Genomic DNA, 72089 nt, shown 5'->3' on the forward strand with positions numbered 1-72089 from the left:
CTATATAAAAGGAATTACAATCATTACAGTTGAGTTTATAAACACCTGATTTTTTAGTTTGACTATCAATATCTTTATTATTAAGAATATATTTTTTTAATTTGTTATTCGTATAAAACGCCGGTTGAATAGTGAAGGGAATGTTTTTATTTATAATTTTGGAAGTATCATTATCTACAAATAGAATTCTACGCCATTGTTTGTTTGTATCTTTATAAATAGGATAAATATAAAGTTTAAAGAATTTATGTTTAATTTTTTTATTTAGTATTTTATCTATCAATTTATTAGGATAGCCGTTATTAGATGCTATTTGTTTTATGATATTTAATTCTGAGATATAATTAGGATCCGACAAAGGAATAGAAATTAATCTATTAAGCATAGAATGGAAAGCTGCGACTTTTTGAGAAAAGGGATGATTTGATGAATTATGAATGACAATATCAGTGTACGTATCTTTACGGAAAATATTAAAATCTATTTTATTACCTATTATTGTTAAATTTAAATCTAAGAAATTTAAACTCTTATCTATACCTATTTCTAATGTAAATTGAATATTTTTGTGTATTTTATTTAAAAAGTTTAAAAACATGTTCAATTGTCTTTCTGTTCCTAACCAAATGCAAAAAATGTCGTCCACATATCTCTTCCAACAATATAAATTTTTAAGTAACAAGGCACCGCTATTAAAAATCTTATTTTCTAAATTATTAATAAAAATGTCTGCAATCAAAGGACTCGTACTGTTCCCCATGGCCAAGCCATCCTTTTGTTTAAAAATTGTATTGTTAAATTGAAAATAATTTTGTTTAAAAATAACTTCGAAAAATAAAATGAGGTCATGGATAAGGTCTTTCTGTAAGTTAGATGAATTTAACAAATTATTGATGATGGTTTTACTTTCTTCTATTGGAATACTAGGGAATAAATTTACTACGTCAAAAGAAACCAACATAGCATGATTAGGAATTTCCAAATCCTTTAGATAATTAACTAATTCTAACGAATTTTTAACTGTGTATGTTGGTTGAAATATATTAGCATTATTAATTACAGTATTGATAGCTGACGCTAATTTAAAAGTTGGGGCATTACAATTAGAGACTACTGGCCTAATAGGTTTGTTCAGTTTATGTATTTTTAATAGGCTATAAAGTTTAGGAATTTTTGGGTTAATTAAAATCAAATTTTTGTTATTTTTCATGTTTACAAAGATATCACTTTTACAACGTTTAACCGCTTCTTTCACCATTTCCTGACACTTATTAATAGGGTTATTTAGAATTATTTCAAAATTGTCCCCTTGTAGAAAATCCATTGTCTTGTTAATATAGTCAACTTTATCCATGATGATAACACTGTTACCTTTATCTGCCTTCGTAACAACCAGATTTTTTTCCCTCACCATTTTAGAAATATTCTTAGCAATTTTTATGTCAGTATTAGAAATTATATTCTTTTCCCGATTAGGAACTGTTTTTTTGTTGTTAATGTTTTTTATCCCTTCAGCACATTTATAATGGAACGATTTGGGTTGATTTATTAATGCATTGTCCATATCCACTGCCAACAACTCTAATTCTTCTCTATTTTTAATATTAGAATTATAATGTAAGTTATGATTTAGTCCTTTATTTAATAATTTTAACTCTTCCTCCGCAAACTCATGATTAGACATGTTAATCACTCGATCATGGAATTTAAACTGTTTATTTTCAGTTGGTGACACTACCGCATTAACTTTTTTATTATTATCACACAATTTTTTAATTTTTTTGTCAAGAACAGTTTTCTTTTTGTATGCTTTGATACTAGCTATAGATCTAACTTGATCATCAAACAGGTCCCATTCCAATGGGTGTAAAGCACTAGCCAATTCCATATGTAAGAATTTAAGTGATGTAAAATAAAGTGATGTAAACAATGTTATTTGTGTTTTAATAAAAAATAAATAATGCCATCACAAAGTGAAAAGCAGTTAGAAGAAGTTTTCTTCGAAAAATTATTATTTGCGAGTACGGCAATGAAGGCTAAAGTGTATAAAAAGTTATTGATTAAATATAGACTAATGTGTTTAAATATATATTTTTTGCAAACGTGTTTAAAACGACAAGTGATTCCAAATTACGTTAACTTTAAATTTAAATCATCTTCAAATTCGGCTAAGAAAGCCAAAATATGTTGGTTAAAAGAGGACTTAAAAAGTGGTTATAAAAAACGGAATGTTATTAAACTTCAACTTAAATTCTTACATATGGAATTGGCTAGTGCTTTACACCCATTGGAATGGGACCTGTTTGATGATCAAGTTAGATCTATAGCTAGTATCAAAGCATACAAAAAGAAAACTGTTCTTGACAAAAAAATTAAAAAATTGTGTGATAATAATAAAAAAGTTAATGCGGTAGTGTCACCAACTGAAAATAAACAGTTTAAATTCCATGATCGAGTGATTAACATGTCTAATCATGAGTTTGCGGAGGAAGAGTTAAAATTATTAAATAAAGGACTAAATCATAACTTACATTATAATTCTAATATTAAAAATAGAGAAGAATTAGAGTTGTTGGCAGTGGATATGGACAATGCATTAATAAATCAACCCAAATCGTTCCATTATAAATGTGCTGAAGGGATAAAAAACATTAACAACAAAAAAACAGTTCCTAATCGGGAAAAGAATATAATTTCTAATACTGACATAAAAATTGCTAAGAATATTTCTAAAATGGTGAGGGAAAAAAATCTGGTTGTTACGAAGGCAGATAAAGGTAACAGTGTTATCATCATGGATAAAGTTGACTATATTAACAAGACAATGGATTTTCTACAAGGGGACAATTTTGAAATAATTCTAAATAACCCTATTAATAAGTGTCAGGAAATGGTGAAAGAAGCGGTTAAACGTTGTAAAAGTGATATCTTTGTAAACATGAAAAATAACAAAAATTTGATTTTAATTAACCCAAAAATTCCTAAACTTTATAGCCTATTAAAAATACATAAACTGAACAAACCTATTAGGCCAGTAGTCTCTAATTGTAATGCCCCAACTTTTAAATTAGCGTCAGCTATCAATACTGTAATTAATAATGCTAATATATTTCAACCAACATACACAGTTAAAAATTCGTTAGAATTAGTTAATTATCTAAAGGATTTGGAAATTCCTAATCATGCTATGTTGGTTTCTTTTGACGTAGTAAATTTATTCCCTAGTATTCCAATAGAAGAAAGTAAAACCATCATCAATAATTTGTTAAATTCATCTAACTTACAGAAAGACCTTATCCATGACCTCATTTTATTTTTCGAAGTTATTTTTAAACAAAATTATTTTCAATTTAACAATACAATTTTTAAACAAAAGGATGGCTTGGCCATGGGGAACAGTACGAGTCCTTTGATTGCAGACATTTTTATTAATAATTTAGAAAATAAGATTTTTAATAGCGGTGCCTTGTTACTTAAAAATTTATATTGTTGGAAGAGATATGTGGACGACATTTTTTGCATTTGGTTAGGAACAGAAAGACAATTGAACATGTTTTTAAACTTTTTAAATAAAATACACAAAAATATTCAATTTACATTAGAAATAGGTATAGATAAGAGTTTAAATTTCTTAGATTTAAATTTAACAATAATAGGTAATAAAATAGATTTTAATATTTTCCGTAAAGATACGTACACTGATATTGTCATTCATAATTCATCAAATCATCCCTTTTCTCAAAAAGTCGCAGCTTTCCATTCTATGCTTAATAGATTAATTTCTATTCCTTTGTCGGATCCTAATTATATCTCAGAATTAAATATCATAAAACAAATAGCATCTAATAACGGCTATCCTAATAAATTGATAGATAAAATACTAAATAAAAAAATTAAACATAAATTCTTTAAACTTTATATTTATCCTATTTATAAAGATACAAACAAACAATGGCGTAGAATTCTATTTGTAGATAATGATACTTCCAAAATTATAAATAAAAACATTCCCTTCACTATTCAACCGGCGTTTTATACGAATAACAAATTAAAAAAATATATTCTTAATAATAAAGATATTGATAGTCAAACTAAAAAATCAGGTGTTTATAAACTCAACTGTAATGATTGTAATTCCTTTTATATAGGAAAAACTAATAGAAACTTTGAGATCAGAATTAAAGAACATCTTAGGGCTTTAAAGGGAAACTGTGAATCAGAATTTGCGGATCATTTATTAAATAACGACCATACTTTTGATATTAATTCAGGTTTTAAAATACTACATTCTGGTTACAAGGTATCTCAAATCAATAATTTTGAAATCCTAGAAATAAGAAAACACGTGAATATGAAAGCAGATATTATTAATAAACAAAAAATTTTTATAAACCCCATTTTAAATATTTTCCCAATTACCCGGTCTTTCCCGTCTAATGACATTTTAATTCCTACTTTGAATAACCCTCCCCCACTCTTACCCCTCCCCGCTCCTTCTACCTCTTCTTTCTAGACCTAATTTTAATTATAACTTTAGTATACTTGTGCTCCTGATGAAGTGAACTTGGTTCATGAAACATGTTGAGATTTTGTATCGAAATAAAGTGATGTAAACAATGTTATTTGTGTTTTAATAAAAAAAAAAAAAAAAACCACTCTTAACATTTATATCAAAATATGTCAATGGAAATAAATAATAATTTTATATCAAAATATGTCAATGAAAAAAAAAATATGTCAATGGAAATAAATAATAATATGGCGTAGTTTGTTTGGTCCAATAGAGCCTCGAAAAACTGCTTCCAAAGTTCGAACAATATTCTGAAATTAGCGACCAAAAAAGTCATGATTTTTCTAAAAATTCAATTTCATAGACATTTTTGGACTGAATTCGATTTCGACTAAAATTCTCATCACAATTACAAAGTTTCAGCCCGTTTGGTCCCATAGAGCCTGATAAAAGTGCTTCCAAAGTTCGAACCCAAGTCTGAAATTAGCGTCCATATTTCTTAAAATACAACTTTAAGGAGAACTGAATTCGATTTCGACTACAATTCTCATCACAATACCAAAATTTCAGCTCGTTCGGTCCCATAGAGCCTGATAAAAGTGTTTCCAAAGTTCGAACCCAAGTCTGAAAATAGCGTCCATAAAAATTATGATTTTTCTAAAAATAAAAATTTATGGAGACTTTATGAACGAATTCTATTTGGACTACAATTCTCATCACAATTACAAAATTTCAGCTCGTTTGGTCCCATAGAGCCTGATAAAAGTGCTTCCAAAGTTCGAACAAAAGTCTGAAATAAGCGTCCAAAAAAGTCATGATTTTTCTCAAAATTCAACTTTAAAAAGATTTTCTGACTGCATTCGATTTCGACTACAATTCTTATCACCATTCCAAAATTTTAGCCCGTTCGGTCTCATAGAGCCTGATAAAAGTGTTTCCAAAGTTCGAACCCAAGTCTGAAAATAGCGTCCTTAAAAATTATGATTTTTCTAAAAATAAAAATTTATGGAGACTTTATGAACGAATTCTATTTGGACTACAATTCTCATCACAATTACAAAATTTGAGCCCGTTTGGTCCCATAGAGCCTGATAAAAGTGCTTCCAAAGTTCGAACAATAGTCTGAAATAAGCGTCCAAAAAAGTCGTGGTTTTTCTAAAAATGCAACTGTATAGAGATTTTCTGACTAAATTCAATTTCGACTACAATTCTCTTCACAATTCCAAAATTTCAGCGCTTTTGGTCCCATAGAGCCTAGAAAAACTGCTTCCAAAGTTCGAACAATAGTCTGAAATTAGCGTCCAAAAAAGTCGTGGTTTTTCTAAAAATACAATTTTATAGAGATTTTGTGACTGAAATCTATTTCGACTAAAATTCTCATCAGTTGTCCAACATCTGGTAATCCCCTATGTCGTGAGATCAACTGAAAATTTCTTTCCCACCATAATAAATAAATAATGAAAAAGTTTTACCTTAGAATAAAACTTATATTATGTACTTAGCTTTATTTAATACCTATAAAGTGAGATAAACATTACCATTTTGCAGCCAAATCGACGTTTCTTACCAAGTTCGTGTGTAATTCTTAGTTTAAATCTCCCGCCAATGTCACCTGCTAGTTCCTAATGCATCCTTCAGGCGGCGCCAGTAGTGGGGACGCCATCAATGATGCTATAATTTCATGTTTCATTAGATCTCATCAGGCAGCCCTTGCCTAGGTTTTAAATAAAGCTAAGTACATAATATAAGTTTTATTGTAAGGTAAAACTTTTTCATTATGTAGCATAGGCTTTATTTAAAACCTATAAAGTGAGATATTGTTTGTTATCGCCTGGTGACATTATGCTAATGTGAATCAAATATAATATTTAAATTTATTTGCTAAAAAGAAAATAGGGGCAAGATTTCCAGAAATCAGCTAACCAGTTACAGAGGTTGAAAAAGGTCAGCAACAGATGGGTCGGTGTTGACTCGGCCAGCCGATTCTGCAATTTCCTTTCTATAGAACCTGGCAAAGGTATTGGGACTTCTCCAGTTACCACGTGACAGTATATCGTCCAGCTTATAATTCTGCAGCCAGTTCAGAGATGCCACTGCTGAACGGATGCTGCCAGGTGGATCCTCTACACCAGCATCCCTGAGGACTGTCCTAATCCAACCTGCAATTACTGCCCTGGAGGCCGCTTTCACTGTCCCACAAGTTGTAATAAATAGGCTAGGTAGTATCGCCTGCGCTCTCCGTTCCTTTGACAGTTCTATGACCTTTTCCGTCCAATAGACAGGGTCTATGTTCCTAGACTCCGAGCGAGCCAGTCTCCACCCTGATTGTTGCCAGTCTGCCGAATCTGTCTTGCCACCAAACACTGGCCAAATGGAGATGCCTTCACTGTCCACTGACAATCTTTCAGCTGTGCAATGGAGCAATGTGAGATCGTGGACTCGGCGCCCTGATGCCAAAAGCAGGATGGTGGCTGCTCTCCTTGATGCTTCAAAGAGAGTAATATGTTGAGGCAAATTCTTCTCCAGCCATGATGATACAACCCTCGGGTCCCAAATGGGGGGTTTCGAAGGCCTTAGTCTAGCTAAAGATATCCCTTTTAATATCTTCTTCACTATCGGATTGGAGCTCAGCTCTCTATTGTCTTCGGGAGAGCCTAAGGTACACACCACTGACTTGTGAACTAAAATGGTACTCAGCGATAGCTTTTCTCTGATGTGTAGATCGGCTAGGAACCTGGCTAAGTCTTCAGCTTTGGGACGCGTGGCATCGAGCTGATTCTCTGACGCCCAGCGCTGCCACCTCCGCCATGCCGGAGCATAAGTGCGAAGGGTGGAACATCTCCACCCGGATCTAAGAAGTTCCTTCTGCTGACTTGACCATCTTGTTAGGTTTTTGTCCCACCCCCACAAAGCCAAATCTCCAGAGTGAAGGACTCTACTTGAGGAGGGGGGTTGTTGGTCCTGGTGTCTATCAGTGCTTCTCCTAGATTGTGAATCGTAAGAGGTGGACCCAAGGCCCGACACTTCAGATCCGCTCTCCAAAATGCCCTTTCCCAACGAGGAGCCACTACCAGGTATAATCCCCTTGCCCTGTTCAGGTGGCAAAGAACCCTCGGCATGAGGCACGGGGGAGGGAAGATCCAAGCCAGCTGATAGTCCCAGTCCCTGCTCCAAGCATTGTGGTAGTCTGCCTTGTCGTCCTGAAAATCAAGAGAAACATACCTTTGAACCACATGCGCTGTCCTAGAGCCAAATAGGTTTATCTCGGGTCGTCCCCATTTTCTGAATGCTACCTCTGTGAAAGAGGGTAGCAAGTGCCATTCGGGTACAGCACGATGACGAGATAGACAGTCCGCTACTTCATTGAAACGACCGGGTAAGTATTGTGCTGTCATGGAGACACAGTGTTTATCCAAAACATCTAGCACTAGTCGAGTACAGCTCAGGAGTTGAGTTGACCTGGTACCACCCTCCTTGCGGAGATAAGATACGACAGACCTGTTATCCGACTGGATCAGAAGACCCGAGCCAGATAGCTCAAGCGCGTGAGGAGACAAGGCAGCCAACACGGCGAGCATCTCCTTTACATTGGAGTGAAGATTCAGCTGGTCATCAGCCCACACACCGCTGAGAAGCTTTTCGTCCAGCTGGGCACCCCAACCCTGATCAGAGGCATCGGTTGTCAAGTAATGCTCAAACAGCGGCAGATGTATAGGTGACGTCAGGGTGAGCGATCGAACCCACCATCTCAATTCCCGAGCGGTAGCTGCCGGAATTGGTGATGACTCCCAAGGGTGGTAGTGTCTGAGTCCTAAGCACCCTTTCTGTATGTACCGGCTGTTGAGCCTGCCTCTTGGAACTGCAAAACTAGCAAAGTTTAAAGAGCCCAAGAGGCTGCGCCCCTTTTCTAGTGACCACCTACCCGTCTGAATAAAACCCTTTAACAAATAAGATAGGGCTGAAACCTTGTTCTGAGGGAGAGACTTTTCATTAGTTAGAGTATTCCAGCTGATACCAAGAAATTGAACTTGTTGTGATGGTTCTAATATTGACTTATCAAATTGTATATGCCATCCCAAGCCTTGCAAAAACTCCACCATTTCAATAGACTGCTGTTTTAAAGTAGGCAGGCATTGGTTTACTAATAAAAAATCATCCAGATACACTAGAATTCTCATCCCTCTCTTCCGCAGTTCCTGCGCTACCCAGTTAGTGAAGGTTGCGAATGCCTTAGGTGCGGTGGCCAAGCCAAAGGGGAGGGATGTCATCTGCAAGAGTTCATTCCTATAGATAAGTCTAAGGAAACATCTATGCTGCTCACTCACAGGTACATGAAAGTAAGCATGTGTGAGGTCCACTTTAACCATCCAGTCATTCGGTTGTAGAAAAGTAGGAACTCGATAAACGTTTACCAGACGAAATTTACTGACAGTCAGAAAATTGTTTAAATACTTTAAGTTAAAGACCGGCCTCTTTGAGCCATCTGATTTGGGGACCAGAAACATGTTAGAAATAAATGAGGGAGTGGCAGGTGCCGACTCTAAAACCTTAAGGGCTTTGAGTTTTTCTATTTGTTCTGTCATTGCCACAGAAGTCTTAGTGGCGAAAGGGGAGTTAAATAAATCAATATTATTATTTAGTGGAGGTTTTGATGAAAATGGAATTCGGTAGCCATCTAACATCTTAAGGATGATAGTAGGGGCACCAAGGTTCCTCCACCTACCGGCGAATGAGCGCAACTGACCTCCTTGAAAAGAGGGCCCGCTGTTAAAACCTCTTACGGTCTGGCTTCCCTGCTCTTTCCTTGGGCCGGAACCTACCTCGGGGAGGGAAAGCTTTAGCGGCCCTACGGGCTGGTTCTGGACCTCGACTCTCAGGGTGCTCCCTTCTCGCGATGGTTCTCCCCTGCTGTACTCTAGGACGAAAGGGCTGCGAGTTCTGCACAGTCGCAGGTTTAACGGGAGGAACTGGTCGCGACGTGCTAGGCTGAGGAGCGAGGCACTTCTTCACTCCCCCTAACTTATCCAGCTGGGCCGACAGGAGGTTCGGGTCAAAGAGATATTCCGATGTGGGCGGAATCTTTCGTAAGGCATCTCGGACGTATCCGTCGCTGATGCCTCGCAATGCCCCCTCTCGTCGATACTCAATGTGGCTAGCCCGTTTTCCGCAGACCATCTGCATGATGTCTTTGGACACCTTCTGGGACTCAGACCCCGCGGCGAAGAGAGACTGCACCTTCTCGAAAAGAGTGGAAGTGCTCAGCTTCGTGCCCGGTTCCGCACTCCAGTTGACCAGCTCCTGGAAGGAGGCCTTCAGGAGATCAGCCTGCAGGGAAAGAGCATTGGTCAGGGAGCCGCAGAAGGAGTCCGTTAACGTACTGGCCGATTCCTCCTGAGCTAGGCGCTTCAATTCAGGGTTCAATGCCAACATTGAGAAGAGAGGGGTTGCGGCATACGACTTCTGGATCTCGAGGTAGCGGACATTGTTCCAGTTGGCCGTCCCCAGATGCTGAAGGAGCTCCACTTTTTTCACCCTCCCTGGGTCGGCCGATGGTATCTTCGGCTGCTTTAGGTCAGTTGTCCACTCCCCGAGATCCAAGTCGCGAGACGGCTTATTCGGATGGATGAGTCCCATTCCCAAATCTCCTGCCAATTCCTCCCGAAGCGACGCAGGGGTGTCCAGGGAGATGCTGTCCTCGTCATCGTCATCGTCGTCTAAGGCGCCACGGACGGGAGCCTCCGAACGCTTCTCTAGCAGCAGACGCAACATTTCCTGCATCTGGGACATCTGCTGTGTTAACAGGTCAATTCGAGGGTCGGCGGGAGCTAATTCACCAACCCTCTGCCTCTTGGCTTTGTCTTCCGCGCAGACCCTCGAACGCTTGCCCCGCGTGTCCGTGTGGATCACCTTCATGACTTCCGCCCTCGAAAATTCGGCTTCCCCGCTCTCGGAACGTTCGGAATCCGACATAATCAAGAAAACACAAAGAAACCACAAAAAAACACCAAACAAAAACACACGAAACTCTAATAAATCGCAATTTTACGGAGTTCGAACAGTCACACTGTTAATAACCTCGAAAAAAAAATGTAAATTTTGCGCAAATACTGAAAAACAGGTTATTTTACGGTATTTGATGTTTGTAAACAAACCAAACGTGTTTGACCTTCGCAAAATAAATGCTAATGAAACATGAAATTATAGCATCATTGATGGCGTCCCCACTACTGGCGCCGCCTGAAGGATGCATTAGGAACTAGCAGGTGACATTGGCGGGAGATTTAAACTAAGAATTACACACGAACTTGGTAAGAAACGTCGATTTGGCTGCAAAATGGTAATGTTTATCTCACTTTATAGGTTTTAAATAAAGCCTATGCTACATAATAAAAATTTATCCCAGGGCAAGTACATCACACATTTTAAAATTTTCCTGATCCTAGTTTGAAATTTAATCCTAATATCATTTTTAATATTAGTTTGGTCTAATCTATTTGATTGTGGGTATCCTAAATACTTATAAACCTCATCCCTTTTCATACTAGTAATTTGTAAATTTCTAAATATACTCTCGTCCCCATTTAAAATTTTGCCTTTCTCTATATGGATCGTTCTATATTTATCTAAACCAAAAGTCATTTTGATATCATCTGAAAAGATTTTAACTACCTCGATCATTTTCTCTAAATTTTGTTTAGAATTCGAAAATAATTATATATCATCCATATATAATAAATGCGAAATTGTACTACTCTCCCTTGTATTACCCTTAACTTTTATTCCAAACTTGCTTTTAATTAACATTTTTGATAGGATTCAATGCTAAGCAAAACCAAAGAGGACTCAATGAGACTCCTTGAAAAATCCCTCTTTTAATTGAAATGCCCGGTATTACTATTTTCTGACCTTTTAAATTGATAAGTAATTTTGTATTCCAAAAGGACATATTTTCCAAAAAGCTATTAATAATGGGGTTAATTTTATATACATTTAATACTTTGATCAGCCACGAGTGCGGGACACTATCGAAAGCCTTTTGGTAGTCTATATAGCAAGTATGTAAATTACGTTTTCGAGTTTGAATCTGTTTTAGAATTACAGAATCGATAACTAATTGTTCTTTACATCCCATATGTTTTCTGCGACAACCTTTTTGTTGTTCAGATAAAATATTTTTTTCATCTAAATGAGTATATTTTATATTAAATCTGTTAAACAAGAGGTTAAAATTTTGTATATTGTCGGTAAACATGTAATGGGTCTGTACTGAGAAGGATTATTAATATTTTCGCTTTTGGGTAACATATAAGTAATGCCCTTGTAACATTTAATGCCAATGGGTGGGTGATGAAGAGATTCATTGTATAAATTAATGATGGGTCTATCGATTGTGACATTAATTGGTAAATTACCGAATACAATTATCTAGTCATCTACGCACACGCACTAACTCAATGTAGGTAGGTAGTGATGAGAACTGATAAGGATGATTAAATAATAGAATATTTTAATATATCAACAGACGCTAATTTATTAAAACAATAATTAAAATAATTAATCAAATAAAATAAACATGAGACTCTATCAAACAACTTATCTCAGGGCGTGTCAAGAATGTACGAGAATTTAACGCCATCTTGATAAAATTTTTGACTAACGAACATGTGACATTAATAAATTTAAAACATGTATTAAAATCTTGTAAGGAATATCTGAGCGGGCGCCAGCGAGTTATAAAATAACTACGCAAGAAGTTAAAATGAGTAATCCCTATTTGAATTATAAGTACATTGTTAAAAAGTTATAAGTAAAAAAGACCTTTCGTAGTTTGCACAGTAGACCCTCATTGTTCCAGCGTTGCACAAACACACCGTAAGCTACCGAGTCCAGCAAGCAACTGAGCTCAACGAAGTGCTCTCCGCACTCATAGCTCGAAACAGTAGTGCCAATTGTAGAATGTTGACCAATGTTTCTCTTAATCGGGTAGGAACTGCCCGTCCAGAAGTACGCACTGCTACACCCTTAGTTAGAAAATTTGGAAAATTTTGAGGTTGACTGACAAATTTTGAAAGATTTTTTGCCAAAAAAGGATGTAAAGTAGTCAGACATTTGTACCAAAAATTATGTATCCAATCGCAACCCGTGGCTTTCCAATTATGAGTATTTTTAATAATTTTATTTAACAATTCAACCGATATATTAGAAAAACTCATTTGTTCAATACCTGAAAAATTGAGTTCTTCATTTTCTATCCATGGAGTTGACTCGTTATGTTTTATATCTTTACTCCAAAAATCGCGCATATCTGATTCAGATGGCAACGGAATATTATTATTCGAAATAATATTTTGTTTAAGTTTGGAATAAAATATTTTTTTCAATTTTCTGGAATAATCTATTATTATTTTTTTTATTATACGTATAATTATATCTTTTTAATTTACTAGCTTTTACGCCTAATTTTTGTTTTAATAAATCCAATAAATCATTGATTATATTTTCATTATTATGACTATCAATGTTATAACCAAATTTTCTACCAATTTCATATACATGTCTCAAAATTTTCCTACTTCTATTTCCATTTTTATATTCTATTAATCTAGCTATGTTACTTCTTAAAAATACTACATCATTTCTAATCTGATCTGCCATTCTGGTTTACTATAACTATATGATCTATCGTCAGAGGATGATAATTTAATTCCTAACTTATTACAAACAGTAATCGCACTAGCGTATACTATTGTATGAAGATCTAAAAAACTAATTTCGTCAAATATGATTTTTGGTAAAATTATGTTATTTAACTCAAAAATTAATTTAGATAATTTCTTTGACGTATGCGATTTCGGTAATTTTGGTCTAACTGTTGGCTCTACATCTATATATCTGTTTATATTATTATGAAGTAAGTTAGCTTATTCTACTACATTTTCATCAACAAAGTTTAAATTTGCAATGTTGATTTCCCTAAGATTATAAATAACGGCTAAGTTATTTGAATCTACTGTAATATCATTGGACATTTCGACTAGAATATTATCCAAACTATCTACATTCAATGCATCTGATATGACATTATTACTTGTATTATTACTTGAAAAAAAAGCATTTTTTGAATATAACATCAATAATAATGTACATGACTCAAAAAACTCTGGAAATCTTTAGAAAATTGCCTTCATGTTAAAGACAAAGTCGGAGATATACCAACACATTTAAATGACCCAGAAGCCATAAATAATCATTTTATTAATCACAGTCAAAATCTAGAACATAGTCCAATTTTAGTCAACCATTATAATACACAAAATCACTCTATAGCAAAATCATTTTCACTTGAAATAGTTGATGAAACTACAATATCAAAACACATTCATACTATCAAATCAAACGCTATCGGTTGCGATAAAATAAGTATCTCAATGATTAAACTCATACTTCCGTATGCACTCAGCACTATAACAACCATTATTAACCAATCATTACGGACAGGTATAGTTCCAGCACTGTGGAAAAATGGTTTAGTCACACCAATTCCGAAAAAGAAACCAATTTCAAGTATTAGTGATCTCAGACCGATTAGCATATTACCAGCATTATCCAAGGTACTCGAAAAAGTTGTGTTTGAGCAAACAGTAGTCTACGCTGAAACATGCGGGATTATACCTCGTCATCAATCGGGGTTTCGTAAAGGCCACAGCACTACAACAGCTCTGCAATGTATTACAGATGATATTCTTGCCTCCACTGATGCAGGCAAAGCCTCGATACTAGTTCTGCTGGACTTCTCTAAGGCATTTGACTTACTGAGCATTCCATTACTTATTGCAAAGTTGCGTTACTTTGGTTTTGACGATGAAGCAATAAAATGGTTTCAAAATTACTTCAAAGATAGAACTCAGCGCACAGTTTGCAAGGATAGTAATGGGACTCTAAAATATTCATCTGACATTATAATAACAAGAGGGGTACCCCAGGGATCGATACTAGGGCCATTGCTTTTTGCTATATATACCGCTGACATGATGCAATCTATTGAACACTGTGGTTCGCACATGTATGCTGATGACACACAACTATATTTATCGTTTGACGTAAGTAAAACTCATGTGGCAGTGGATATGGTAAATGGTGACCTACGTAGAGTTTGCAGTTGGGCAAAGGAGCACGCGTTACTTCTCAATCCTCAAAAAACTGTTGCTTTATTAATGGGAACTAAGCAAAAAATATCATGCGTAAAAAATGGAGGACATGTTGTAAAAATACATGAAACCACCGTTCCCTTTGTTGATGCTGCGCGCAACCTTGGAATAATGGTGGACGGTAGATTGAGGTATGATGAACATGTTAAAAACAGGTCACAGTGGTGCTACTCGAGGCTTCGTCTATTGTACAATATAAGAGATAACATATCAGTGAAACTACGCAAGATTATTACTGATAGTCTTGTTCTCTCAATATTGGACTATGGAGACTCAGTTTACGGTCCATCTTTATTGAAAAAAACCCAAAAACAAGTACAACGAGTCCAAAATGCATGTGTCCGATATTGCTATAATGTCCCGAGACGCGAGCATATCTCGCCTTACCTCTATCGGCATCGAATACTGAATATGTCGAACAGAAGGAAGTTACATCAAATGTGTCAACTGTTCAACTTGATGAATTCAAAGGTTCCTTCCTATCTGTTTGACAGACTGCAGTGGTCCCGTGACTCACATGCACATAGTACACGCCAAAGAGACCATTTACTTGTTCTCCCCAAACATAAAACTGCTGTTTTTGAGGGTAGTTTTAGCTACTCATCGTCAAAACTCTGGAATAAAATACCACTGCCTATTCGAACAACAACATCGTTGCAGTGCTTTAAGAAGCTCTGCAGCGAATGGTTGCTGACAGCACAGTCAACCGCACAACATCATAATTGATTGAATTTAAAATGAAAGGGACACCTACTTGTGATTATTATTTTTTTTTACTTTTATCTATGTATTTTATGTAAATTTAATCCTGAATTTATATTTTATTTTATTTTAAAGAAATTTGTATTTATCGATTTATAACACATTATATTAAAGGCACTGCTGAAAACCAGCTACATTCCCGGAGAAATCCGGAATGTACAGCTGAGCAGTTGCCCTTTTGACAATATAATCATCTAAATGTATGTGTACAAACTATATGCAAACATGTAAAAAATTATTGTCAAATAAACGTTTTTATTATTATTATTATTATTATTGTGTTAATTTGTTCTAAATTATTTCCCCTTTGCAATCTATCTGCTACTTCTCTTTTAATCTGTTCTAATGTGACTACAGAAATTAAATTATTTTTGAAAATAGCTCGCTTTTGGTCTCCTAATCTTTGTTCGCTTACTTGGGCAATCGGATAATTTTGTGAGAAAAGTAAATGTAATTTTTTCCTGTATAACAACATATCTGTTTCTACTTTGGTTACATAAAAATATGAACGAACAATGAACATATTGACATTGTTCGTCCATTTCATACGCTGTCTAGGAATACCTGCTTTTATTTTTTGGGGTCTTAGACTATCCATGTTCATCTGTACAGATGACATAATAATCCCCTGTTCATCTACGTTGGTTGCAAATGACATTGTTGTCATTTTGCAAAACAACTTGGAGATGATTATATCTTTACTACTACATTCCAGTAACCAAATCAATAAATAATTTTCAATGTGACCAAATTAAATATTCTAATCAAACTTCCTTTCGACATAAAAAATCTGTAATTTCCAATTCAACTACCTTTCAACATTACGAATCTATGATATATTATTTCCAGAAAAACGTTATCAACATAAAAATATACCATTAAAATATATTTTTATTTTTTTCAAATGAATGTCAAGTATTGTTGTTTACCTTGGTTACTGGGGTCTTCAAATATTTTTTTTTTAAATCCTATTTATTTACCTAAATATCCTACGGCTTACTTGCAGTTTATTTAATGCGTTATCTGATATACTCTTCTTTAAATATTTATATTTTTTGGGATCAAAGCTAATTCTTTTCTATCTGATATTACAAAAAAATAATCAGAGAGCAAATGCAAAGTATATGCCTAAACTAGCGTTGCTAAGCAATTTTATTTTCTTTTATTTTAAATTTATTTCTATTATTTTCATATTATTTTACTGTTTATTTTATTATGTATTAAAATATAGTAATATAAAGGTTACATGTATCCTCGCTTTCACTCTTGTAATCTCTCAAAATAAATTGTATCGGCGATTTCACCATTAAGTATATTCACTGTCAATTTGACTGTCCTAGAACAGAAGACCTTCCTAGTTGGACAGTCAAAATCTATGCTGTAATATTTTTGTAACAAACAAATAAATAAAAAAAATACAATAAAAAAAATAAAAAATACTTCACCAATACAAAAATGTTCAAAATTAAAACAGGTTTTTCGTAAAAACAACCACCGCTATCGATCTTTCGTAAAATTTCCATGTTTCTGTTATTTAAGGTGGTTGAGTGTTGTATCATACTATTTGCAATATTTAACATAATTCATATTAAAATTAATTTTGTTTCATTTCCATCTATGGACTCTTTTACTTTAAATTTCACGTCTGTGTCAAATTTTATCTTCAGTTAAATACGTCAAAATTGCCTTTGTATCATTTTGTTTATTCTTTTACAAATCAAAATCACGGTCAAAGGTCAAATCATTGAACGAGATTGTTATCAATTCCTTGCATTTCTTTTCTAAAGGCTCTAACGCTCTACAGCCAGCATCTAACATCACCTCACCTTTATTGCATGTTCATCTGAACTATTTATACGCAATTTCTAAACATACAAGTAATATAACACAAGTTTATTACACGAGTAACCTACAAACTACTGTGCGAAAAACACCTTGCTTGAAAGACGATAAGAGTTACCAAAAGAGTTCGATTTACGTCCGACTTCCAGAAACCAGCAAGGGGTCATGTTTTTACGCTTGCTAGAAGACTCCTCTTTGTAAGCTTATTCAAACAAAAATCGGGGGAGAACGAAAAGAACAGAATGAAAAAGAACAGTTGCTAGAATACACCGAAATGTCATAAAATAACAATAATGAACCTTGGTGGTAAAATGGTTAGCTCGATGAAGCTAGACGGTGGTATAGTAACTTGAGTGTGTAAATGTAAGATCTAGAATAACAGAGCACCAAGCTTGGCGCTCGAATCTAGGCACGCGGCTGACTACTGAATTTGTCATCCAACACTGAGGAATTATGATTTGAATTTAAATGTACACAGTTTAAATGTGTCCTCAATTCAGATCATCCTGGGGGAGGAGAAAGGCTTAATTGATTAAAGCTACAAGTACAAGTAAGCAATGTACGATGAAAGAAAAACACTAGTATCAATCTGGAAATAAGGGCTGCCGAAAGCGACCATAGAATGCTGGCTGACTCGTTAGAAATATCCGGAGTACCTCTTAAAGCGGATGAATCTATATTTGAAATAGTAAGGTCAATAGCCGAAACAGCGGACATTCAGATCCTTCCGGAAGACATTCTACAGGCCGTCAGACTACATCCAACTACTGCCAAGGCTCAACCAGGGGGACTGTCTGCAGCGTCAACGTCAACAAAACAAAGGGACCATCCGAAAATCAAAATTAGATTCAATAATCCTAAATTACGTGAGCTTTTGCTCTCTAAGAAAAGAGAAGTCAAATACAAAACATCCCCAGGACTAAACTCAAAAATCTACATCAGTGAAATCCTGTCACCATATCTAAAGGAACTACTATGGAAAACAAAACAACAAGCCATCACAAAGGGATATGCATTTGTATGGACCAAAGATGGAAAGGTTATGGCGCGGAAAGCCGAAAAAGATAAAATAATTTATATTAAACACTCCGATGATATAATAAAGATGATCTGAATTTACTATCCCAAAATCGTACACATCCATCCGATAATTTTAATCTTACCATGGCTAAACAATTAAAAATATTACACCAAAACATACGCAGTATCTCAAAAAATTTTGACAATTTCACTGTCGTACTTCAACAATTGGAGACAGAATTTGACGTGATAATTCTCACAGAATGTTGGCTAGATAAAATCTTCACACCAATACAATTACCTAATTATACGGTCACTTACTCCAAAAATATTAAAAATCAAAATGACGGTATTGTAATTTACTGCAAAAAACATCTACATTCAACTTTAACGGAAGTAGATATCACAGACGCAAACGGCTTTGAAATAATCATAAATAATGACATATGTATTTTAGCTATGTATCGATCACCTTCTATAAAAAACATATTTCCCTTTCTGAGGTCCCTAGACAGTCAACTTATCAAAATGAAAAAACAAAAAAATATCTGCTTAATAGGAGATATGAATATAAACATTTTAGAAAATAAAAAACATCCACAAAGTGACGATTACTTAAACCTTTTGTTATTCCATGGACTCTTTAGCACCATAAATGAACCCACAAGAGTCAACTTTAAACAAAATAACCTATTACCCACACAAACTTGTATTGACCACATTATGTTAAAAACAAAAAGATCATACAAATCCTCAATCCATCACTCGACAATTACAGACCACTATACACTTATCCTGAAAATAAACACTACAAACAATTCACAAGAAATACACTCCAAAACCACAAAAACCCACAATACAACTGATATTTTAAAACTAAATGACATACTACTTAATAAAAAATGGGAAGAACTCGTAGAAAATAATAAAATTAATGAAGCATGGTCACTTTTTATAGAATGTATTCAAGACGAATTTAAAAAAAATACCATCACGTCCGAAAAAAGTTCTCCAACTAAACATAAACTTCTAAAACCGTGGATATCAAAAGGACTCATAACAAGTTTCAGTAAAAGAGACAAACTCCACAAACAATGCAAATCTAACCCATATGACATCTATCTCATAAATTTCTATAAACGATATCGAAACTTATGCACACGACTTGCACGTATATCGAAAGAAATATATTATAAAAATAAATTAGATAAATGCAACAAGGACCCCAAAAAATTTGGCAAATCCTAAAAGAAATATCCCACACATCTTCAAAGAAAAGCGATTCCATAACCGAGATTAAAATAGATAACGAGATTATTAAGACATCAGAACAACCACTAAAAGTATGTAATTTTGTGAATAACTATTTCGCTAACGTCGGCAAGGTATTAGCAAACAGAATCACTACAAATGACGATATCCCAGAATTCTCAAACCACTATACACACACTAGTGTTTCTTCCTTTAAAATACCATACATTACCCAAATACAAACACTAAAACTTATAAACGAACTAAAAAACACAAACTCTCAGGGTAGCGACAAAATATCACCGATGACACTAAAAATAATAAAGTCAGCACTTCTTATCCCACTTACTATACTTATAAATCGGTCCATTAAAGAAGGAGTGTTCCCAACTATTTTGAAAACGGGCAAAGTAATTCCAATCCATAAAAAAGGAAACAAGGAAGAAATTAATAATTACAGACCAATCACAATTCTAAACACGCTTTCAAAAATTCTCGAGAAACATATCAAAAACCACCTTTTAATTTTTCTTAACAAAAACAACATACTATCACCAAATCAATTTGGATTCAGGGAAAATATGAGTACCTCACATGCCATAGCCTCAGTAACAGACTTCCTCAAAACAAATATAGATCAGGGTAAAAAATGCCTTGGAATATTCCTAGACCTGGCAAAAGCGTTTGACACAATTCACCACCAAAACCTGCTAAATAAACTTAAATATTTCGGAATCACGGGAACAGAACTCAAATTAATTGAAAGCTACATGGAAAATCGCACCCAATATACTTCAATAGAAAACACATGTAGTGACAAGGAACAAGTATCCTACGGAGTACCACAAGGCAGCATACTTGGCCCAATCCTATTTCTTATTTATATTAACGATCTATGTCACCTCCAAACAGACGGGGAAATTATAAGCTTTGCTGATGACACTGTGTTACTTTTTAAGGCCACTGACTGGAACACACTAATCACAAAAGCTGAAGTTGGCCTAAATATTACAAAAAAATGGCTTGACTCTAACTTATTAACTTTAAATATAGATAAGACTAAATTCATAACCTTTAGCATAAACTCGAGAGGCCAACCCGCCAAAAACATCTACCTTAAAATACATTCCTGTCACTCAGCGAGCACCCCGTGCAATTGTCCTGCAATCACACAAACCGAAAATATCAAATATCTTGGTATATACTTCGACCGATATTTAAAATGGGACAGACATATTGAATCGGTTAAAGGAAAGATAAATAAGTTGATTTACTTTTTCAAAAACGTGAGAAATATACTAAACATATTTGATATTAAGAATATATACCTCGCAATAGCACAATCTATAATGGAATACGGCATTATTGCCTGGGGCTATGCCAGTAAAAAATACATTAACACACTATATAAAGCTCAGAAAACCTTAATAAAAGTAATACTTAAAGTACCAATACTAACACCCACTTCAACCATATTTAAACAATTCCCAGTGTTGAAGATTCAAAAACTATATTCAAAACAAATACTTACTTTCCTTTACAAGAACCTAAACACATTTAAAACTTCACAAACTTCTCGCAATACCAGAACAAGACATGCACACCAACTACTAATACCAAAAACCAACACATCCTTTGGACAAAAACACTACAGATTCCAGGCTATAAAACTATTCAATTCACTTCCAACACAATATAAAACATCTAATCTTACAGAATACAAAAAACACATATGGAACTGGCTACAATCCTGTTAATATTTATTTTTTTATATTTCACTTTTTTGGAATAACTATGGAAAAACTACTGTCATAACTATGGAAAAATCGATTTTATATTTTAATTTTTAATGTTTCTCTGTGTAACCAACTCCACTGTATTATTTTAGAATTATATAACTTTACAATTGAAAAAGTCCTCCACAACACAGGTGAACTCCTAGCGTGGAGGACAATATACTATACCATTGTTTAACAAATATATTAAAGAATAAATAAAAAAATAAAAAAAATAAAAAAAATAAAAAAAATCCTGGCTTACCCGGGATAATGCGGGCCGGGCTGAGCCTGCGACCTGGTCCCCGTCGCGTACAGCTGCTGCTGGAAGTTGTGGAACTGCTGCGCATAGTTGGGGTCTGCCGTGCTCGGCATCACAAAGCCCTGTGAGGATTTGAAGCCGGCCCCGGGCCCGCCCATGGACGCCGGCAGTGGCTGCGAACTGTGCGGCGCCCCCATGCGCATGGGCCCGCCCTTCATCATCGGCCAGAAGTTGGGATTGCACACCATCCCACCACCCGGAGGGATTCCGCCTTGGAAGGGGTCCGCCATCTTCGGCGGGGAGTTGAAGCCGCCGGGGTAGTGCGGCATGCGGATCATTCCAGGGCCGCCGCGCATTGGACCCATCATCGGGCCCTGCGGCCACATAGGCCCCATCATTTGATCGGACATATCCATGCGTGGGCCCATTCCCGGCTGCTGATGTTGTCCCATTGGCCCGCCACACGGTCCACCAGAAAAATATTGCATATTCATGTTATTTTTTTGTTCCATGTGCATTGGGTTTGCGACCCATTGTAAGAAGTCCAAACTAGGCGGGCCTCTCGGGCCTGCGGAGCAAGGGAGTTGCGGCCGCGTCGGGAGGTGTTGAATGGTGTTTGGGGCGCTGGCTTTGACTTGCACGTTGGCCCCGTTGAAGGCGGCGATTTTGCCGGGAGGCATGCGCGGTCCGCCCATCATGGAGGGGTCCGGAGGACCGAAGCCCATGGGACCCATAGAGGCGTCGCCTATCTTGGGGTTCATATTCATGCCGAAGGGGAAGTCTCCAGGGCCCATCATGCCGTCCATAGGGCCCACCGCGCCCATTTCTCCCATGTTACCAACTGTGGAAAGAGAAAACATTGTCAGTTTCGAAGCGAATCTCTGTTTCAAATCCCACGTATTTAATAATCATAATATGAGATCATTTATTAATGGATTTGTAATATAAAGAACATATGAAGCCCTTCTTCGCAGTATTCTCGAATATAACTCCATTATTTGGGCCCCTTCTGAACAAAACAGTACAAAAGAGATTTACGCATTACATATATACGAGAGAATATACGATTTATTTACAGGAATGGTACTCATCAGGTTAGGTACTCACCCACATCCTGCATGAGCAGCGCAGCATGGTGGTGCGGATAGGGATGCGGGGGCCCTCCTGTCAGCTGCTGAGACATCTGCGCCAGTGATGAAGTGGGATCGAAGCCCCCGCCCGCTCCGCTGGGTGCCAGTGGCGCGTGCTCACCTCGCACCATCCCGCCGCCCTGGGATAAAATACAATGTGTTAGGTTAGTTGACGAAAAATAATTCATGTAGGTAGCTACTATAGGCTCGAACTAACCTAATAGTAACCCAAGCAATCAGGGACATCAAGTCAATAAGAGAGTCACAGGACCTAAGAAGGTTGTAACCTAGTTTGAAAAATGTCAATTTCACCTCTCCTCTCCTTCCTTTCCTTAAAAAGACCCTCCAGATCCCAGCACACAGAACCCCAAGGATGTAGTCCACACAAATCCTAAGCTAATGAAACAATAATCTTAACCATGAAGCAGAAAACTGGCATCATTAAATTAGCACAGCTTTCCCCCCCAAGAGAGATCTCGGTCAGAGCAAATATTTTCAGTCAAAAATTTTCAGGAATAATAAAACAGAACACTTAGATACATAGCAATCACATACCTCGGGTCCACCTGGATTGCCCTGCATTCCTGTGGGACTGTCATCCATATTCCCTTGGGCCCCATATTCTCCAGGTTTCCGCACGCCATTCCCTTCCCCATGTTCTGCTGCTGCATGGAATGGTGTCCGGGCGACGAAGACGACATGGACTGGGAGGCGGTGGCCCCCGAGGGAGCTGCCGTGGACGCCGGAGGTTGTTGTCCTTGCTGTTGTTGCTGGCCCTGTTGCTGTTGTTGTTGTTGCTGGCCCTGCGTAAGGGTTGTTATTGATAGCGGCTCAATTTAAAATATTACACGACGTAGTGCATCGCCTTAACTCTTTAAATGTAATAAATTTTCATTGACAACAAAAAAATTAGGAGACAATCTCATTCAGAATAACTTAGAATAAGAATTTATATTAGGTTGGAGAATATTTCCGTGCACATCTCTATTTGTAGCCATCCAAATTTGTATTGCCCTTTGTTTTAATTGAGAATAAATTAATGACATTATTTTCAATATTTAAGAATATATCGTATGGCAAAGGCTTGGTGGCACAGAATGGACACTTTTTTAATTGGAGAAAACACAGATACAGACAGTAATAAACATGACATTAAAAAAACATTAATTGGAGAATTCGCCTGCATCCTGACTTTTTCTCACAGTCTAACTAGCAAAACTATAAGAATTTGGCCGGGAGACCAATCTTTGGCGAAATTGAAAATGTTAAACACAAAGCAGTCTTGTAAATAAAAGCGTACTCACCAGGTATATTGGAGTTGGGAGTCTGCGGGTTATTTGATCCCGGGAAACTGGGACTGTGGTCCAGCGAGTATCGCCCCGCTCGGTCCATGTGGGGCCCCTCACTCGAGTTGTGGCCCTCCGGGGTGCATGGCATCATACTGGATCGAAAAAAGATTAATATTCATTAGAAAAAATATATATTAAAAAAGAAGGTTTCAACCATTTCTTTTTTATCTGAATATAACCACACAAGAGTCCCAATTGCTCCCAACCGTCTGGAGCCAGTGGATCGGGACTATGAATTGAAGTATGCTTTAAGGTTGAAAGTAGTAGGGAGGGGAAGGAGATGGGGAAAAAGAAGGTGAGGAAATTTTATGAGCTATTCAGATATGGTCACCAAACATGGCTAAAACCATTTCAAGCAACGTTGGGACGATACTGAAAGTATGTGTCTTGTAAGTGGCGCAAGTATTTTTTTATGTGAAACTACACAAGAGTCCCGATTGCTCCCAACCGTCTGGAGCCAGTGAGACTATCTCCAATCGTGCTATGTTGTAAGGCTGAAGGTAGTGGGGACTTGAAGGAGATTGGGAAGAGGAAGGTGGGGAAGTATACTCTAAACATATATTATTTTAATTAATTAATTAATTGTGAAATAACACTAATTAACAAGACCGCAAATATGCAAATTGTTGGGGAAAGGCGATTATTTGTAGATTTCTTGTTGTAAAATGTGCCACAATCATTAGATAGGCCACAATTTCAGAAAAAGTGGGTGCTATTTGTTATGCTGGGTAACTTATTGAGAAATGTGAGAAATCTTATCATACAGGAGTAAAATAAAATATGTATAGTTTTAAGTTACTAGTTGTAAGTCTCTAGCTATTGATCTTAGTTATAAGCCACTAGTAATAAATCAAAGTTATAAGTCAAAGTGATGGAGAATAGGTTAAATGTATAAATTAAGCTGTTAAGCGCCCTGAAGATGATTTTCTTTCAAAAACGGCATTATAGAAATGATCCAATCATTATTATTATAATTTAAATGCAAAATACGAAATTTTCAGGTGTGTAATAAAATTACTTCTTGGGGGAAGCGTGTTAACCCGTTGGATACAGATATCACAGCAGTTACGTTGCGAGCAGTCGTGCCCCATTAGTGGACGTCACAATAGTTGTCCTGTGTAACGTTTAAGGTTAAACACAATGCTCGTTATATTCTACGTGTTCATAGATGGCGTTTTATTCAAATACGCTTTTTACATACAAATTATTTGTTTGCGCCCGTACGTATGCAATGTGAATATGATAAAGACTCTACAAAATTCTTTCAGACAACATAAAAAAATGTGATTCACAAAAAAATTTCAAAGATTATGTAAAAACTTGGATCAAAAATATTAATAGGGCCTTTACCGGTGCATTCACCCAAATTCGCCGCTATTGAAGTCACCACTTTATTGAGCGAATACATCTAAATACAAATACAGGTATGTTCAAAGGTATTAGGAACTAACTTGAAAAATCTCTGTGAACGAGGGTAGCAAGTGCCATTCGGGTACAGCACGATGACGAGATAGACAGTCCGCTACTTCATTGAAACGACCGGGTAAGTATTGTGCTGTCATGGAGACACAGTGTTTATCCAAAACATCTAGCACTAGTCGAGTACAGCTCAGGAGTTGAGTTGACCTGGTACCACCCTCCTTGCGGAGATAAGATACGACAGACCTGTTATCCGACTGGATCAGAAGACCCGAGCCAGATAGCTCAAGCGCGTGAGGAGACAAGGCAGCCAACACGGCGAGCATCTCCTTTACATTGGAGTGAAGATTCAGCTGGTCATCAGCCCACACACCGCTGAGAAGCTTTTCGTCCAGCTGGGCACCCCAACCCTGATCAGAGGCATCGGTTGTCAGGTAATGCTCAAACAGCGGCAGATGTATAGGTGACGTCAGGGTGAGCGATCGAACCCACCATCTCAATTCCCGAGCGGTAGCTGCCGGAATTGGTGATGACTCCCGGACTGTCTATCTCGTCATCGTGCTGTACCCGAATGGCACTTGCTACCCTCGTTCACAGAGATTTTTCAAGTTAGTTCCTAATACCTTTGAACATACCTGTATTTGTATTTAGATGTATTCGCTCAATAAAGTGGTGACTTCAATAGCGGCGAATTTGGGTGAATGCACCGGTAAAGGCCCTATTAATATTTTTGATCCAAGTTTTTACATAATCTTTGAAATTTTTTTGTGAATCACATTTTTTTATGTTGTCTGAAAGAATTTTGTAGAGTCTTTATCATATTCACATTGCATACGTACGGGCGCAAACAAATAATTTGTATGTAAAAAGCGTATTTGAATAAAACGCCATCTATGAACACGTAGAATATAACGAGCATTGTGTTTAACCTTAAACGTTACACAGGACAACTATTGTGACGTCCACTAATGGGGCACGACTGCTCGCAACGTAACTGCTGTGATATCTGTATCCAACGGGTTAACACGCTTCCCCCAAGAAGTAATTTTATTACACACCTGAAAATTTCGTATTTTGCATTTAAATTATAATAATAATGATTGGATCATTTCTATAATGCCGTTTTTGAAAGAAAATCATCTTCAGGGCGCTTAACAGCTTAATTTATACATTTAACCTATTCTCCATCACTTTGACTTATAACTTTGATTTATTACTAGTGGCTTATAACTAAGATCAATAGCTAGAGACTTACAACTAGTAACTTAAAACTATACATATTTTATTTTACTCCTGTATGATAAGATTTCTCACATTTCTCAATAAGTTACCCAGCATAACAAATAGCACCCACTTTTTCTGAAATTGTGGCCTATCTAATGATTGTGGCACATTTTACAACAAGAAATCTACAAATAATCGCCTTTCCCCAACAATTTGCATATTTGCGGTCTTGTTAATTAGTGTTATTTCACAATTAATTAATTAATTAAAATAATATATGTTTAGAGTATACTTCCCCACCTTCCTCTTCCCAATCTCCTTCAAGTCCCCACTACCTTCAGCCTTACAACATAGCACGATTGGAGATAGTCTCACTGGCTCCAGACGGTTGGGAGCAATCGGGACTCTTGTGTAGTTTCACATAAAAAAATACTTGCGCCACTTACAAGACACATACTTTCAGTATCGTCCCAACGTTGCTTGAAATGGTTTTAGCCATGTTTGGTGACCATATCTGAATAGCTCATAAAATTTCCTCACCTTCTTTTTCCCCATCTCCTTCCCCTCCCTACTACTTTCAACCTTAAAGCATACTTCAATTCATAGTCCCGATCCACTGGCTCCAGACGGTTGGGAGCAATTGGGACTCTTGTGTGGTTATATTCAGATAAAAAAGAAATGGTTGAAACCTTCTTTTTTAATATATATTTTTTCTAATGAATATTAATCTTTTTTCGATCCAGTATGATGCCATGCACCCCGGAGGGCCACAACTCGAGTGAGGGGCCCCACATGGACCGAGCGGGGCGATACTCGCTGGACCACAGTCCCAGTTTCCCGGGATCAAATAACCCGCAGACTCCCAACTCCAATATACCTGGTGAGTACGCTTTTATTTACAAGACTGCTTTGTGTTTAACATTTTCAATTTCGCCAAAGATTGGTCTCCCGGCCAAATTCTTATAGTTTTGCTAGTTAGACTGTGAGAAAAAGTCAGGATGCAGGCGAATTCTCCAATTAATGTTTTTTTAATGTCATGTTTATTACTGTCTGTATCTGTGTTTTCTCCAATTAAAAAAGTGTCCATTCTGTGCCACCAAGCCTTTGCCATACGATATATTCTTAAATATTGAAAATAATGTCATTAATTTATTCTCAATTAAAACAAAGGGCAATACAAATTTGGATGGCTACAAATAGAGATGTGCACGGAAATATTCTCCAACCTAATATAAATTCTTATTCTAAGTTATTCTGAATGAGATTGTCTCCTAATTTTTTTGTTGTCAATGAAAATTTATTACATTTAAAGAGTTAAGGCGATGCACTACGTCGTGTAATATTTTAAATTGAGCCGCTATCAATAACAACCCTTACGCAGGGCCAGCAACAACAACAACAGCAACAGGGCCAGCAACAACAGCAAGGACAACAACCTCCGGCGTCCACGGCAGCTCCCTCGGGGGCCACCGCCTCCCAGTCCATGTCGTCTTCGTCGCCCGGACACCATTCCATGCAGCAGCAGAACATGGGGAAGGGAATGGCGTGCGGAAACCTGGAGAATATGGGGCCCAAGGGAATATGGATGACAGTCCCACAGGAATGCAGGGCAATCCAGGTGGACCCGAGGTATGTGATTGCTATGTATCTAAGTGTTCTGTTTTATTATTCCTGAAAATTTTTGACTGAAAATATTTGCTCTGACCGAGATCTCTCTTGGGGGGGAAAGCTGTGCTAATTTAATGATGCCAGTTTTCTGCTTCATGGTTAAGATTATTGTTTCATTAGCTTAGGATTTGTGTGGACTACATCCTTGGGGTTCTGTGTGCTGGGATCTGGAGGGTCTTTTTAAGGAAAGGAAGGAGAGGAGAGGTGAAATTGACATTTTTCAAACTAGGTTACAACCTTCTTAGGTCCTGTGACTCTCTTATTGACTTGATGTCCCTGATTGCTTGGGTTACTATTAGGTTAGTTCGAGCCTATAGTAGCTACCTACATGAATTATTTTTCGTCAACTAACCTAACACATTGTATTTTATCCCAGGGCGGCGGGATGGTGCGAGGTGAGCACGCGCCACTGGCACCCAGCGGAGCGGGCGGGGGCTTCGATCCCACTTCATCACTGGCGCAGATGTCTCAGCAGCTGACAGGAGGGCCCCCGCATCCCTATCCGCACCACCATGCTGCGCTGCTCATGCAGGATGTGGGTGAGTACCTAACCTGATGAGTACCATTCCTGTAAATAAATCGTATATTCTCTCGTATATATGTAATGCGTAAATCTCTTTTGTACTGTTTTGTTCAGAAGGGGCCCAAATAATGGAGTTATATTCGAGAATACTGCGAAGAAGGGCTTCATATGTTCTTTATATTACAAATCCATTAATAAATGATCTCATATTATGATTATTAAATACGTGGGATTTGAAACAGAGATTCGCTTCGAAACTGACAATGTTTTCTCTTTCCACAGTTGGTAACATGGGAGAAATGGGCGCGGTGGGCCCTATGGACGGCATGATGGGCCCTGGAGACTTCCCCTTCGGCATGAATATGAACCCCAAGATAGGCGACGCCTCTATGGGTCCCATGGGCTTCGGTCCTCCGGACCCCTCCATGATGGGCGGACCGCGCATGCCTCCCGGCAAAATCGCCGCCTTCAACGGGGCCAACGTGCAAGTCAAAGCCAGCGCCCCAAACACCATTCAACACCTCCCGACGCGGCCGCAACTCCCTTGCTCCGCAGGCCCGAGAGGCCCGCCTAGTTTGGACTTCTTACAATGGGTCGCAAACCCAATGCACATGGAACAAAAAAATAACATGAATATGCAATATTTTTCTGGTGGACCGTGTGGCGGGCCAATGGGACAACATCAGCAGCCGGGAATGGGCCCACGCATGGATATGTCCGATCAAATGATGGGGCCTATGTGGCCGCAGGGCCCGATGATGGGTCCAATGCGCGGCGGCCCTGGAATGATCCGCATGCCGCACTACCCCGGCGGCTTCAACTCCCCGCCGAAGATGGCGGACCCCTTCCAAGGCGGAATCCCTCCGGGTGGTGGGATGGTGTGCAATCCCAACTTCTGGCCGATGATGAAGGGCGGGCCCATGCGCATGGGGGCGCCGCACAGTTCGCAGCCACTGCCGGCGTCCATGGGCGGGCCCGGGGCCGGCTTCAAATCCTCACAGGGCTTTGTGATGCCGAGCACGGCAGACCCCAACTATGCGCAGCAGTTCCACAACTTCCAGCAGCAGCTGTACGCGACGGGGACCAGGTCGCAGGCTCAGCCCGGCCCGCATTATCCCGGGTAAGCCAGGATTGATACTAGTGTTTTTCTTTCATCGTACATTGCTTACTTGTACTTGTAGCTTTAATCAATTAAGCCTTTCTCCTCCCCCAGGATGATCTGAATTGAGGACACATTTAAACTGTGTACATTTAAATTCAAATCATAATTCCTCAGTGTTGGATGACAAATTCAGTAGTCAGCCGCGTGCCTAGATTCGAGCGCCAAGCTTGGTGCTCTGTTATTCTAGATCTTACATTTACACACTCAAGTTACTATACCACCGTCTAGCTTCATCGAGCTAACCATTTTACCACCAAGGTTCATTATTGTTATTTTATGACATTTCGGTGTATTCTAGCAACTGTTCTTTTTCATTCTGTTCTTTTCGTTCTCCCCCGATTTTTGTTTGAATAAGCTTACAAAGAGGAGTCTTCTAGCAAGCGTAAAAACATGACCCCTTGCTGGTTTCTGGAAGTCGGACGTAAATCGAACTCTTTTGGTAACTCTTATCGTCTTTCAAGCAAGGTGTTTTTCGCACAGTAGTTTGTAGGTTACTCGTGTAATAAACTTGTGTTATATTACTTGTATGTTTAGAAATTGCGTATAAATAGTTCAGATGAACATGCAATAAAGGTGAGGTGATGTTAGATGCTGGCTGTAGAGCGTTAGAGCCTTTAGAAAAGGAATGCAAGGAATTGATAACAATCTCGTTCAATGATTTGACCTTTGACCGTGATTTTGATTTGTAAAAGAATAAACAAAATGATACAAAGGCAATTTTGACGTATTTAACTGAAGATAAAATTTGACACAGACGTGAAATCTAAAGTAAAGAGTCCATAGATGGAAATGAAACAAAATTAATTTTTATATGAATTATGTTAAATATTGCAAATAGTATGATACAGCACTTGTAATATTTTCGTCTTTTTCGCCATTCTTTTATTTATATATGTTTAAAACAATATAAATTTTTTTCTCTCTTGGCTATGGCCGATATTTAATTTATTTTTTCTCTCTAAGGCTTTGCATATGTGTTCGCAGGGATGGAAAATTCCTCCCCTACAACACATAAGCCTCCATGAAAATTGGACCCTTTTCTTTGATATCTACAGAGAGCTACTTAAGCTCTCTTGTACTATATATCTTTATAGACATATGTACTTGACTAATTAATACGTTATTTACGATCTTGAACGCAAATATACCCGTATTTATATTGTAATTAAATTCCATCAAACGTTGTGTAATTTTTTTGATTTATGATATAGGATTTTAATTACTTTCATTTTGTGGTAACCCCCTTGGTTCTGATCGAGGTGTTGAGTTTCACAATTTACTTGGTCTTTCCATTGCAACCCTAGATTTAAATGATTTCTCTGAATGAGCTAGCTCTCCTATTGTAATTGTTCTGATTCCCTGCACCCTAACAAAGTCGTAGTTTAATCGCTGATAAAAGATATTATACATGTTTATTTGGACAGGTAATTAAATATAACTCAAATGGTTAATTGTTAGTAAATTTGGCAATGATTAATTATTGTGTCTGGTTGGCGCCACTCCTCCATGACTCAGCTGCTATAAGGTACATGTAAAATTGATTTAGTAGGTTAATGTAATTAGTTAATTGCATATTTGACGAACTCGGAATAGCCCATTTGCTGGCATAATTTGGCTCCAAATCCTCCTGCAAGTAAACGAGATGATCGTGAGTCAACAAGAAATTCGCACAATCCTTTGACACGGCTCTTTGATTGATACCTAAGTTATCGCGTCCCAAAAAGCCTTCCACGTCATCATGTACTGCCTTCAAGTTTCCCCTCGAGTCCCGATACCCCCAAATTCCGACCCCTCCTTGGACTACAATTTACTTAGGGCGAACCGGTTTCGTCCTATATACAATCATATACTCACGGTTGGTGTGGACTTACGGGTCGAGAATCCTCATTCCACGTTTAAAAGAGAATGCGAGAGTGGTCTACCGACCTAAATGCAAGCTGTATGCAGGTCCGCATTCTCCAGTAAACAGTACATACGAATAAATATATGTATACATACAGTTTGGGAAAGGTTTATAACTTGCAATACGAGGCTATCTACCTCGCATTCCAAGCTCGGATCTCGCACGAAGAGTTCTGCGAAACTCTAGGATTGGTAACCGAATATATACGTAAGAATAAGGTTATACTAATAAATACTAGTAGAATAAGGTCTTATTTGATAGTTTGTTTTGGAGAGCTATCGAACTCCAGGCTTTTGTTTGTTTGGTTTTGACGTTTTTATTTAAGAGAATCGTCATCTCTATTTGGTTTGGTTAATGGTCTTGTTGTAGGAGCGACCACTGCCTCCTGTTTGATGAACTGTATTTGTTTTAAATTTTTCCTCCAGGGTTCAACATTAATTTTTGTTCATCCTATCCCGTGATTTTCCAATTGTTTCAAGTAGTTGATTGCCACTTTAGAGAGTACTCGACTCTCAAATGTCTCAGGCAACTGATGGGGTTCTGTATGAGCACCCAATCAATAATATTCAAATGTTTCGTATAATTATTCGATATAATCCTCCTACTAACCCGTGATTTTCCAATTGTCGATTGTGAATGATAAGTATTTGTAAGCACGCAGCTTCCAGCTGTTTCAGGTAACTAATAAAAATCTATGCGACTATCTAATCAATGATATTTAAATGTTTCATGTAATTTTTCGATATAATCTGGCTAACCCGTGATTTTTCAATTGTCGATTGTGATTGATAGGTATTTGTGAATGACCCAAATCGCTGCACATTGCACAATAACATCCTGATGATTATCCTTATAACTCTGATAAATTATCTAGTTACGGCCAAGGTCGTTTCCAAACTATGCAGTTGACCCAGTTCCCCGTACGTCTCTATTTGTAAACAAATAATATAACCATCTCCTGACACACTAACCTAAATGTGAGATTTGTTTATTTTAAAATTCTTTAGAAGTCATTTGTGCCTCTTTACTTTTATTGTGCATTGTTAATTTAAATATTTTTAATTCCTTTATTGAAGTTAAACTATTTTTCATTTTCCGAATTTAGTAAATTTACTAGGTTAAATGAATAATAAATATAAATATATATTTAAGTACACATATCTCTATTGTCAAAATATGTTAAATAAGAGTACATATATTAATAAACAAATATCAAATATATGATTCTACATAGTCTGGAATATTAATAAATACATATTTTCTTTTTCAATAATATAGATATGTCCTCGGGTAGGTATTAAAAAATCGCTACCATTTCGGTGCTTCGATTAATAAATAAAATACATATATATATAATTACATTACTCATATATATATTCTTTATATACAATATATTATTTTATATTTATATATATATATATATACACAAATACTCAATATACATATTTTAATGTGTAATTCTTTGTTTTGTTGTTTTAATTTAATATTCAATTGATATACTTCCACTTCACAGCCCTTCTGTGTCTCCTGGGACCTGAAAATTATTTATAAAAGGAAAACTTACCCCGGTCAAGGTATTTCCGGTCGGGTGTACACAACAACCTTGATGAAGAAAACTACCTAATTAATTGTATTTTTCAACTAATTTCAAAATAAATCTTTTCGACTTTTTATTCCTATATAATATTTTATTCCCGCTTGAATCATATAAATTAGCTGATATTTAATTTTTCTTCCGAACGAAATCCTAATCCAGAAAACCCGTTGATTTAATAACACTTTTCTAGTTTAGGCTTTTGAATGATAGCTGTTTCAAATTCTTTTTCGAAATGATAGACTGATGATTAAAATTCCGGTTAAAACGACAAACACTTTTAACACTGTCGCTATACGCACGATGGATTTTAATTGAACAATTTATTAATTCTAAATTTCTTTTTATATAAATTGATAAGAAAATTTATTCCGAATTGTGCAAACTTTTAATTAACTCGACTCTTAATAAATCAAATTTTTTTCTAACTATTAATTTTAGAACAAAGGTTTTAACGTTTATTATTATCGAATCCTTTTTTTGTTTTTGTGTTTCTTTTAACCTAAGATGAAGTATTTACTATTAATAATTTTAAACAAAATTATAATCTTTTTTTAAATATCAATTCACGAGCACATCCACTTTAATTTAACGATAACAAACTCTTAAATTTAATTTGAATGTTTTCACTTTGAATGAAATAATTATTTTTAAATTTTAGTTAAATTCTTAATTCCGTAACCACTTTCTGCACTTCACTTAACACTTTTAAGCACTGAGTTTAAATTATATTTATTTTCACTGTTTAACCAAATTAAACTGATTTAACAAAACTTCACTGGTGGGGTTTTCAAAGGAATTTAGAAACTGAATTTAAGACTTTTTACAAAACTTTCTAAGTCCAGGGACTTGTTCAGAATTTAAACTTAGACTTGTTCAAAATTTAACACTTAGATTATTTCACTAGAATTTTACCAATAGACGTAGTACTGCCACGTAACAACTTTTCAAATCCTCGGCGCGACTGTCTCCCGACTGATGCGTCCCATCTTTTATACCCCTCTCAGGTTCCAAAAGACGTATCTGAATTTCTCTTGATGCTTAATTCTATCTCCTATCAACTCGTAAATCCGAACATCCCTGCCATCAATATCGATTGTCCTTCCATAAGATGTTCTGCTTTCCGGCTCTGGGCGGTGGTCAATTTCCATCTCACAACTCTAAATCGATAGGGTCCGAATCGGGTAAGTCTGTGTTAATCGCCCAAGCTCCCTTTGTCCTCTGTCCATACAAAATGTAGTTAAAATCTCATGATTTTGCGTTCCTTTTTTTTCTCAATTCGCGATAGGTCCGTCCTCAATAACATATATATAGATCTCAATTTCATGCATCTCGTGCGAAAATTGCTTAAATCCATGTCGAAATCTTTACTACGCATTTTTGAATTTCGATTTGTTTAAATTCTACTTAATTTTATTGTCACTTATATGAGCTTTTCCATTTCCACCCGCACTTTCTCTTCTTTAAGTCGCAGATTCAAATTTTCCCTTTTACTTTAAATTTTATATTATTCGCGACGTTTTCCTGCACAGTTTTCTTCTTTATTCTTTTGTTATCTCTCATAACTCTATAACTAGTTATTTTCCAAGTCGTATTTATTTATTTCACGGATAAATTTGAATTGTATCACTTTTCTCCACTTGGATTATTCTTTATCTCCGTTCTTTACCCTTCCTTTTATCTTTTCTTCACTTTTCCCGATGTGTGTGGTCTCCAGGAAAATTTCATACTTCATTTATTATTAATTAATATATAGTTTTCCACACTTCTATGGGAGATATACCTAATTTGACTCTGGGATATCTGTCACTTTTATTGCCTGATCCAATCTCCGCCCATTCTCCATCCCTCACTTACAAGATTTCAAAATTTTGGTACTAGACTCGTAAATTTAATTTAATTTCAAACCTATTAATTTTAATCTCTTTTGCCTAATCTAAATATTCCATAAGGTCCACGTTAAAGTTAATCGTCTCTCCAATCGTTTATTACCTTAACGTAAATAAAAATCATGTTCGGATTTCGATTGTTTATATTCCAAAATACACATGAGACTGTCAACCTTTTATCTCATGTCACTTCTTCAGCCGTCTTGTGTAGCTCTAATATCTATCTAACCTAATAATCATGTAAAATGCCTACGTTTCCTAAATTTAATCTATCGCTATATGTTTAGTTTTACTGTCTTCTTCTGATACTCAATTTTCATATCCCTAGGACCTTTGTAGCAGTTCAAAATCTCTGTATTATCCTTCCATTCGGTCGCCGCACTTTTCTAAAATGTCTACTTTTTTTTCGAGATTTTCATTCAAAATTGATTTACCAATACGTCCGTTTCATCTTAAATTGATAACGATTAATTTCCATTGTTTCCAAAACTCTCACCTCTCTTTAGTACGATTTTTATCGAACATGACACCCTCCTTCTATCATAAATAATTGTACTACAGTTGAAAATTCTGCCAGTAATTTTCCTAAGTTTTTTCGCCCTCTCTTATACTATCACGTTTATAATTTTTTCATTGCATTTTTGTGTGTGCGCTTTACAACTTGTAAAACTTCCAAAGCCCTCGATTTCAATGGTTCGATACCCCATAAATGTCTCAGTTATTGTAAACATTCCCAGGAGTTTGTCACCTTGAACTTCGATGTTTATTCTACAGTGCGTTCAACTCTAATTTCTGTGGGAATCGAAATGTCGTTAATCATCTATTTTATCGCCCGGTCCAGCGTTCAAACCTTTGTCTTTCGTAGACACACGCCCCTTCGTTCACTGATTGGTTACTCAAAATTTTATAGCTCTTTGTTCAGATCTATTGGTTGACAAAATTCAATATTTATTTTTAGGCCTAGGAAAGGGGAAGCCCTGTCTAGTCCTAGACGATTTTACGACCTCTCTGCTTTCGTCTTAGAACCTCGATATAATTCCAACTATTACAGGTGTCTACTGCAAGCAAGCTGGATCAATTCTTTCTCCGCCAGATGTCGTTAGCATGTCCGTTTTCATAAATATTTCGTATATTTTTAATCCGCGAAGTGGGAACTATGGTCTATCTGGTTTCACTGTGATTTTAGCCTTTCATCACACACTCAACAACCTTAAATAACAGAAACATGGAAATTTTACGAAAGATCGATAGCGGTGGTTGTTTTTACGAAAAACCTGTTTTAATTTTGAACATTTTTGTATTGGTGAATTTTTTTTTTTTTTTTTATTGTATTTTTTTTATATGTATTACAGCATAGATTTTGACTGTCCAACTAGGAAGGTCTTCTGTTCTAGGACAGTCAAATTGACAGTGAATATACTTAATGGTGAAATCGCCGAAACCGAGGATACATGTAACCTTTATATTACTATATTTTAATACATAATAAAATAAACAGTAAAATAATATGAAAATAATAGAAATAAAATTAAAATAAAAGAAAATAAAATTGCTTAGCAACGCTAGTTTAGGCATATACTTTGCATTTGCTCTCTGATTATTTTTTTGTAATATCAGATAGAAAAGAATTAGCTTTGATCCCAAAAAATTTAAATATTTAAAGAAGAGTATATCAGATAACGCATTAAATAAACTGCCAGTAAGCCGTAGGATATTTAGGTAAATAAATAGGATTTAAAAAATAAATTATTTGAAGACCCCAGTAACCAAGGTAATCAACAATATTTGACATTCATTTGAAAAAAATAAAAATATATTTTAATGGTATATTTTTATGTTGATAACGTTTTTCTGGAATATAATATATCATAGATTCGTAATGTTGAAAGGTAGTTGAATTGGAAATTATAGATTTGTTATGTCGAAAGAAAGTTTGATTAGAATATTTAATTTGGTCACATTGAAAATTATTTATTGATTTGGTTACTGGAATGTAGTAGTAAAGATATAATCATCTCCAAGTTGTTTTGCAAAATGACAACAATGTCATTTGCAACCAACGTAGATGAACAGGGGATTATTATGTCATCTGTACAGATGAACATGGATAGTCTAAGACCCCAAAAAATAAAAGCAGGTATTCCTAGACAGCGTATGAAATGGACGAACAATGTCAATATGTTCATTGTTCGTTCATATTTTTATGTAACCAAAGTAGAAACAGATATGTTGTTATACAGGAAAAAATTACATTTACTTTTCTCACAAAATTATCCGATTGCTTAAGTAAGCGAACAAAGATTAGGAGACCAAAAGCGAGCTATTTTCAAAAATAATTTAATTTCTGTAGTCACATTAGAACAGATTAAAAGAGAAGTAGCAGATAGATTGCAAAGGGGAAATAATTTAGAACAAATTAACACAAGTAATAATGTCATATCAGATGCATTGAATGTAGATAGTTTGGATAATATTCTAGTCAAAATGTCTAATGATATTACAGTAGATTCAAATAACTTAGCCGTTATTTATAATCTTAGGGAAATCAACATTGCAAATTTAAACTTTGTTGATGAAAATGTAGTAGAATAAGCTAACTTACTTCATAATAATATAAACAGATATATAGATGTAGAGCCAACAGTTAGACCAAAATTACCGAAATCGCATACGTCAAAGAAATTATCTAAATTAATTTTTGAGTTAAATAACATAATTTTACCAAAAATCATATTTGACGAAATTAGTTTTTTAGATCTTCATACAATAGTATACGCTAGTGCGATTACTGTTTGTAATAAGTTAGGAATTAAATTATCATCCTCTGACGATAGATCATATAGTTATAGTAAACCAGAATGGCAGATCAGATTAGAAATGATGTAGTATTTTTAAGAAGTAACATAGCTAGATTAATAGAATATAAAAATGGAAATAGAAGTAGGAAAATTTTGAGACATGTATATGAAATTGGTAGAAAATTTGGTTATAACATTGATAGTCATAATAATGAAATTATAATCAATGATTTATTGGATTTATTAAAACAAAAATTAGGCGTAAAAGCCAGTAAATTAAAAAGATATAATTATACGTATAGTAAAAAAAAAATAATAGATTATTCCAGAAAATTGAAAAAAATATTTTATTCCAAACTTAAACAAAATATTATTTCGAATAATAATATTCCGTTGCCATCTGAATCAGATATGTGCGATTTTTGGAGTAAAGATATAAAACATAACGAGTCAACTCCATGGATAGAAAATGAAGAACTCAATTTTTCAGGTATTGAACAAATGAGTTTTTCTAATATATCGGTTGAATTGTTAAATAAAATTATTAAAAATACTCATAATTGGAAAGCCACGGGTTGCAATTGGATACATAATTTTTGGTACAAATGTCTGACTACTTTACATCCTTTTTTGGCAAAAAATCTTTCAAAATTTGTCAGTCAACCTCAAAATTTTCCAAATTTTCTAACTAAGGGCATTACTTATATGTTACCCAAAAGCGAAAATATTAATAATCCTTCTCAGTACAGACCCATTACATGTTTACCGACAATTTACAAAATTTTAACCAACAGATTTAATATAAAATATACTCATTTAGATGAAAAAAATATTTTATCTGAACAACAAAAAGGTTGTCGCAGAAAACATATGGGATGTAAAGAACAATTAGTTATCGATTCTGTAATTCTAAAACAGATTCAAACTCGAAAACGTAATTTACATACTTGCTATATAGACTACCAAAAGGCTTTCGATAGTGTCCCGCACTCGTGGCTGATCAAAGTATTAAATATATATAAAATTAACCCCATTATTAATAGCTTTTTGGAAAATATGTCCTTTTGGAATACAAAATTACTTATCAATTTAAAAGGTCAGAAAATAGTAATACCGGGCATTTCAATTAAAAGAGGGATTTTTCAAGGAGTCTCATTGAGTCCTCTTTGGTTTTGCTTAGCATTGAATCCTCTATCAAAAATGTTAATTAAAAGCAAGTTTGGAATAAAAGTTAAGGGTAATACAAGGGAGAGTACTACAATTTCGCATTTATTATATATGGATGATATATAATTATATTCGAATTCTAAACAAAATTTAGAGAAAATGATCGAGGTAGTTAAAATCTTTTCAGATGATATCAAAATGACTTTTGGTTTAGATAAATATAGAACGATCCATATAGAGAAAGGCAAAATTGTAAATGGGGACGAGAGTATATTTAGAAATTTACAAATTACTAGTATGAAAAGGGATGAGGTTTATAAGTATTTAGGATACCCACAATCAAAAAGATTAGACCAAACTAATATTAAAAATGATATTAGGATTAAATTTCAAACTAGGATCAGGAAAATTTTAAAATGTGTGATGTACTTGCCCTGGGATAAATTTTTATTATTTATTTATTATGGTGGGAAAGAAATTTTCAGTTGATCTCACGACATAGGGGATTACCAGATGTTGGACAACTGATGAGAATTTTAGTCGAAATAGATTTCAGTCACAAAATCTCTATAAAATTGTATTTTTAGAAAAACCTTGACTTTTTTGGACGCTAATTTCAGACTATTGTTCGAACTTTGGAAGCAGTTTTTCTAGGCTATATGGGACCAAAAGCGCTGAAATTTTGGAATTGTGAAGAGAATTGTAGTCAAAATTGAATTTAGTCAGAAAATCTCTATAGAGTTGCATTTTTAGAAAAACCACGACTTTTTTGGACGCTTATTTCAGACTATTGTTCGAACTTTGGAAGCACTTTTATCAGGCTCTATGGGACCAAACGGGCTGAAATTTTGTAGTTGTGATGAGAATTGTAGTCCTAATAGAATTCGTTCATAAAGTCTCCATAAATTTTTATTTTTAGAAAAATCATAATTTTTATGGACGCTATTTTCAGACTTGGGTTCGAACTTTGGAAACACTTTTATCAGGCTCTATGGGACCGAACGGGCTGAAATTTTGGAATGGTGATAAGAATTGTAGTCGAAATCGAATGCAGTCAGAAAATCTCTATAAAGTTGAATTTTGAGAAAAATCATGACTTTTTTGGACGCTTATTTCAGACTTTTGTTTGAACTTTGGAAGCACTTTTATCAGGCTCTATGGGACCAAACGGGCTGAAATTTTGTAATTGTGATGAGAATTGTAGTCCTAATAGAATTCGTTCATAAAGTCTCCATAAATTTTTATTTTTAGAAAAATCATAATTTTTATGGACGCTATTTTCAGACTTGGGTTCGAACTTTGGAAACACTTTTATCAGGCTCTATGGGACCAAACGGGCTGAAACTTTGTAATTGTGATGAGAATTTTAGTCGAAATCGAATTCAGTCAAAAAATGTCTATGAAATTGAATTTTTAGAAAAATCATGACTTTTTTGGTCGCTAATTTCAGACTATTGTTCGAACTTTGGAAGCAGTTTTTCTAGGCTCTATTGGACCAAACAAACTACGCCACATTATTATTTATTTCCATTGACATATTTTTTTTTTCATTGACATATTTTGATATAAAATTATTATTTATTTCCATTGACATATTTTGATATAAATGTTAAGAGTGGTTCTTTATCGATGATCTCCTTTCTATTTTACGGATATCAGTACACTAATGGTGGAGTTATAACCATTTATATTGACGTGAAAACACGCCTTAGAGGCCTGACTGGTTAAAAATAATCTATCTGTCACTAGCGGAATCCGATACGAAATAACATCTTGGGGAAACTCGTGCAAGGCAAATATAGATTTCCGGCTTGCACTAGGAATTTTTCATACTCCGTGGCGTGTATACTTCATTATTTATTTAACTAGCCCTATACACAAAGAACTTCAATCTATTTCTTTATTTCAGAAATACCACAGCCACAACTAAGGAACAAGGATGAAATCAATGACAAACTAAAAAAACACTCTCTCCACCTCCAACAAAGCGTAAATTAACATATTCAGAAAAAATACCAGATCCGTGTGATGTTGTAGAAGTTACGCCTATAACGCAATCATCATCAATGGAGTTACAAAATGGCATAATTACAGACGATGTGTCATCAACAATTGTTCCTGATTTCAACTCTATTGATATTGAGAATGTTATATCATTTGAGAAATTTTAGGTTTATGAATAATATGCTACATAAATTCACTATATAAGCATTTTTTTGTTTTTCCAATTTTTTTAAATTATAATAAAAGCAGGTATAAGTACATTTTTTAAAAATACATGTAAAGCTTATTTGTTCTAATTAGTGGTAATAATACCTCCCTAGTTGAGAAATTATCGTGATTAGAGAGGGAGTACTATCACAAGTTGATATTAGTTTATATATTTAGTAGTTGCTACAATCAACATGCATGTAGAATTATATACTCATGCACTATTTTTAGAAAAAAGAACTTAAGAATTGTTCCTTGATAATTTCTAATACTGGATATTTGTTTGGTAATTTGATTGTTCTTCAAAAATTATTTGTAAATTGAATTTAAAAAATATATTAGCAACATAAATTTGATAAAGTGTATTTAATTTTTTTTTTAAATAATATATGTAAGTGACATTTCAATGTAACGTATTATTAACAAATATTTTATATGTATTAATAATGCATACAAATAATAAAAATCAATAAAAAATATACAGTTATTAAAAATAAAAAAATATTAATTATTAAAAAATATTAAATATTAAAAAAATAATATTGATTAAGAATATGACATTATATTAATCACTAATATCCCCACAGTTTGAGTCCATCCGGCAGTCATAGCTCTGCCGCTGTTGTCAAAATAAGATTGATAGTAATCGTCCACCAGTTAAAAAGGTATTAGTAGGTATACGGAAGCCTTGGCGAACGGGGAGGCCTGGTCGGGCGCTTCCTACGTATAGCAGGTACATAGTACGCGGCTACTGCAATTACTTGTCTCGTGCAGATAAGTAACAAAAAATGTGCACATTTTATATTCTGTTGGAAGGGGTAGAAACCCAAATATGTTTGGCGTTTATATTCGCCTTAAAAAACTACATTATATCGATTTGAATTCGGCTTCGTATCTCATTCCATTGCGGAGATGGACTGACAGAATGATGATTTCATGAATGAGTTAATTGTTTGGCTATATGTTTATTTCTCAGGATGTATACTTGTGGTTTGTTTATGCGCGCTTCAATTTGTCAAACTTTCTACACTGCGTATTTTTGTTGATATTTTTTCAACATGTAAAACCTCAATTATTAATTATACGGAATAATATTTAGTCATTCAAGTTACGCCTTTTTACAATTCCTCAGGATGTTTAATTATTTGTGGTTAGAAACGGGCGAAGAAAATGTCAAGTTATTAATTAAAAAGTATTTCTGCATTCATCCGCGTAATAAGCGAGATTTTTAATAATAATAATAATAAAATATAATAATAAAATATTACACAAAAACCAGTTTGGCTTTATCAAATCACTCAGCACACAAGATACTATTGCTAACGTAACTTCATACATTTACGAATAATTAGATAAAGGTAAAAAATGTGCGGGTATATTTATTGACCTTAGAAAGGCATTCGATAGCATATCCCATGAGATGCTATTAAAAAAATTGAATAATATCGGCATTAAAGGCAACGCGATTAAATGGATCACCGACTACTTAAAAAACCGTCCTCAAGTAGTAAAAATCAATCGTGTTAATAGTGATCAAGAGATTACAAGCTTTGGAATCCCCCAAGGTACAGTGCTTGGACCAATTCTATTTACTATATATGTAAACGATATTTTTTTTCAACCTTTACATGGTCAAATTACGCCATACGCCGATGATACAGTATTAATAATAAGACTTGGGAAAATGTAGAATTAAAGGCCACAGAAGACATCAACACGCTCAAGAATTTTTTCGACACTAATTTACTGTAACTTAATAAAGAAAATACATTTGTAATTCCATTTGCAATCCACACAAATGATACTCCTAAAAATTTTAACATTGTCATACATAATAATACTAAAATTCATAGCCAACACTATTGCAAATCAAACTGTACAGTACTAAAAACAACAAATAAAATTAAATATCTAATAGTAATTATTGATAAAAATCTGAAATGGAAGGAACAAATATGTCAAGTAGTAAACAAAATTTGAAAATTAATATATATATTTTTAAGAATAAGAAACTTTCTGTCGATAAAAAATCTATATTTAATTTACTATGCCTTAGTTCAATCCACTTTACAATACGCTATTATTAGTTGGGGATCCGCGTATAAATGTAACCTTCTTCTAATTGAAATTATACAAAGAACAATTATTAAAATTATATTTAAAAAATCCTTTGACTACCCAACAGAACGCCTGTTTGAAGATTTTCAAGTACCTACATTTAAAGACCTATATATTAAGAACTCATTTATCCAAATTATAAAAGAAAAAGATAAATATCAATTTTTAAATGAAAACAGAACGCGACTTAGACATGTTTTTCTATGCCCAAAACTAAATACGTCTTTTGCACAAAATCATTATACTTACCAGGGAAGAACTTTTTTCAGTCGTCTACCAGAAGAAATCAGAAGCATTAATGATAAAACCCGAATACTGCTCTCTGTCAAGAGACACCTTAAAAATATTCTGAAAAAAAACTACTTTCACTTAATTAATCTCACAAATATCCTTAGTTTTCCATAACTTCCTTTCTTTTTTAAAATTTAATAAATTAATTTATTATCCTTCACTACTATCAAAAAAATACTACAGCAAACATACATTTATGTACAATGAATTATTTAAGTACTAACTAACATCAACATTTATGTACACTCCCCTTCCATACACAAGCAAATGCTTTCAATGGAAGAGTAGTAAAAAGACCCAAGATGTAAAATGAATTATGTACCATATAAACATATTATTAAAAATAAAAAATAATTACAAAACAAAAAAATGTTTATTAAAAATAAACAAATGTCAGTGATAGCTTTGATTTTTAATTATTTTAATGTGAATTGATCCCTGAAAAGATATATTTTGATACAATAAATGGCCTTTGCCATCCATCTAGCGTGATGAATGGCACCAGGAACTTTGAAAAAGGTATCTTTTGGGGGAGTAGTTTTATGTTTTATTATATATTATTTTTTTATTTTTTTTTATTTTTCGGAATAACTTTATTGAGTAAAACCTCAAATTGTAATATTTAAATATTAAAGACAATATTAGTGATTTTTAAACGAAAATCTGAAACAGAAAAATCAGAAAAGGAAACGGTCACATCTGGGACTCGAACCCAGGACCCTTGTCTTTCCGGGACAATGCTCTACCAACTGCGCTAATGGGACCCTATCCTGCTCGGTCACTTTTAACTGTATCATACTTCGAATAAGAACTACCAACATTGTCTTCATTTTTTCACCGCACATTTTTATTGGCAACTATCTTTATGTATGATCGCAAGATTCAACCCGAACTAAATGCAATCCAGACAGCGTCTTTTAGATAAACCTATCTTATTTTTTTTTTTTAATGTGCGACATCTGTTGACTTTTCTGCAAGTCAAGAATGAATATTTATTTTTCGGAATAACTTTATTGAGTAAAACCTCAAATTGTAATATTTAAATATTGAAGACAATATTAGTGATTTTTAAACGAAAATCTGAAACAGAAAAATCAGAAAAGGAAACGGTCACATCTGGGACTCGAACCCAGGACCCTTGTCTTTCCGGGACAATGCTCTACCAACTGCGCTAATGGGACCCTATCCTGCTCGGTCACTTTTAACTGTATCATACTTCGAATAAGAACTACCAACATTGTCTTCATTTTTTCACCGCACATTTTTATTGGCAACTATCTTTATGTATGATCGCAAGATTCAACCCGAACTTCATTCAACGGTGATGAAAGAGGAGTTTAATTTTTATTATCTCTAAATAGTATAAAATAAAGTCGCTATTCGCGTCTGTCTGTTTCTGCGCTTATTTCTTCTAAACTACGCAACGGATTTTTATAGGGTTTTCACTAACATTTAGAGAATTTCTTCCGGAATGTTTATATATACAATACATGCATAGGTATTATATTTATAAAAAAGTATAGAAAAGTCGTGAAAAATATATTTAACATTGTTAACGCTGGCTAAACCTTATGAAGTATAACGAAATAATGTACCGCGGAATTGTATATCTTAAAAATGCCTACAGAAAAGTCCGTTTTGGTTTATGTCTATCTCCTAAAGATAACCCCCAGCAACGCCGGGTACACGTTGGCTAGTTAGGAATAGACATACTTTTTGAAAACAAACGAAAAAAAATTAACATGGTCAATCTTACGTTTTTTCGTCAAAACACTAAATTAAAATTACTGAAACGAACAAACGACAAAAACTAAATAAATAAATGTGTTTTAAACATATCGAATTCTATCAAAATTGAGGACGTTTTGAGTCAAAATGTTCCGGTAAGTTTTTTTGTTAACATTTTCATCTTAAAAAAATATTTTTTAGAAATACCTATCAAATGTCATCAAGTAGAAACATTTCAAAGGTATTTTTATTTAATTTCTAAAATGGTATTTCTTTTAACGACAACTTTAAAAATAAGCAAAATATAGAACATCTTAGATAGGTACCTCGGGAGCATTCTTGTTGGTAAAAACATTTTAAAACCTCTTGTGTTAAGGTGAAACAGATGTGACAATTCCCATACAATCTATTTTTCAGCCACATTTGAAAACTACAGATAATATTTTATTTATTTTAGTACCGAAAAATAATACTCGTAATGAGTTTATCGCGAACGAAAATTTCACTGTTCTATCACTTATAATAACCAAGTAATTAAATTAACAAAAGTAATTATTTTATGCGGGCACCGCCAGCCGAAATGTCCGAATCCGTGTTAGAAGGAGACAAACATATGTGCGAGCCATATGTTTCACGTGCACGCTATTAGCCCATTCCTACGGTGTTAAAGTGGTCAGTAAAAATGTCAATTTGCGCGGCTTGATTTGTTATTCTGATAGAATGTTCGTTTTGCTTTTTTACGAATGTTCCAGTATTACTCGTCGCAAGGAACATTTGCGGTTTTGGCACGCAGTAAAAAAGGCAAAATTAACTGTATAATAATTATAGTGAGAGCGGTTGTAATTATTTAGAACTTTCTTAAATCTGTAACTATCACTAGCTAGACGCCCGCCAACTCACATTCTCTCATTCATTCATTCAACAGTCGATTGTCTGCCGCGGTTTGAAGTGACTTTTTTCGATTTTGTACAGCATTGTTATTCCATAAAAATGAGGCGTGCCCTTTATAAGAATCATCAGTATTCCGGGAAAAGAGTGAATCCAAGACTAAGTGCGAACGGGATGAAACGTCAGCACGGCGAATCGGAATACAGGTAAGTATTATGAAATTATTTCAAAATATTTTACTATTTTTTAAATATTTTCTCGGTACCTACCTAACTAACTAACCATCACGCTTGTTATTTTATGACCCATGTCGCTCGTTTGGTATAGGGTGATTCATATTTAATGTTGCTCAAAAATTATACTCCTTTAATGCCTTTATATTATATCTTTTAGTTCCCACAAACACTGTCGCGGAAATAAAGAAAACAAGTGTTCGAATGACGAGACCCAGGAGGATAAATCCAGGACTGCTTCTCTGTGAGAAAGATGATGAATTAATTGGACAAAGTAGACCAATTCAAGCTATCGGACAAAATATTAAAACAAACATTGAAAGAAAAAGGATCTTACAGAAAAAAGAAATATGGACAGAATATGTGAAAAGAATAAAAAATAAATAAATAAGTAAATAAAAAATCTTTTACTATCGTCGTTCCCGCCAGGCATCGTGAGTTCAATTCCACAGCTGGCTAATTCCTCCATCACGACCCAGGCAACGCTTTCCGCTTACTGTGATGGCAGTTTTACAACTAGTTTATGGACACCGTGTATAAGATATTTGTACAAAAAGTTTTTTTTTTCAATCACCTTTCTGCCCTATAAAGGATTTACTATTATTAACATGACATGTTTGTCATTTGTGAACATAAAATATACCCATTTACAAAATACAAAAAGTTTTTTAATGTGAAAAGGCGACTTCATATTATGCACACTGTAGGCATCGTCTTTGTGGACACTCATATATTACGACGCACGTGGCGAGCTGATTTCAAAACAATGCCTATATTATTTATATGCGAGATGATGTTATGATGTTCGAGAGCCCTTTCTGACTTGTGCATATGACAAATTTGTTTCTCCGTCTGGCAATTCTAACCACTTCGTTGGTTTGATGAATGCGCCCCATAGAAATGTAAGAAAAAGTGTAACCTTTTGACTTATTCGCGAAATATTTGTAAGCAAGCAACCGCGCGAATACATGGTTACTATGTAGGTATATACCTACATCGCTTGGTATGATTATGTCCATTTAGCAAAAGCGGCCTTTAAAAAAGAGGTCCAGTTAACGCCAGCTCCCGGCACACATACCGTTGTTCCTAGCCGGCTCCTTTTATAAATTATTTAATCTTCCCAGGCATTGATTTAGTTTAGTGAATTGAACAAACCTCTATCTCGTGTCTCTTTCATACTCATGCGAAACATCGTAAATTTTTTGAAATGGAGTCTTTTTCGCAAATGGTTTTGGTTGGGTAAATAAAAATTTCCTGTACCAACGCGCGCGGAGCTGCGTGAAATGTCATTTGTACGTATTTTTTGCAATGAAATTGTGTATTTTTCAGCCGTTTTCTACGATTATGTAATTATAGGTACCATAAAAAATTTATACAGATTAATATTACTTATAGGGTGAATGTCCCAAAGGTCAGCCTCTTAAGATTTTTACTTGATTTATTACAGTTTAAAAAGTAGTAAATAGCGTTTAAGTTTCTAACAATTATACCTTATTATAGTTCAAAGAACAGACTATTCACTTATCATTATTGGAAATGTATTTGTTTCAATGAAAATGATTTAAAGGCCTTTCAAAAATTAAATGCCAAAATCACCCAAAGTCAGCCACCATGTGCCTATCTCCAGCCTTTCGAGTTCCTAAAGTCAGCCTAGTCGACGGCTGAGGGTTTTAAATTATTACATATGACGTGAAATTAAAAAATAGGTATTCAATAGTAGCAATTTTATTTATATCTACATAGTAAGCAGACAAATATGGCAAGTAAATTGTTTAGAAGCAACTTCCGCATAAGGTGTTTTTGGGTACACTTGAGGTGATACCATCTTGGACAGATGTCACAACCAACATTTTTCAGATCATCGTCTTCTACGATTAATTCTTCTTCACATCCAGTGCATGAAATTTTAGATTTTTTCAGATCATCATCTACTACATCACTGTGTAATTCTTCTTCACATCCAGTGCTTGAAATTTTAGATTGAGTAGATGTTACATTTAATTTCTTATTGGTTTCTCCAGTCTTTCGTCCTAGGTTCTTGTATTTGTCAGTGTTTGCTTTTCGTTTCATTTGTTCTTCCCTTCTTTTCGTTCGTTCTTCTATTTTTGTAGCCTGTTCTTCTTTTCTTTTTTTTATTGCTTCTTGCCTTTCAATCCTCTTTTTTACTAGTGCCTGTTTTATATCTTCTTTTTTGGCCATGTAATTCTTCCAAGCATCAGACGAAATTGCCATCGGCATCGGTTCTCCTGGTTTCAATTTTCTTTTTCCAAATTGCGAACATTTTGGAGTGAACAAGTGATTGCTGAAGGAGGGAGATATTCCGATTTTAATTTTGTTGGTTACGCACGACAAAGGTGTTGTTGCAGGCACCGGCGGTGGTGTATTTACAGACTTAGTAATAATTGAGGTAGGGCTTGAGTGGAGAGAGAAATTGGAATGATTTGTCATGTCCAGTGATTCAAAATCATCATCAGGAATAGACAAAAATAAATTATTTTGAGCATCTTCTTGGTCGCAATTTACTATGCAATCACTAATTTGTAATTCATTTGCTTCATAGCCTGAAGTTGAGGGTTGAGGGTCAGCATCTGGTTCCAGAACACCTTTGGAATTTAAAACGTAGTTTCCAATAGTGACAACACGATTGTCTGCTTCAGTAAAAGAAGCTTCGATAATTTCGATAACACGGAGTGCATCTATGTTCTCATCCTCTAATTGTTTTTTATGCTTTTGATGACGTTTTGTGCTGTTATTATTTCTTGTCTGTTAAAAGTAACCGCATCTTTTGGAGTGGTTAATTGTTCAATTCTGTTGGTATTTTCCGCACGCTCTAATGTATTTTGAATACACTTAGTGTAGTCAACGGCATCCGGGTTAAAAGGGAACAGCCCACATTTTCTAAACCCATTCTTAATAATATCTGTCATATCTTTTTGTAGCACTTTGTTCAGTAATGGACAAAAGGTGCTCTTAGACAAGACTGAATTATAATTTTCCGAATTCCCTTGCCATTCTCTAATAGTTTTTCGCCATTCGACTTTAAGAGGCCGGAAAACGCTGACGTCAGCTGGTTGCATCAAGTGAGTCGTGTTTGGGGGTAATGAATAGAGAATTATTTGATTATCATTGCAGAATTTGCTCAGCTCAAGAGTAAGGTGGGACTTATGCCCATCTACTAACAAGAGTACTGGTTTTGGAACAGAGTTTTTCTCCAACCAAGAATTCACTGCATTGGCTACGTATTCAAAGAATATTTCACTCCTCATCCAACCAGTCTCCGAACGACCAAGAAACCACTCATCGGGCATACTTTGTATTACATCTCGCGGTGGTCGAACATATGGAAAGACGACCATCGGTTGTAAGGTGTCACCTGCAGCTGTGAAAAAAACTGCAAAACTAACAATACCGTTATAGTTTCTTTTTCATTCCCGGCTTGAATTTCGTATACATTTTTCCAGCCTTTTGGTGCGATAACTTTTCCAGTTTTAGGGCAAACACTAAAACTGGTTTCATCGCCATTAAGTATTCTTCTCGGGTCTTCCAAAAGATCTATAGCATTGATGTCACTTAAATACTTTTTGAGATCATTAAACCATTTGCGTATGTACTCTTCAGTAACAACCGCTCTACCCTTACTTATACCTTCCGGGACACGCTCATTCAAGATTGGATGTCTCTTAATAAATAGGTCGTACCATTTTCTTCCCGGTCTATCATTTGTGAAGGGGTTTGGGCGTTTGTCATCCTTCATAATTTTTTGAACTGTGTTTAAAAGATCATCCTTCTTTCTTGAAAATCCACATTTGGCCAATTCGGATAACCATTGCACCAAAGACTCTTCTTCCTCTTTAGTTAATGTGGTATCTCTACCCATATTTGTTTTATCAGGAACTCTGCCGTGGAGACGATCTTGTAGAGTTCCCCTGGGAACTCCATATTTTCTGCTGGCTTCTCTGATGCTAATTTGATCTCCCCTTATTGCTCGGAGAGCATCTTCAATTTTGCTTCGGTCGTATTGTAGAAGGGGTTTTTTATATCCCTTTGGTTTGACGATCTTCTCTTTCGGCATGTTGAATTTCGTTTTTATGAATACCTACCTAGAATTCAAATACAACATTAAATCATTCACCATGCCATAAAGTGTATTAGCACGTTGATGGCTGACATTTGGATCATTAAGTTCCTAAAGTCAGCCACGTCTACCCCAAAACAAAATGAGGCGGCTGACCTTTGGTGTTTTTATTTTAATGCATTTATTTGTGTATGTAAGATCACATTGTAAAGATAGAGAACACTACTGCACACTTAGATTCCATATTTGAAATAACCTACACATGGCCTAAGGACAGCCCCCCCGGCTGACTTTAGGATGCTCTAACAAAATTTGTTCCTAAAGTCAACCACCACAACATTGCAAAAATCAAACATCATAAACATAATTTGAATGCTTGAAAACAAGGCAAAATAATCACAGAAACATAAAATAACACTTAACTCAACAATATTAGTAAAATTCAGGGTTTTTAAACTTACTTTGAAACCGTGGTCAACTGCAAATTTATTATGGCGCGCGGGAGAATGTCTGACAGGTCTTCACTTGTTTGAAAACAACGGTCGAATATAGGGACAGAAAATAAGTTAGAGCCGCCATTTCGAAACCATGTTTGGTTCATTAGTTACTAGTGCGTGAACATTCTCATAGATGGTGATAGAGTGCACATTTTTCTTATTATTTCACGAAATTATGAAAGAGGCTGACAATAGGCACAGGCTGACTATAGGAGCGTTCACCCTATACGTTCGCAAACCAATAATTCATCTCAATATTATAAAGCATAACGTGTTAAAAGTGTTTTATTAGACGATATTGAAAATAACACCATCTATCGGCATAAAGTTTCGAAAAATGTTTTGAGATGGCCCTTAAATACCTAATGGCGCGGATACGCTTGCGAGCCGTTAATATTAGTACGAGAGCCCACGACCAAAATTTTTGTCTCATAGCAATACGGCCAAAACCGCATCAAATCGATAGATACGATTATCCTGAACTCGAAAATACCAATATCAGACATTTTCCGCGTAGCGTTTGATCTGACCGAATTTTCAAAATTGTCAAAGAATTTTACCGAACTGCATCATAGCAATAGGTATGTCTGATTTGCAGACTGTAGTTGAATGATAGTTCTGAGATACCGGAAACATATTTTTCAGACGTTAGTGGTGTAGCGCAAAGCCGTAAAATCACTTAAAAAAATTAAAAATGAGACAAAAAAAATGTCTCATAGCAATACGTCTGAAAATCTTTTTTATTAGTAAATTTTGGTTATTTGATGCGAACAAAACAATTTTCAGACGGAAATGTGAACGCATTAAATTTTGAGACCGTTTTGAAAATGTTAACAAATTTTACCGATCGGTATCATAGCAATATGTCTGAAAATTGTTGGACATGATAAAATAAGCTGTCCACATGTGCAAAAAATTTATATCAGACAAATTAAGTGTAGCACCTTCTCTATCAGACAACTTTTCGATACTCAGATATCATTTAAAAATCGTATTGAGGCATCTTGAATTTTCTGTTACAAACCAATGAATACGTTGCGACCCTGAATTTATTAGATGATAATAATAAGTAATGACATCTGTCATCTGTCAATAAAGAAATAAGTAATGACATCTGTCATCTGTCAAAGTACATATAATAGACAAGGGAGATTCTTGAATATCTATGAAGGCTGTAAATTTAAAAAAAACATTTAACAGAGGCGTCGGCCAGGCGACTCCGAAACGTTATTTTCGTTTTTGGGAGTATATGCTACACTTAAAGTGTCTGAAAACAGGTTTTTGGTAATCATGGCAGCAATACGAGAAGTTGAAAAAAAAAATTATCCGTATTGCTATGATACAGGTCGGCTAAATTTGTTGACATTTTCAAAAATGCGCTCAGGCTATATGCTACGCGCAAAATGTCTGAAAACAAACTTTTTCGTAATACAATTATAAAATCTATGTAAATTTTCACTATCAGACGTATTGCTATAATACCGACTGTCTTTTTTTGACACAGCAGAAATGGCCTCCCACGCAGTTGCTACACTTTCGACCGTTACTACACACCTAGTCGGGTTCAGAATCATACAATCTAACGATTTTATAGGGTTTTTGCCGTATTGCTATGAGACATGGTTTTGGTCGTGGGCTCTCGTACAACCAGGGACGAATTAAAATGTAGGAGAGTAAATACATTCACACTTTGTATTAAAACCTTAACCAGGGACGAATTAAAATGTAGAACAGTAAATACATTTACATTTTGTATTAAAATCTTAACCAGGGACAAATTATAATGTAGAAAAGAAAAATACCATGCTCTGTATTCAAATCTTAACCAGGGACGAATTAGAATGTACAACTCTATGAAACCAAAGGTTCCAACCACAATTTGTGAAAAAAATATAAATCTTTACTGTTATTTATTATTTATTTATTTATTTGGAAAAGTTGACAGCAAATCTTTAATTATATAATGATACAATAATAATATTATTAATTATGCCAATTATAAACTTTCCACTGATGAATAGTTAATGGTGTTACAATGGTGTACAACGGCATAGAGATGTTCTCTTAAATTAATTTCTTGTTTAGTTAGAAAATATTAAAATAAAGGAGGGTGGGGGGGAGGAGGGGGAAATATAGGATAAGGATTAAGAGGCAAAGGACGGGAATATATAGGAATTGAACTTCTAGTTTGAGTTTTGTTGATTATTGAGTTTTTGTTTTATGTCGCGTAAAGTCGAGTTAAATATGTCAATATGGTAATAATTTATGTTAAGAGAGTGTGTGTGAATTATTTTTATATGAAACGAAATAAAGTGATTGTGACTATTTTGTAAAAAAATACATTTGTCTAAATAAGTGTTTTTTGTTTTTCGTTGTCAGTGATTTACATTTTTAAGATGAAAAACGTAAGATGACCAATGTTGATGTAAGATGTCCTGTTTTATTTTATGAATTCAATTTTTTGGTTGTTTTCTAATCTTAAAAAATTCGAAAGTGCATTTCATCACTTTTCAACAGTTTTCGAATATGTTTTATTCATTATCAGGATTTTATTGCAAAGCAGAAATATATTCATATACACTCGGAAGGAAAATGCAAGAGGCCTGAGAGGTTAAAACTTATATTATAATATGCAAAAAGAAAAATAATTATATACGAATACATCTATTATTACAAAATTGTTTATGTGGCATTTTTGTCTAAATGATTAAAATACGTTAAAACTTAGTGTCAAAATGTTAAAAAACAAAATTGAAACACTTATCATCATTTACTTCTCAGTTTATCACTACATCAATTAATTGAATATAATTTTTTTTTCACGTAAACAAATTAACAATTTTGGATTTTTTAAATTTATTTTATAAAATACAATATAATTATTTAACTTTACATAATACGAAAATATTTCAAATACTAATTAAACATGTTTACCATTACGAGAGTCTAACACTCGAGTGTAAAGGGAAAAAAATAAAAATTAAAACTTAACATACATATGTATGTAAGTGAAAAGATTTTTGTTTTTTATGTAATAATATAATATAAAATAAAATTATGAGATCTCACCATGATTCAAATTAGCCAAATTATTTAAGGTAGTAAAGTTTTTTATTTTTAAATTTATTAGAATTATTGCTTAAAATATTCCGTTGAGGGAATAATTTGATTAATTATAACGATTTTAGATAAAAGAAATAACACAATTTTAAACAATTAAACTAAAACTGTAAATTTCATTTAAAAATGTGTGAAATTGACCGGAAAGGAAATCTATACCGGCAACAAAGGATTTCAAAAATATATAAAAAAAAATTATAAAATCATAATAATATGTATTTTTAAACGAAAAAATAAACCAAAACAACGCAAAATACTAGATAATTCATCAAATTATTTATAAATGTAATAGATTTGATTCGAAGGGTAGAAAAGAGAAATGAATTTACGAAAAATATACAACACTGAATGAAATAATTACTAGAAAATAATAATTTTGACTTACCATTATTTTGATTCTTAAAACAAACAACACATGTTTACGATATTAAATTGTGATATTAAGCACTGAATATATGACTGAGATGTTTAGTTGTTCACTACACGAGCTCTGTGTTCAAACTGATTTTGTAAGGGCGCGAACCTTCTAAGGTAAACTCAGGAAACAGCCCTAATGATATTTCTGGAAAGGTGTGCCAATGACAGCCTTAATCCCGTTTCGAGCGCCGCGGCGGCGAAACTTGTAAGCTACATTCAACGTTGGCGATCATAACTAACTAACTAACCATCACGCCGTTTCCCCGCAGGGGTAGGCAGAGAGGACGGACCGCCAAACAACTCGGTCTTGGCACACACTCCTTGCCTCATTCACATTCATACATCGTCTCATACATACTCTTCTATTATTCTGACTCTTGACATGGCCCGACTCTAGTATCTGATTCACTTGATCGTGCCATGTCTTCCTCGGGCGTCCCCGACTTCTGCTACCATTCACATTTGCATCATATATCCTCCTTACACTCCTATCTTCGCTCATTCGCTCTACATGCCCAAACCATCTAAGCGTCCCTTTCTTAATCTTACTCATTACGCTTACATCAGCCTTGCACTATTTGCGGATCTCCACATTCCTCACACGATCAAACATGGTTTTACCACACATACGCCTCAGGGATCTCATTTCAAGTTGGCGATCATAGCGGCAAAAATGCGCACTATCGAAATAATACATTTGGAATTTGATTGTTTGATAATATTTTATATTGAGATTTTGTAAGTTATATGTTTGCCCATAAAATCGCTAGTTAAAAATGTTACATTTTGATGACGTTACATGTCGCATTGACGGCGAACACGCATATTTGCGATCGGAATTGCAAAAATGTAGTATTCAAATAATTCGTATGAAAAAATATATATTCCGATGAAAATATTATCCGATATAGCTCCTTGGTCTTTGACCCAGAGGTCACGGGTTCGAATCCCGGCGTTAGATTTTTTTTGTTTTTGTTTTCGTGTTTGTTTTTGTTATATTATCAATAATATAGTGTACGAAATATTTATGTATCGAGTTCCAGAGTGATACTCTTAGCATCCCCCTGGTGAGTGGCAATGACTTAAGGAGATGCCATACGTAGTAATGCAAAATCATATGTTTTTGTTTGAAAATGTTTCAGATGCTTTAATTAAATACTGCGAGTAAAATACATATTGGCCTTTGAAACAGTCGAGTATTTTTTAGGTAAGTCTTTTTATAAGCCCAGAAAAAAAATGTATAAGGCCTATGAAAACTGCTTTAAAGTTCAAAATCTCCTACTTACGAACCCATTTTCGGTTATGATTTTATTGTATAATGTGGCAAATTAAGTTATTTATATAAAATGATCGGAAAAAATATATGTATGCCTGAACTTCCACAAAATAAAATAAAAGGCACTTTTTGGCCATGTTTTTTCTTGCATAAATCAAAACAGGCGGATGGTGTTAAGCGGGAATTTAAACCTTATCGCCATCTACGTAGGGGTTATTATTGATAGCGGCTCAATTTAAAATATTACACGACGTAGTGCATCGCCTTAAGCAATGTTTAGTAACAAAATGCTTCACAATCTTCCACTTCTCTATCTCCTTCCCATCCCTACCCCCTCATCTTCAAAACGGTTCGATGATATTTCATCAAAATGACAACACACCTTTAAAAAGTGATATAGTCATTAAAAGTGATGAACTGTCATTTTCATGAGATACCCGATCACCCTTCAAAACATACCCCAATTGGGAATGTCACAGTCTCACTGGCTCCTAATAAAATAATGAATAATAAAACTTTTTGATGCACCTTAATTACTATAAAAGGCAACTATATACATTTGGGAATTTTTAATTTTAATTTTCAATTAAGTAAAATGAAAATTCGATTTCGTTGTACGGGATGACAGCTATTTACAATAATTTAATCCTTTCTCCCTTCCTTTCCACTAAAAACACCCTCCACACAGCATCCCAGAGATGACATAGGCCCTGAGGGAAATTACTTTCCTCGGGGTCTTCTTTGCGGAGTTAAGAGGAGCTACAAGCCAAAAATGTGTATATTCTTGGTATACCTTATATCGTAGGTAATACGGCATCACAATCGCTTGACAAAAGGAGTCTAGAAACGTTCGATTTCAAGCACAAAACTAGTTTAAATTCTGGTAAGTTTTTAGATTCTCACGGCCAAAAGCATTTTTGTTGTTTGTTTTTGGGGTGTTATGCCGTGTTGCGCTAACTCCTTCTTTACACATCTTCGGATCTACTGGATCTGCCCTGATGATGGACACTGCAACGCTGTCCGAAACGTCGGCTAAAGAAGGAGTTAGCGCAACACGGCATAACACCCCAAAAACAAACAACAAAACTAGTTTTAATTCTTTTCGTAAATAATTTTATAAGAAAGAAAAAAAGTTAATCAAGTGAAACTGTCACAGATAATCTTAGCTAGAATACTGTATTTTTTAAAGTTGTTTCCTTTGTGCGTTCATACATTTCTATAAAAAAAATATGTTTTTTAGTAGTTTGCATATTTAATGGTATTCATAATGTACACCAATTCGTTACAGAGATTAATCAAAATAGTGATTTGGCATTAAGCTTCATCTTAATGCTAATAATCTTAAAAATATATTCATTTCAGGTAAGTACTTAATAATAATGTAGGCTTAAAATAGATACTTTTATGAACGTGATTTACCAAACGAATGCACTTAATTTTTTGAATTTCCTTAAATACCTGCGTAATTATAATATGGTGGGTTTTATTTATGCACTTAAGTACTCGGTAACTGCAATGCGTCCAATACTAATTAGGTAGGAACCAAATTTCGCCGAAAGATATTATAACCATAACAGAAACTCACAAAAGGTTGGTACCTACTTAACGAAAGCCATGGGTTTTACTGCAATTTAATGGCCACTGTTAATGTGAACTACATAATAATAATTATTTCGTGAAAATCCAATATAAGGATGAGTCACTACCACAATTACTTTACCTGCCCTACAAGCAAACGAAGATTAAAAATTAACAAATCGAAAATATAATTCTAAACTAAACTAAATACATTTTCCTGTAGATTTGTATGTTTTGAATTCTTATTTATGTTCGTTAACCCCTCAGTCCTCTGGAATATTGACCGTTATATTTCCTAAAGACCGAAATAAATTTAATATTTCTAAACGTATCCAACAATTAAAATCTGTTTTTGAAAGGTGATGAAAGAGGAGTTTAATTTTTATTATCTCTAAATAGTATAAAATAAAGTCGCTATTCGCGTCTGTCTGTTTCTGCGCTTATTTCTTCTAAACTACGCAACGGATTTTTATAGGGTTTTCACTAACATTTAGAGAATTTCTTCCGGAATGTTTATATATACAATACATGCATAGGTATTATATTTATAAAAAAGTATAGAAAAGTCGTGAAAAATATATTTAACATTGTTAACGCTGGCTAAACCTTATGAAGTATAACAAAATAATGTACCGCGGAATTGTATATCTTAAAAATGCCTACAGAAAAGTCCGTTTTGGTTTATGTCTATCTCCTAAAGATAACCCCCAGCAACGCCGGGTACACGTTGGCTAGTTAGGAATAGACATACTTTTTGAAAACAAACGAAAAAAAATTAACATGGTCAATCTTACGTTTTTTCGTCAAAACACTAAATTAAAATTACTGAAACGAACAAACGACAAAAACTAAATAAATAAATGTGTTTTAAACATATCGAATTCTATCAAAATTGAGGACGTTTTGAGTCAAAATGTTCCGGTAAGTTTTTTTGTTAACATTTTCATCTTAAAAAAATATTTTTTAGAAATACCTATCAAATGTCATCAAGTAGAAACATTTCAAAGGTATTTTTATTTAATTTCTAAAATGGTATTTCTTTTAACGACAACTTTAAAAATACGCAAAATATAGAACATCTTAGATAGGTACCTCGGGAGCATTCTTGTTGGTAAAAACATTTTAAAACCTCTAGGGTTAAATACCTAATGGCGCGGATACGCTTGCGAGCCGTTAGATGTTAACCAGGGACGAATTAAAATGTAGAAGAGTAAATACATTTACATTTGGTATTAAAATCTTAACCAGGGACGAATTAGAATGTACAACTCTATGAAACCAAAGGTTCCAACCACAATTTGAGAAAAAAATATAAAACTTTACTGTTATTAATTATTTTTATATGAAACGAAATAAAGTGATTGTGACTATTTTGTTAAAAATACATTTGTCTAATTATAAAAACCTATGTATTCAAGGAAAATAATACAAAATTTGCGACCTAGAACTCAGCTAATTAGGTACAATACTTATGTTACCCTGCAAAAATAATTTACAATTTTTTTTTTTTTTTTTTATAAATTTAATTTAGATTAAATTTGATAATTTTATTATTAAGTTCTGCAAGTGTTTTAGTTTTTTATTATTGTGACAGCTGTTTCGGCTTACAAGGCCATTTTCAAACTGTGGTTAGTCCACATTGAGACGACGTATTTATGCTATTTCAAATGTAAATTTTGAAGGTGATTTATTACTGGTTACACCGATGACAATATGATCTATTGTTGGTTAAACCAATCTATGTTTTCCCCTCAGTAAATGGTAATGAGTTCTTAATTATTTACTAATGACTTTATTGCTATGAATTATTTGGGTGCATTATACTGCTTGGGTTTTGTGAAACTACTGAGAAGTGGTGAGTAAATTATTTTCCGTACTTTATTAATTAGTGTTAAGTTTGGGTCATTCGTTCGTTTATTGATTTCTAATTGTTCAAGTAAATTTAATCTAATGCCCTTTTTTTCTATATGCAATGGTTTAGGACCCTTGTTGTTAAGTGGGGTATGATTATTCACCAAGAGATGTTCTGCGAATTTTAAGGATGTGTTTTTATTATTATAACATCGTATATGTTCTTTGAATCTAGTTGAGAATGCCCTCCCCGTTTGTCCGATGTAAGTGGCGTTACAATCGGCGTGGTCACATTTTAATTCATATATGCCACTGTTATTGAGTATAGGGATTTTACTTTTAGAGTTTTTAAGGCTTGTTCCTAAATTATTGTTTGTTCGAAAAGCTATATTTAAACCACATTTTTTAATTTATTTTGCAATTTTTTCAGATATTGGGCCGAGGAATTCGAGACATGCAAATTTTTCTATATTTTTGTTATTTACCGGATATATTAAAATGATTTTATTTTTATATTTCTTATTTTTTATTATTTTTTCAATGTTATTTGCCTCATAGCCGTTGTTAATCGCGATCGTTTTTATCGTTTCCTTTTCTTTTATATAAGCTTTATTGTCTAAGGGAATGTTAATGAGTCTATGTACCATTGAATCGTAAGCTGATAATTTATGGGACCAAGGATGATTTGAATTTATTGTTGTATCTGTAAAAGTTGGTTTTCTAAATATTTCAAAGGTATGTTTATTATTACTTTTACCAATTGTCAGATCTAAAAACTTAACACTAATTAATAAAGTACGGAAAATAATTAACTCACCACTTCTCAGTATTTTCACAAAACCCAAGCAAAATAATTCATAGCAATAAAGTCATTAGTAAATAATTAAGAACTCATTACCATTTACTGAGGGGAAAACATAGATTGGTTTAATCAACAATAGATCATATTGTCATCGGTGTAACCAGTAATAAATCACCTTCAAAATTTACATTTGAAATAGCATAAATACGTCGTCTCAATGTGAACTAACCACAGTTTGAAAATGGCCTTGTAAGCCGAAACAGCTGTCACAATAATAAAAAACTAAAACACTTGCAGAACTTAATAATAATATTATCAAATTTAATCTAAATTAAATTTATAAAAAAATTAAATGGAGTTCTACGAACTAAACACAAAAACAATAAATAAAAAAAAAAATTATAAAAAAAAAAAAAATTTACAATTTTGTTACGAAAGAAAATAACATCATCAATCATACATATAATTAAAATTTTTGTAATCAAATTCTCCACAAACAAGTTGTTGGTATTTTGTTGTTTTTCGATTGAATTCCTAGATCCGTGAAAAATCACGCCATATAAAGTTAAACACAACTTTTAAAGTAAAAGATAAAATACATATTTTTTTAAATGCCATCGCCAATAATTGAACTCGGTCAACTGCTTGGAAGGCAACAATGATGTCCATAAATTCATGATAAGTATGTACGGACAGCATAATATACAAACTATGTATTATTGAAATTTCGTGGATATGATTTGTTTAAAAATGTAATTCTGAGGTTGATGAAATTTTGCACACTTGACCTTCAAAACAAGAAGAAGATTTCTGCCGGGGAATTTAGCCAGTAAAATATAAACAACATTGATCTTAGAGGAACATCAGATTAACCAATTAAACTATGGTGATTAATTGTGGAATCCTTTATATATTAGGGTAAGTAATTAAGAATTCCAGCTCCGATTCATAAAGTACGTTATATATATCTGTAATTTGCCCTTTACATACACCCGACTGTCACCCGTAACCACAGAATAGCAATGGCGCCTTTATTAAAACCATGCGCACAAGCATTCGCGCTCTCATTCTCTCAAAATCACGTAATTACTACTTGGTAAGGGTAAACTAGGTAAACCTAACCTAGCTATTAAATCATTAATGTGGCAAATACGTGCTATAAAAAATATAACAACACTGTTACAATATGAGTTTGATATTGTGTGCAAGCTGACTCATTAGTATGCATAATATTTTAATATGTACATAGATACTTATAACCGAGACGTTTTTTTAATAATACAAGAACAGTGTTACAATATGAGTTTGATACTGTGCGCAAGCTGACACATTAGTATTCATATTATTATAATACGTACATATATACTTTTAACGGCGCTGGTCTATTAAAATATTTTTAAAATGCAAGTAAAGTGTTCAATTTTACCGAATGTATTAAAAAAACCTCAATCTATAAAAAGTTGTAGGTAAATTTTGTTCTCACCTATTTCGGAAATAACCAGATAAATATAATTTGCGATGAAGTCACATTATGAGAATAATTTGCAAACGTAATAATAACGTCAACTGTGCTTGTAAGGATATTATCATAAGAGTCATAAAACGGGAGAAACTGGCGAGACGAGAGATAAGTGACGAAGAATACCTGCATATTTCCGTCTCTTTCCGACACCCATTGAAATGAGTCAAGTAAAAAATAGTAAAAAGTTAAATAATTTACCTCAGCCAGGCATCGGAATGTGTTATCGTCGAACATTTTGGCTTCGATGTTATCACTGGGATCATTCCAACCCATTTTTTAATTAATCGAAAAATCGGTACGAATTAGTTTCACAATGATGTTCACTGGATTTATAAACTGTTCACAATAATAAATAATTTTAAAAAAACGTAGTCTATATTTTAATTTCCGATAAACTCGTAAAATGCTGGCAATCAAACTTTTTTATTTCCCCGATCAACTCGTAAAAAGTTGGCAATCGTGTTAAGGTTGCTAAAACGCTTAATTGCTTCGCGCTCGACCACGTGCTTCCACCTGCACACCTGAACACAAACTGAGGTGCATTTACCTCTAGGGGCGGGGGTATATTCTGCCCTGGCCGAAAGGGACGTGTCCGAATGGAAAATACCAACAAATGAGCAATTAACGGTCAATGTTGTCTCCGACGCGACGTCAGATTTCTCCAGAGCCATTTGTATTTCCGAGCATTAATGTAGCAGAAGATGCAGCCCAGAATATGAAGTCGTAAATTATGGAATTGAAAACGATGCCCTCGTGGCCAGTGGCCAATATCATAACATCATAAGATACATATAACATTGCATAGTCCTGCCAATGAGAGACATATATCCATCACTCAAATAATAATAATTGAATCATCTGTACAACGCAGTTTTTATGACAATATCACCACAAGGGCGCTATAAAAATATGACTAAGTTTTTCTTTTACATATTCAATAATATTATAATTCAATACACAAAAAACAGCGTATTTCTAAACAGGCTCTGCCGTATAATTATTATTACGCGTGGCTGTTGTTTTGCTTCTGAAGACATTATCAAACTGTTCTGAAGCCACTTACAGACAATACATGAATTTTATTTCCATATAGGTACTTATTTTTTATGAAAACCAAATTCATTTAATTTTTATTACATTACCATTATTGATTTCCGTGTTTAATATCGGAAATTATTAATGAATTACCTGTTAAAAGTTTCCCTCAATCGTTGCATTGTTTAAGTTTGACGGAAGGTCGTTAAAGTAGGTGTTAAAAAATGGTTTTCTAGACTCTATTTACGTATTTGGAAACAGGTATACAAACAATACTTACCTGGCAGGTTCCTTCGTTTATATAGTTTAAGCTTGGAGAAGATATGACTTAGAGCGTAGAATACACCATATCTATTAAACACACTGGACATTGTATGATTTGACTCCTATCGTATATATTAGGAGAGTGTACGTAAAAAATATAATATATTATTTTATTTTTTCGGAATAACTTTATTGAGTAAAACCTCTACATAAAGATAGTTGCCAATAAAAATGTGCGGTGAAAAAATGAAGACAATGTTGGTAGTTCTTATTCGAAGTATGATACAGTTAAAAGTGACCGAGGGGAATAGGGTCCCATTAGCGCAGTTGGTAGAGCACTGTCCCGGAAAGACAAGGGTCCTGGGTTCGAGTCCCAGATGTGACCGTTTCCTTTTCTGATTTTTCTGTTTCAGATTTTCGTTTAGAAATCACTAATATTGTCTTCAATATTTAATATATTATTATTGTACTTGTATTATTATTTTTTTTAAACTAAAATATATATGAGAAGATTAGTGGCAATCTGAGAAACGTTTTCGGTATCCGTTGTACCAACAATTGTATCACGCTAGAATTAGGTCAAAATTCAACAAGTTTTTTATTTATTTATTTATTGGATGATTTTTATAGCGCCGCTTTTGCGAAATATCACCTCAGGGGCGCTGTACAGTTAATGCAGATATTACAAAAAAATATATAAATATTACAACTTTTATCAGGCTCTAAGGGACCAAAGGGGCTGAAATTTTGGAATTGTGATGAGAATTCTAGTCGAAATCGGATTCAGTCATAAAATCTCCATAAAGTTGTATTTTTAGAAAAATCATGATTTTTATGGACGCTCATTTCAGACTTGGGTTCGAACTTCGCAAACAATTTTATCAGGCTCTATGGGACCGAACGGGCTGAAATTTTGGAATGGTGATGAGAATTGTAGTCGAAATCGAATTCAGTCACAAAATCTCCATAAAGTTGTATTTTAAGAAATATGGACGCTAATTTGAGACTTGGTTTCGAACTTTGGAAGCACTTTTATCAGGCTCTAAGGGACCAAACGGGCTGAAGTTTTGGAATTGTGATGAGAATTGTAGTCGAAATTGATTTTACTATATGCATGTATTTTGTCTTATTTACATTTAGTTTTAATTTATTTAGTTTGAGCCATTTTGACAATGTTTCTAAGTCACTCTTTATCTTTTTGATTGCTTTCTCATAATTATCTTCTGCAATATAAATTAGTGCGTCGTCTGCAAACAGTCTTATTTTGCAATGTTTTAATATTTTTACCATATCATTTATGTAGAGTATAAACAATATCGGACCCAATATAGATTCTTGCGGTACACCCAGCTTATTTTCAATCGGATTTGATATATTGTTTCTTATCTTTGTTGTTTGTTGTCTGTTGCTTAAGTAGTTTTTAAACCATTCCAGTTCTTTCCCTTTTATTCCATATTTTTTTAAATTTTTTAATAACTCTTTTTCTATCTATTGTTTCAAAAGCTCTCTGAAAATCTAAAAACACCGCAACAATATGCAAGTTTTTTTATCTATATCTTCCTTCCAATCATCAATTACTAAATTTAACGCTGTTTCACATGAATTATTGTTCCTAAATCCAGATTGTTTGTCACAAAGGATGCTATTATTTTCCGGGTATTCTTTAAGTTGAGATTTAATTATGTATTTCACCACTTGCTCATATTTTGGTAACATATTTACAGGTCGAAAGTCTTCACATTTTTTTGTGTTCGAAATCTTTGGAATCGGTATCACCATAGACGTTTTCCATGATTCAGGAAACTTCCCTGTTTCTAACGATTCGTTTATCAAACTAAGAAACTCTTCTCCTATTACAGGTAATGCATGTTCTAATATTTGAATAGTGATCCCATCTTGGCTGGGCTTTGATTTGATTTTGGACAGTATGTTTTGGAGTTTCTGGCCGTCTATTTTCTTAAACTTTAATTCGCAAGTTTTTTCTTCAAAATTGAAAATTTCTTCTTCTTCTATGATTGGGATATTTTTGTTAATTTCTTCTATACTTGTCACAAAATATTTATTAAACTTATCAGCCATGTTGTTTTCGCCAGCCAATTTGGTTCGGAATATGATATCTTTTTCCACATCTTCACATTTATTTTTCATCATTGACTTAAGTGTTTTCCACATTTTCGTTGGATCTCCCCTTTCGCGTTGAATTTTGTTGGTGAAATGTTCATTTTTTGTATCCTTTATAAGTTTTGAGTACTTGTTTCGAATTGTTTTAAATCTATTCCAATGTTCGTTATCCTTTGTAATTTTTGCTATTTTATAAGAAGTATCTCGTTCATATTGCATTTGTCTTAGTTTTTTGGAATACCATTGATTATTGGTTTTAATTACTATACGTTGTTCAGGCATTATTTTATTTATTGCATCAGTCACATTGGTTATTATAGTTTCACCTTTTTTGTGAAAATCTAAGTTATTTATAGCTTTCCAATCTTGAATCAATAATACTCTTATCGTATCTTTTCATGTTTCTTCTTTTAATAACTTTTTCGATATTTTTGATGTTTTTATTTTTTGCCATCACTATATTAATGATGCTATGATCTGTTATTTTAGGTGTATCTAATATTTTTACATTTAGTTGAAAGAGAGAGTACGAAAACAGTGTGCAATATAATTGTGAATGGGGAATACTTGGAGCAGGTGGATGAGTTTGTGTATTTAGGAAGTATGTTTACGAGAGATGGAAAGGCTGACAGAGATATTGAAAGAAGGGTAAATGCAGGTAATTCCGTTAATGGAGGACTAAACGCCGTAGGCGCTAACAAAAAATTGTCCAAAGAAGCGAAGTTAGCAGTCCACAACGGAGTGCTGGTACCTACCTTGATGTATGGAAGTGAGGCATGGAACTGGCAAAGAAAGGATGAAAGTAGATTAAATGCTGTTGAAATGAGATCCCTGAGGCGTATGTGTGGTAAAACCATGTTTGATCGTGTGAGGAATGTGGAGATCCGCAAAGAGTGCAAGGCTGATGTAAGCGTAATGAGTAAGATTAAGAAAGGGACGCTTAGATGGTTTGGGCATGTAGAGCAAATGAGCGAAGATAGGAGTGTAAGGAGGATATATGATGCAAATGTGAATGGTAGCAGAAGTCGGGGACGCCCGAGGAAGACATGGCACGATCAAGTGAATCAGATACTCGAGTCGGGCCATGTCAAGAGTCAGAATAATAGAAGAGTATGTATGAGACGATGTATGAATGTGAATGAGGCAAGGAGTGTGTGCCAAGACCGAGTTGTTTGGCGGTCCGTCCTCTCTGCCTACCCCTGCGGGGAAACGGCGTGATGGTTAGTTAGTTAGTTAGTTAGTTGATAATCATTTGATAAAACAAGATCTATGAGTGTACAGGTTGATTGTGTTATCCTAGTGTATTCTTTGACCAACTGTTTCATTCCTGTAATGTTGATGATGCTTTTCATTTTCTTTGTATGAAAATCTGTTTCGCATTTCATGTTTATATTAAAGTCTCCAATAATTATATTGAGATCAGTTTCGTTTAAAAAATTTGAACACCAGTTTTCAAAATAATTTATAAAGTCACTTTTACTGGCATTTGGGGAGTGATAAATTTCGCAGTATACTCCTGGTCTAAATCCTTTCTTAATTTTTATTGCTAAGATCCAGGTACAGTTTTTGTGATTTTCGTTAGAAATTGTTTCATAATTTATATTATCTTTCAGTAACATTATTACTCCGCCTGTATGCCGACTAGTCAAAAATTTTTTGGAGCACGTTCGTTTATTATTTATCGTTTATTTATTTGAGTATTCAAAACATCACACTGTGAATTTTAGTATTATTATGTATGAAAATGTTAATATTTTTAGGAGTATCATTCGTATGGATTGCAAATGGAATTACAAATGTCTTTTCATTATTAAGTGACAGTAAATTAGTGTCGAAAAAATTCTTGAGCGTGTTGACTGTTGATGTCTTCTGTGGCCTTTAATTCTACTTTTTCCCAAGTCTTATCACTTATTATTAATACTGTATCATCAGCGTATGACGTAATTTGACCATGTAAAGGTTGAAAAAAAAATCGTTTACATATATAGTAAATAGAATTGGTCCAAGCACTGTACCTTGGGGGATTCCAAAGCTTGTAATCTCTTGATCACTATTAACATGATTGATTTTTACTACTTGAGGACGGTTTTTTAAGTAGTCGGTGATCCATTTAATCGCGTTGCCTTTTATGCCGATATTATTCAATTTTTTTCATAGCATCTCATGGGATATGCTATTGAATGCCGTTCTAAGGTCAATAAATATACCCGCACATTTTCTACCTTTATCTAATGATTTGTTAATGTATGAAGTTACGTTAGCAATAGCATCTAGTGTGCTGAGTGATTTTATAAAGCCGAACTGGTTTTTGTGTAATATTTTATTATTATCTAGAAAATTTACCAATTGTTTTTTACTATTTTTTCAAAGATCTTTCCTATTTTAGAAATTAGACATATTGAGCGATAATTAGTTGCTTGATGTGGATCTCCAGATTTGTAAATAGGTGAGATTATTGTGGTTTTGTAGTTCATTGGAAAAATTCCATTTGTTAAACTTAAGTTTATTAGATTACAACGATTGAAAGATTCTTGCTATTTGATAGGAATTTGCCAAATTCAAGAGGGTGGATGGTTTTTCCTTGCTCAGTTTTTTGGGCGTATACTATGAATGGGCCACGGGAATGAAGAGAATAAAAGTTTGTTGGAGGAAGTTGAGAAAGTGCTGGTGGGGACTGTGAAGTCGAAGGCGAGTCAAGTATTATTGGGGAAGAAGGAGTAAATTTCCTTTTTTTGGTAGAAGTCAAAATGACAGAATCACTGTCAGAAATTTCTACATTTTCCCCGTCTGGGGGGTCTGGAGAGGGATCTGGGGGCTTTGTAGGGGGTCCAGGAGGGAAATCTTCCTCCATTATTCACAACAGTAAACAACTACAATAATAGTATGGAAAATGACAGAAGTAAAAAAAGTTTATAAATATCTGGAAATCAGCAGCGAAAAGTGACTCCTGGAAGATCAGGAGGGAGAAGAAACCTCAAGGCACAACACACTACACTTTTTTTTGCCAGAAAACAAAAAAGAATGGTAAAAAATTAATTTTAGATAGAGCAAAACAAAACAACTGATGACAGCCAAATGTTATTGTTGCAATCTATAAACAAGTTCTGCTGTGTAATTATTATTACGTGTGACAGCTGTTTCGCCTTCTGAAAGCTTTATCAAACTGTGGTGAAGCCAGTTAAAGACTGTATATTTGATAGTATTATTATATTAATGACTACAGTTTAGGATTGTTTTAAACGGAAGTGGCGCCCTCCGTTATTTTCATCATGAAGTTTCAAACCACGGCAGTGGATTTATAGTTTATATTACAAACGTATTTATTAACACTATGAGCACCGGCCAATTACACATAAAACTTACCCTGTTCCGGCCCATTTTTGTGAAGGTATTCTTAAAAGTGTTATAATTATGAAAACACTGGGTTAAACCAATTTAAACTTCTCGTATTTATTTAAAACACCTTAATATATAATTTTTGTATGGTAGTTTTGCAAACATTGGCCTTTATGGAGAGCCACATTGCAATGTTTGCACATATACCGGGTCTCACTCGTTGTTTTGTGCTTTGCACACACCTTGCAGGTTCAACAGGGTATCGCACATCAGATGACAGTTTTGGAATGGTTCGAGTAGTTGCTATTCACAGAACTACGAAAAAGTTATCATAGAAGTCACTAGATGCCACTGAAATGCACATTTTTAGACGGCTGGTCAATCACGTAAAAATACGGGACCGGAATCATTGACTATTACGACTACATCAATGTATCAATGACCGGGTGTAAGAAGAGGGTCTGCGTGAAATTCTTGAATGGGGTAAGAGAAACAGGCTGAACTTCGCTCCCCATAAGACCGTGGGACTCTTGATGAAGGGTATGCTCAGTCGTGCCAGTAACCCTACCATCAGAATGGGAGGCTCCACTATTCGTTTCGTTGAAAGCACCAGGTATTTAGGCGTCACTTTAGATAGATCTTCTTCGTTCCTAGCGCACGTCAAGAGCGTTTCTAGCAGGGCCCAGGCCCTATTCTTGAAATTGAGAAGGCTCTCAACGGCTGAGTGGGGATTGCGGACTCCGGCTCTTCGCCTCATATATAGGGGTGTTTACGTGACGCATGTCTCGTATGCAGCTTCTGTGTGGGAGCACCGGCTGGATAATGCATTGATCCACTTGGCCCTCAAGCGGGGCCAACGGACTCCCCTGTTGGCTCTTTCGGGCGCATATAGAACTGTGGCTAATGATGCATTACCGGTTCTGGCTGGTACACTGCCGATTGACTTGGAAATTAGGGAAGTTTTGACAAAAAAGGCATTGACAAGAGGTTAGGCCGCTGTCCACCTGGGAGTCGAACTGACACCCGGTGGAGCGGTGTCCCTTCCTGGCTTATTGAAAGCCATGCGAGATAGAACGCTGAGTGTATGGCAAGAGCGATGGGATAGGTCGACGAAGGGTAGATTGACTTTCTCTTTCTTCCCTTCAGTTAAAAGCAGAATGGAAGGGGCGCACATAAAACTGGATCACTATATGACGCAATTGGTGTCCGGTCATGGGGAGCTCAGGGGGCGGCTACATAGTTTCGCCTTGTCTCCTCATCCGAACTGTTCATGTGGTGACACTAACCAGACAGCCGAGCACATTCTGTGGCACTGCGAGTTGATGAAGGATGCCCGAGAGGAAATGTTGGATGGCTTGAGAGGAATTACAAGACCGGCATGGAATGCCGATCTCGTGTTGAACAGAGAGAATTTTGAATGTTTCAAAAAGTTTGTAAAGTCCTGGGTAGAGAGATGGCCTGTGCTTAGAGTTGCTGATTTAGATTAAAATCATCTTTGTTTCAGGTGCCAAGCGTATTGTTCCTGTCACTCCACGGTTACTCCTCTATAACAACTTTAATATTGTTTATGCGCGATTGCTTTATATTTTATTTTTATTTTAATATACTCATTGGTTTTACTATCTTTGTCTTATGGCATGATCGCAATGCATTTATTATTTTATTTGTTTGTTTTATTATTTCTTATTCATTTATTGTGTATATTGGCTTTTTACACAGTTTTTTCCAGTTCTTTACACTGTTTTTTTTTTTTTTATGCACATTCTTCCTTTTACTTTTGAATTTGGGCCTTATTTATTAGGAACGCGTTGATAAAGATAATACTGTTTCTTTTTGTGTTTTAGCTCTTTAATACTATGTTAATCTTTTTTTCCCTTCTTTTTTTTCTTTTATGAACGGTCAATTTGTTGTTGATCACAACTTATTTTCTACGTTTGTTATTTGCCTTTTTATTTGTTACTAACAATTTGGTTTGTGAATAGGTTGTCGAACTGAACTCTATCGTACTGTATTGTTCATATCCCCACCACGGGGGCGGATAGACCCTGTTCCTGCATCCAGTAAGGTGACATTAATCCGGGACGGCTGTCCCACGAACCACGGGTGCCTCCCCCGGCATCATGAGCGTGCCTGGGGAATGTTTGCGCGAGCCCGGTCCCCTTCCGTCCTGCCTCCGGTGACCTGAGGCTCACTTCATTCCCTAGGGTCTTTGGGAGTATCTCCCCCCCCCCTGCCCCCATTTACATTTCTTCGAGGGTACTCTCGGAAAACTGGCTAAGGGACGCGGGTGCTTGGGATCGTTGTGGCCAGGCCGCTTGCCACGCTCATTCTTGCCGGGACCGCCCCGTGATAGTGAGGTAAACTGCCCTCGATAAGCGGCTTGTATATTTTTATGTTTCAATCATACTTTCAATTATAAAATTTGTGCTCCTTATTTATTATTTAATTTTAGATGCCAAACCACCAGGCGAACACATTTCATATGTGTTCTTATTTTGTGTTACTATTAATGTAAGTATGCATACATTATTTCGTACTAACAATCATTGAAAAAACTGCTTCCAATTTTCGAACCCAAGTCTGAAATTATCGTCCATAAAACTCATGATTTTTCTAAAAATACAACTTTATTAAAATGTTGTGACTGAATTCGTTTTGGCTAAGGATTCTAATCTTTATTTCAAAATTTCAGCCCGTTTGGTACCATAGAGGCTGAAAAAATTGTTTCCGTAGATCGAACCCAAGTCTGAAATAGCGTCCATAAAAATCATTTTTCCTAACTTAATGCAAATTTTGTGAATGAAATCGTTTTGAATCGAAAAAATTTCTTATAAAGTTCGAACCCATGTCTGAAATTAGCGTACATAAAAATCATTTTTCTAAAAATACAACTTGATGTAAATTTTGTGACTGAATTCGTTTGGATAACGATTCTTATCACTATTTCAAAATTTCAGCCCGTTTGGTACCATAGAGCCTGAAAAAACTGTTTCGATAGTTCGAACCCAAGTCTGAAATTAGCGTCCATAAAAATCATTTTTCTTAAATTTATGCAAATTTGGTGACTGAAATCGTTTTGGATCATGATTCTTATCACTATTCCTAAATTTCAGCCCGTTTGGTACCATTGAGCTTGAAAAAACTGCTTCCAATTTTCGAACCCAAGTCTGAAATTATCGTACATAAAACTGGTGATTTTTCTAAAAATCCAAATTTATGGAAATTTTGTGACTGAAAACGTTTTGGATAACGATTCTGATCACAATTTAA

At 34.7% G+C, this 72089-nt stretch overlaps 4 protein-coding genes across 4 annotated transcripts; 1 reads left to right on the forward strand and 3 right to left on the reverse strand.

The window, feature by feature from the left end:
* Positions 1 to 6032: 6032 nt before the first annotated feature.
* LOC149408835 (uncharacterized) lies at positions 6033 to 10480 on the reverse strand. Its single transcript, XM_089650382.1, has 2 exons — positions 9331 to 10480; positions 6033 to 7710 (listed from the first exon to the last, which is right to left on the reverse strand). The coding sequence occupies exons 1-2, from the start codon at positions 10478 to 10480 to the stop codon at positions 6437 to 6439; spliced, it is 2424 nt and encodes an 807-aa protein (XP_089506508.1). The 3' UTR covers positions 6033 to 6436.
* An 11149-nt stretch (positions 10481 to 21629) lies between these two features.
* LOC149408836 (uncharacterized) lies at positions 21630 to 24202 on the reverse strand. The gene is made up of 3 exons (XM_089650383.1): positions 23316 to 24202; positions 22738 to 22900; positions 21630 to 22471 (listed from the first exon to the last, which is right to left on the reverse strand). The coding sequence occupies exons 1-3, from the start codon at positions 23361 to 23363 to the stop codon at positions 21630 to 21632; spliced, it is 1053 nt and encodes a 350-aa protein (XP_089506509.1). The 5' UTR covers positions 23364 to 24202.
* Positions 24203 to 27494: 3292 nt separating this feature from the next.
* On the forward strand, positions 27495 to 30067 carry LOC149408837 (uncharacterized). The gene is made up of 3 exons (XM_089650384.1): positions 27495 to 28381; positions 28797 to 28959; positions 29226 to 30067. The coding sequence occupies exons 1-3, from the start codon at positions 28334 to 28336 to the stop codon at positions 30065 to 30067; spliced, it is 1053 nt and encodes a 350-aa protein (XP_089506510.1). The 5' UTR covers positions 27495 to 28333.
* Positions 30068 to 48335: 18268 nt separating this feature from the next.
* On the reverse strand, positions 48336 to 51694 carry LOC149408838 (uncharacterized). Its single transcript, XM_089650385.1, has 2 exons — positions 50335 to 51694; positions 48336 to 50260 (listed from the first exon to the last, which is right to left on the reverse strand). The coding sequence occupies exons 1-2, from the start codon at positions 50995 to 50997 to the stop codon at positions 49637 to 49639; spliced, it is 1287 nt and encodes a 428-aa protein (XP_089506511.1). The 5' UTR covers positions 50998 to 51694; the 3' UTR covers positions 48336 to 49636.
* Positions 51695 to 72089: the final 20395 nt, after the last annotated feature.

The sequence above is a fragment of the Hesperophylax consimilis genome, unplaced genomic scaffold (genome assembly GCF_061612785.1).
Source record: "Hesperophylax consimilis isolate HC1 unplaced genomic scaffold, BYU_Hcon_1.0 scaffold_51, whole genome shotgun sequence".
Taxonomy (NCBI): Eukaryota; Metazoa; Arthropoda; class Insecta; order Trichoptera; family Limnephilidae; genus Hesperophylax; species Hesperophylax consimilis.

What these genes read in the sequence shown, in the direction of transcription:
- LOC149408835 (XM_089650382.1), bottom strand. Translation starts at nt 10,480, where the DNA reads ATGTCGGATTCCGAACGTTCCGAGAGCGGGGAAGCCGAATTTTCGAGG. An exon ending in TAAAGCTTTCCCTCCCCGAG is followed by an intron (nt 7,711 to 9,330) that starts GTAGGTTCCGGC and finishes CTTGATTTTCAG; the next exon opens with GACGACAAGGCAGACTACCA.
- LOC149408836 (XM_089650383.1), bottom strand. Translation starts at nt 23,363, where the DNA reads ATGGATGACAGTCCCACAGGAATGCAGGGCAATCCAGGTGGACCCGAG. An exon ending in GCAATCCAGGTGGACCCGAG is followed by an intron (nt 22,901 to 23,315) that starts GTATGTGATTGC and finishes ATTTTATCCCAG; the next exon opens with GGCGGCGGGATGGTGCGAGG. An exon ending in GCTGCTCATGCAGGATGTGG is followed by an intron (nt 22,472 to 22,737) that starts GTGAGTACCTAA and finishes CTCTTTCCACAG; the next exon opens with TTGGTAACATGGGAGAAATG.
- LOC149408837 (XM_089650384.1), top strand. Translation starts at nt 28,334, where the DNA reads ATGGATGACAGTCCCACAGGAATGCAGGGCAATCCAGGTGGACCCGAG. An exon ending in GCAATCCAGGTGGACCCGAG is followed by an intron (nt 28,382 to 28,796) that starts GTATGTGATTGC and finishes ATTTTATCCCAG; the next exon opens with GGCGGCGGGATGGTGCGAGG. An exon ending in GCTGCTCATGCAGGATGTGG is followed by an intron (nt 28,960 to 29,225) that starts GTGAGTACCTAA and finishes CTCTTTCCACAG; the next exon opens with TTGGTAACATGGGAGAAATG.
- LOC149408838 (XM_089650385.1), bottom strand. Translation starts at nt 50,997, where the DNA reads ATGCCGAAAGAGAAGATCGTCAAACCAAAGGGATATAAAAAACCCCTT. An exon ending in ATGAAAAAGAAACTATAACG is followed by an intron (nt 50,261 to 50,334) that starts GTATTGTTAGTT and finishes TTTCCATATGTT; the next exon opens with CGACCACCGCGAGATGTAAT.